A 72089-nucleotide genomic window follows, 5' to 3' on the forward strand; every position below is an offset into this window, starting at 1 on the left:
ACTGAATACGCACCTAGAAGTTTGGCCACTGGCTTCGTAGGGTGTGCACCACAGCCGATCCAGTACTTGATTCGGTCGAAGTTGAAGCTTATGAGTTTCTCATTGTAGATGTTCGTGAGGGGGTCGTAGGAACCCAGCTGTTCTATATATTTACTATCTCTTGCCCTTTTATTGTGAGCTGCCACAATGCGATAAAAGGGTCTGTTAGCTTGTTTGTGGCCAGCAAGAGCCAAGCGGATGACAACAAAACCTCCGTGGTACTTCTTAAGCAGGTGTGACGCTGCAGAGGAAAATGAGCACAGTAAGCATTGTCAAAGGAAAATAATTTTTTTCTTGTAAAAACATCACTGCATCAGTGAGAGATGAATGATCTACATTTTCCAATAAAGGCTGAACTGTCAGAGGCCTTAACCACCTTGTGCATGTCATTTCCTCAAAAGCGTAGTATATAAGATGAGATCTTGTGTATGCCACTGACTGCCGTCTTATTTAGCAAACCTATGTTTTCCATATCTCTGATTCCACTCTGCTTCAAGTTGCTTTCTTGAACAAGATGGAGGAAAGAGAAGTGAGTAGTTAAACATTCACTACTTGTTTTGTTTTGTTTTTTTATTTGAATTGTATGTATTAATCCTATGGTGCTTTATTATTGTGAAACACTTTGTGGCACCTGCTCAGTACAAAAAGCCCATTTATTACGTAGATCTTGCTAATTTCAGTGCAGTCTTAATCCAACCTTTATAATGTTCAGTTTTAAAGAGGTTCTGATTTAGTCTACCCTTATTAACACGAATGGGGTGAACATGTCTCTCAGTGTATAGCAACACAAATAAAACAAAAGCAAAGAGAGTATGTCTTCTAAAATCACCACAGAATTAAATCAACACCTCACCATGACAGGAGGCGAAGAGCTACAAAGGCTATTAAGGCAATTGTGCCAGATTTGAAATAATCCACTAAAAGTGCTTGTTTTTGCTGTTGACAGGTTCAGATTGCTGTGTCTGACAGCATTACAGAAAGGTTACAGAGATAGACCTGTAAGATCCTCTTTGTTTAACAAGAAACAGCTGTTGTGTCGCTTGATTCAAAGCCACCAGACTCCACTGACAAAAACAGCAATTTTACATGGGTCCTTTTAAGAATTTTGTATTATTATTATTGCAATTATGTTGTTGTATTATAAACTGTAAACGGTAAGACTAAACAAGGCATTTGTAGGTGTCACCTTATGGTTAGGCAATAAAATACTGATAACTCAAGTAGTGGAAAAATGGTAGTTAGAACCCTAAAGTCATATTAATAAGCTTTACATTACTTTACTGAACAGTATGTTTACAATATGTAATATTTAAGTGAGGAAGCTGTCCCTACTGCTTATGCTAAAAGTAATATGTCTGACTAAACGTGTTCTAGATGTTATTTTTACATGTGTTGTTATAACTCTGCTCATAAACATCAAAACCGTCAGGATGTGCCTGCTCACACTGTACATACTCACATAAATGAACCATGGTGTTAGCTGGATTTTCCTGCAACAGACATTTAAAAAAATCACCATTATACCACAGTGCATAGAAATAACTTTCTTAACAACACCAGTAGTGAATCTCATCCTGCTACACATTTACTATGTGTCCGACAACCTTTAAAAGTCATTCAATTAAAACAGTATAGCTATGGAGATGTTGCTAGCGGCTAACTTTAAAGGTAGCGTTGAAGAGCATCTCATGTTTAGAGACTACGCGGTTTGGAAATGAGCGAAATACCTCGGATGCGGATGTTGAACACAATCCTCCCAGGCGTCGCTGTCTTTCCTTCGCTGGACAGGCTGTAAAATTAACGTAAATTACTGTTAATGTGTGTTAATAAGTGTTCTCAACATCAGAAATAATGTGACATTCGTCAGCGCGCCGCCATGTTTGAACAGGAAGTTACGTACAGCCCTGGCGTCATTGCGTCACAGCGACGCTAGATGGCACTGTAGTATTGTTCTCCAATGCACCACAACACACTGAACCAATGTCAGCCCTGCACTGCTCAGTTAACCATCCTCTTTGAAGAATTCATGTCAGCCTAGAAAATGTCCCACAAATTAGAAAAATATTCCCTCAGACATGAAGATTGCATTCAAGTTTTTATAATGTTTCTTTGTTTGTTTTGTTTAATGTGTAGTTGTGGCAGAAGTACGCTTAAAGCAACTTTTACTTAAGAACTCTTAAGTAAAAGTAATAACATCACACTGTATGTTACTCTAATGATATATGTTACAACTAAAAGTTCTGCATTCACAAAGTAAAAGTACAGACGTAATATCATCAAAATGTGCTTTGCTTTGGGTGTCAAAGATAACATAGGTCTGCTGTTTACATATACAGCTGAGCCTTTCAAGTGTTATGGGGTAATAATATCTACTGTTGCTACTACATTATGTTATTGCATTGTGATCATTAATTCATTGGACTTCCAGCCTTTTGTATTGGAGCTAATTTAGAGTACTTTACATTCCTTTGAGTAGTTTAATTCATGTCATATTTCATAAACAAATCTTGTGTTTTTTGTATGTCAAATCTTAAGCTAGTGCTTAAAGCTGTTGGGTAAATGCAGTTGAGCAAAAAGTACAATATTTCTATAATATTCAGTATAACCCCCAAATGTAGTGGAATATATAGGTCCATTAAGTAGCATACAGTGGAAATGTTAAAGTAATGAACTGCAAAATCACTTAAGTAGGTTTTTTCAGTAAATGCACTTGAAATAAAAACTTGATGTGTTTTATTGGTGGTAAAACATGGATTTGAATTATTATATTATGTAGCAGCTACATTTATTTTACTACTGTTCTCATTGTAAGCCTCAGTGGTCAAATACATTAGCTATGAATGCAGCTGAAAGCCTTAAATTTATGACTATGTAAATGTTCTGAAATTTACCTAATGAATACACATGAATAATCCAGTTTCTAGTATTAGTAAAGGCAATTTAGCAGGTACAAAGATCACATCATGAGCATGACAAAAACGACAAACCAGCTGTTACATTTATAATTATGACTTTGTAAATATTGTAATCTGTCACTTGAAATTTTAGAGTCTCCGGTTACAATTGTGCTGTCTGTCACATAATCTCTCACATTCTCCTTTCTGTAATTTCTATTCTACATGTGTTGTGTGTCTTACATCAGCAACGCATTGAGTTTTAAATCAGTTTCCACCGCTGACCCCAGCAGAGATGAAACACTGATTTCCTGAGAGCGTTCACGAATTCAGGGGTCATTGCTTAGCCTGATGCTGTCCGAGTGCTCAGAGATTTCTGCCCACTGGGAGCCCGACCACCTCCCTACCCCCCCCGAGCCTTGGAACATGGTGATTTCACACTCCTGTTGTGTAAAGCTTGTTTTTCCGTGTGTGTATGTGTGTGTGACAAACACATGGTTTTCAGTGAGAAGAGGTCACTGAAGACACACAAAAGAGACAGGCCTTGTTTGTTATTCTGAAAATATCCGACTGTTCCTGCGTGACTCTTCATACATAAAGCCAGTAATGACTTTCAAATGATTGCAAAGAGATGAAAGAGACATTACCTAAAAAATATTTTTTTTGTACAATACGTAATCTATCACATTTATTTGATTTGCTTTCAGGAAAGGATATATTCATACTTGCCCCTTTACATATTACCTTTATAGTTGTGTCTAACTATCTTATGTAAATGATGAACTATTAATACATAAGTTGTGATGATACAAATTATTTGACCATTATTCAAGAAATTATGTTTTATATTACCAAAATAAGTAGCACTTAATGGCAAACTGCATTAAAAACAAATAAAACTGCCTTATTGTATCACATGTGTGTCAATGGATGCTAGTTTTAAAAAATTTTCACCATTTGGTCACTTTGGTTTGTCACAGAAATCACTTCAGCATCCAAAATAATATCATAACTCAAAACATTTTGCCTCTCAACAACCAGGACTGAAATTTCAAGAGGAAAGCATCATTATTGTGTTGACCATGTTTTTTCAGCAGAAAAATCTGAAAATGAATAGAGGCTTTACACAGTTAGGCAGCAAACAAAATGAATCTTACATGGTGAATCGGCAATGCGTGATTATCTGAACGGTGACATTGATTCTACTTGTGGCTCACTCTCTCGTGAGGACCCCATGCTCTTTGGGATACCAAGACGAGTTGTTCCTCTTCTAATCATCTGTGACAGTTCAGTTAGAGACGCTCAGATGACCAGATATTTTACTTGGAAAAAGCAGGAGGAGTCGGCCTTTAACGAAGACGGCTGCTCCAGACACTGTAGTAAAAGATGTGTGAATTTAATTTGATTATGTACACGATACTAATATCTTCTAAGCACTGAGCTCCATCTTACACTGTACACATACAAACACCTTTCATTACCACTGTAACCTGAATTAAAGCAACACGTAAGGTCATTTCAGGTTTATTATCATGTAGTTCCGAACCACTTTATGTATTTACTTTCATAGTTGATTAAATAGGGTAAGAATTTCACTGATGACTAATAAACATAATAGATATGTCCTCATTGACCAATTCAAGTTAGAGTAGATGAGCTTTGACGCAGATCTTTGGTTAGACTTGTGTGTCAACTATCAGTGGGTATAGACTTTTATATCCCTCATTAACACCAAATCCAAACCTGAGATGTGAAATTGAGGAGGACTTTTTGACATGTGCACTATCTGTGACACAGTGACAGAAGGATAGCAGGAATTAAAGGAATACTTTGACATTTTGGAAAGGATGTTTATTCACCTTTTGATGGAGAGTTAGACAAGATGGTTTGTATCACTCTCACATTCATCTATTAAATATAAAGCCACAGCAAGCAATTTAGCTTAGCACAAAGACTGGAGACAGGAGGACACAGCTAGCCTGGCTCAGTTGGAAGCTAACAGAGTCCACCTACCAGCACCTCTAAAGCTCACTAATGACAGTTATATCTTGTTTGTTTAATCCGCCCATAAACTGAGGTGTAAAACAACAATTCACGGGCGTTATGCACCGGACTATTTCTTGGCTGAGAGCAGTTACTTCCTGGAATCTCCACTGGTTGTCTGGCAGCTGCTCATATAAGCATGTTAATTAGTGAGCTTTAGAGATTTTGGTTGATTTTTTTTTACCGTTGCACTGAACCAGGCTAGCTGTTTCCTCGTTTCCAGTTTTTGTGACAAGCTAAGCTAACCGGCTGCTAGTTTTACCCACTCTTAAACAGACAAAGCGGAGAGGAGAGTGGTATCAGTCTTTTAACTCTATGCAACAAAGCAAACGAGCATATTTTCTAAAATGTAATGTAAAACTATTGTTCATATCTTTTATCTAAAAGATCTAAACTCAGTTTATTAAGAGATTTAACAAACATTAGTGCATATCTAATAGAATCTCAGAAAGCCAATAAAATGAAAATAGCTCCGTGTTGCCAGAAAGCATAAAGCAATCACATCGCAGTTGGACTCCCCACTTTGTGAAGCTGGATGATTTTTCAGAAAAAACAACTGTGTTGGCCATTAAAAAAGATCACATACACTTTATCTTTGTCTTTTAAAACTTTTCTTTGTAACGTCTCTCCTTGTGTATTGAACAAACTTTTTTTCTGTTTACGTGCATGTGGAAGTGGGGTGGTCAGTGTCTTAAATCGTTAATCTGTTTCTTGAAAACTATGAAATATTCAAAAGACGAAGAACCTCAGTGTTCACATTTTCCTGCCTGCTAAATTATTTTCAGGCATGTTTGGAGCTACTTAACGTGTATACATGGAAGATAAAAAAAACATCTTGGACAGGAATCCTGACACATAAATACTTTGTAGAAATCAATTTACACAGGCTGAGCATTGTTGACTAATTCACTTTCATGCCTTTGAAATGTGAAATGATGAAGTACTCCCTGAAAAACCCACATGAACGCAGGAGGGATCAAGCAAACACTAACATGTACGCTCCAAAATAGTGCAGGGAAATGTCCTGATCCCAACATGAACCAGATCACAGCAAGGGAGGCCATGAGAAACGTCTCTGACCTGCACAAGAAGTGGAAGACACAGCAGAAGTTATTTCCATTTCTTGTGGAACATTGAAATACCACATAGAAGACACCGGGGATCAAACCTTGGTGCTTGTGTTAACCACTGAATCACTTTGACACCCCACCCTCTTGAACGGCTTAAACCATTTTATGCTACTTACTTCTGACCACCAAATAATACATTTTCTAAGGTGAATTATCAGGAAACAGCTGGCCAAAGTGTTCATTTAGACAGAATGACAGCCAAAGATTTCTGACTGCCTTTTAACCCATAGATTATCTTTTCTGTTACCTTTACTAAAACCATCATATTGAGTTTAAGACGTTAGATTTCATTAACGTCCTGTAAAATCCATGTCTCTCCCAAGTATCAGTGTCAGATAATCCAGCAGGCTTTTGGTTGTACTTTACTTTAACCCCCCTTATTTATCATTTATACAGATTATAGTGCACAGTCTTTTCAAAAAGTTTATCTATTTTATATAGTATAACTGTGTAATATTGTATTGTTTTGATTGTATTGAAGATTTTGTTCACACTGAGATATAACTTATATATAACTATATAATACAATATTGTTTATGAATACAGAATAGGAATTTTGTTTTTCATAAGAAAATGTATTTTGTCAGAATATAGTAACTTATTGTGTATTTGAGTTCTTTTTTAATTTAAAGAAAGTGGGCATGTACAGTGGTGTGAAAAAGTATTTGCCCCCTTACAGGTTGCTTTTGATTTTTTGTCACACTTACATGTTTCAGATCATCAAACCAATTTTAATATCACACAAAGATAACCTGAGTAAACACAAAAAGCAGTTTTTAAATGATGATTTCATTTATTAAGGGAAAAAAGCTATCCAAACCAACCTGGCCCTATGTGAAAAAGTAATTGCCCCCTAAACCTAATAACTGGTTGTGTCACCCTTGGCGGCAACAACTGCAACCAAGCGTTTGCAATATCTGGCAATGAGTCTTTCACATCGCTGTGGGGGGATTTTGGCCCACTCTTCTTTGCAGAATTGTCTTAATTCAGCCACATTGGAGGGTTTTCGAGGATGAACGGCCTGTTTAAAGTCATGCCACAGCATCTCAATCGGATTTAAGTCCGGACTTTGACTAGGTCACTCCAAAACCTTCATTTTGTTTCACCTTGGAACTCTCCCATGGAGGCCATTTTTGCCTAGTGTCTTTCTTATTGTTGAATCATGAACACTGACCTTAACTGAGGCAAGTGAGGCCTGCAGTGCTTTAGATGTTGTTCGGGGTTCTTTTGTGACCTCCTGCATGAGACGTTGATGCACTCTTGGAGTAATTTTGGTAGGCCGGTAGTCCTGGGAAGGTTCACCACTGCTCCGTGTTTTCTCCGTTCGGGGATAATGGCTCTCACTGTTGTTCTCTGGAGTCCCAAAGCCTTAGAAATGGCTTTGTAACCCTTTCCAGACTGATAGATGTCAATAACTTTGTTTCTTGTCTGTTCTTGAATTGCTTTAGATCGGGGCATGATGTGTTGCATTTTGAGATCTTTCAGCCTACTTCATGTTGTCTATTTAAGTGATTTCTTGATTCTACAGCTCTGGCAGTAATCAGGCCTGGGTGTGGCAAGTGAAATTGAACTCAGCTTTCAAAAATGTGGTTAATCACAGTTAATTCATGATTTAACAAGGAGGGGGCAATTACTTTTTCACATAGGGCCAGGTTGGTTTGGATAGCTTTTTTCCCTTAATAAATGAAATCATCATTTAAAAACTGCTTTTTGTGTTTACTCAAGTCATCTATGTCTGATATTAAAATTGGTTTGATGATCTGAAACATGTAAGTGTGACAATAAAGCAAAAACAGAAGAAATCTGTAAGGGGGCAAATACTTTTTCACACCACTGTAAATTCCCATCAAAGAGGGCATTTCAAACTTTTTTTCAACCACATGCCAATTTTATGTTGTTGTTTTAAGTTTGTGTTTTTGAAATGAATGCCATATGCATAAGATTCTTCAGAATAATGGATCTTTTCAATCAGAGGCGCCGTGTGACTTCTACTCTGTGAGCTCTTTGTGATGCCCTCTGCTTTTTTAAGCATCTGTGTCCAGCTTGAGCAGAGATAGACGTTATGGTTGCACAGAGCACCTAATGGAAAGGCAGGATTTGGTCACAGATGGGGGGTCAAGTGATCTCCCTTCTCTGGAAGGATCTTTCAGATGGTTGTAGTGAGACTAATTGTGATAGCATGCAAAATGGAGGCATTACTTTTATCTTCATTTACAAAGAGACTTTTTCTTTTTCTGATGTTTTTTTTACTAGAATTTGTCTACTCTTGCAGCCTCTGATTAAAGCAGAAATGTTGTGTGTTCTTTGGAATTGAGAGGCATGTGGTTGCTTGTCTCAGTCAACAAAGTAGCGAATGTTGTGGGTGATACACAACCCATTTCATTAGATAAATGTGCTAAAAGTCCATATACTCTGATTTGAAATAACTAATAAGCCATGTTACTTTGAAAAGCTGTTGTTTGTCACTAATTATGCAGTAACTCTGGCCCCCCTATCAACTGTCAGCAACGAGCATGCACGCTGTTTTTCAGCTTGGACAATCATATGGTACAATGCTGTTTTCCATCATTTACATCTTGCATAAAACAACCTGGTTCACAGCTTTAACTGATATAAAGCTATTCTTCAAAAGCAGAAACCTTACAGGATGGTTGTAATCAACTAAAATGGGGCTGGAAACTACACTTTCTATTAGGTTTGGATGACTGTTTCATCCTCAGCAGCAGAAACAGGAGGCTGTGCAAAAACTAATTCTATTTGGCCCAATAAGAAGCAAATGTCTGTGGCCATGTTCGTACTTTCCTAAGGTAAAAATATGCTTGTTTGGAGGTGGCCAAAACAACTACCCTTTTAACAAGTTTCTAAAACATTGTTGGAGATGTTGAGCCATGCAGGATTAATAAGGATGGGAAACAACATTTTGATAAGGTAAGGGTTGAAAATAAAACACTGTGATCAACCAAAGACAAAAAGAGAGAAAAAGAGAGCTGGAGCACATGTAACTAATGTCACAGTGGTGAGTAGTTTAACTCCTCCAGTTTTTATGTACTTGTAGTACTAGACTTAAAATACTTAAACATTGTGAGAGTCCTACGTTTATCCAGGTAAATGATGCAAATAATACTTTATCAATACTTCGTCCACCACTGTCAAGTCCAGCAAGTACAAAAGTACTGCTTACATACCCAAAACTATCTGAATGGTCTTTTAATTCTATTTATTTCTTTTTACTTTCTCAATTTCTGTGTTCAGCACAGGATAGTGAAATTCACATTTAGCTACGCCTTCATCACACAGCACTCGTCATTTCCTTATATATATATATTTACAGTAACAGGATCTGGGGTAGAAAACTGTGAACATCTATTTAAGATTAATGTTAATCTAAAATAAATTAACAGTCAGTGAGGGCAGGCAGGGTAACTACAGCTAGTTAAAGGTAATAACTGGTCAACTTCAGTCCGCACATCGCTTTGTGATTCCTGCTATGAGAGGTCATGACCTGCGTCCTGTGCTGCCGCCCTCCCCAGACCTCTGCTGGCAGAGCTGAAACGGCAAAGCCACACTGGTAGGTTGTGTGAGAGGACAAGTGGATTTGGCATGCACATCAGAGCGTGATACCCAAGCATTTTGGTCCCATCACATGCCACACACACACACACTCACACAAGTACAACACACACACAGAGCATTCTTGGTCGTGTAAAATGGATTGTAACACTGGCCACTGTAATGAAATGATGCCAACAACCCACAGTATTCCTTTACAGCCAAACTCTCTAAAGGTTTCAGTGCACTCTTAGCGTCCAGTGTTGTTGCAGCTTAAAGAGGAGTTTTAACAACTGTGTTTTTTGATGTTGTAAATAATCTGTGCTTCTTGTTCTGACTGCAAACAGGGGAATGGTAAGACAGCCATACTTGATGTTCCTTATGTTAAATTTACTGGACAGAATACAAACAGGTTTATATCAACAAACATAAAAATAGATTTTAGCTTCATTTGACCAATCAAAAATGTTTCAATTAATAGAAAAAAAATCCTTCTGGTTATTTTTTTAGTGAAACCTTTGAAGAGATTTTAAGCAGAGTGACAAATATCATTGGGGACAAATTCTTCCAAAATACTCGTTCGCTGATTTAGTCATGTTCATGCATGCTTCAGGGAAATTTGTTCATCTGTGATCTTTCACGTTTAGGTGTTGGTGTAACCTGTTTATTGAGCAGCCAGTAGCAACACAGAGTTACTCCTCGTGTAACTGTAATGATGCCCCTCTCTTAGGAAACTGACACCAAACCAAAAGCTGTCTTATCTTAGGGACATCGTAGGCGGCCATGACAAGTTATACACCATTTAAAATGTTGCATTATCTCAATGCGTTTGTGCCGGTCTGGGGCGAATCATCAAAGACACGAGATCAGCGGTTGGCTATGACATGGTACCTTGTTTATGCACGACTCAGGGTAGCAGGCAACGTGTTAAACTCTCACGACCAACGGCATCCTTACATAAACAAATGTTAAACAAACTAGTGAAAGTGTGAATTCATGTGACAGGAAAACAGAGAGACGTGCTTTATTGGTTTTGTGTTGCATTAAACAGAAGAGGACAGGTGAGCTCTGCTGTGGGGTGATAAGAGCCTCGGGATACACAGACAACAGGTTTCTTAACGTATTGTGTAAGAAGGATAAAGGAGCTCTGTTGCACTTCCTCAGACACTGACGGGACAACAGTCATCACGGTCGCTTTGTCATGTGTCTTGTATTTTCTGTTTATTTGTTCTCTGTTGCTTCCTGGCTTCGAAGTGTGAGAACGCTCTCATTTGAGGACTTCAGATTGTCTGTCTTTGTGCAGTGCACCGACCACCATCGCCATTGTCTTCCACCTGTTCCTTAGTGATCAGACTACATTCGTCTTTCTTTCCTCCAGGAATGATCTATCTCCAGTGTCAGTATCACTGGCTTGTACTGCTTGTGCCAAGTGAAGGTGTTATTGAGGATACACGGAATTCACACTATAATGAGCAGTGACAGAATGTCACCCACTCTCCCGCAGATCAACCCCCAGCCTGCTGCTGCTGCCACCCGAGCACCCACCTGCACCCATCCAGCTGAGTCCGCCTGGTTGTGTGATGTCACTCGCACACTTCGCTTGTTTCCACAGAGTTGGCCTGTGGAGGGTGTTGCAACAAGGATGCAACATTGACATGTCATTTGTTCCAAGCTGGGCCCGATATAACTGAGGTGTCTTGTCATTTTTACAAGAGTTGTACCATCGTTGCCTTTTTCCTGGTCCAGTTTGCTTCCTCCCTCTGATACCTCTGATTTCCTTGGAATTCATGAGAGAGCTGCCCTCTCTAAGTGGCCTTTGGCCGCGTTTGATCACCGGTTGAGTTATAGATGTCTCCATGACTCATAACTCAGACACCAGACTCAGATGTCAACATAACATATGTTGTTTTCCTGCTCCCCTACCACACGTTGTGTGTGAGTGGAGTTTCGTGGGGATGTAGGAAGGAGTAAGATTGTTGTGGGACATCTTGTGCTCTAAAGCAGTGGATGAATGAAAATAAAATAATGTTGTGACTCAGGAGATGAGTTATGAGCAGCTCAACCAAAGAGTGAAGATTTTCTCTCCTCTGATTGGAGATTAGATTTTTGAGGTCTGAAGAGCTGAGGGTTTGCATCCTTAACAAAAAAACAGATTGTGTAACAAATCCCCCTCTTCTCTTCTCTCTTTATGGCATGAAGTGGGGTTCTTCTTTTAATTTGTTTTATTCTATCCAAAGTAGCTATCTTTACTTTGCTGACTTTATGTTACTATACCTCTGTGTTCCTTATATATATGTTCTGTACTGAGCCAGCCACAAGGTGGCTGAACAGTGGAAGTTCAAACAAGGTTCACACGTAGGTTAACTTGTTCCAAATGAGTGCGAGGAATGCCTGCGTCCTCGCTCTCCTCATTAACCAAACACCACCTTGTCAGACCCTACATGCCTGTTCGGAGCTCCTCCCTGTGCCACACATAATGAGATGAATATCTCAAATCAGCTTTCTCAAATTAAAGTTACAACAGAAAGTAAGCTTCTCACCAGTCTCCTCCTAAGAGCACATTTTATACGCTCTCTATCTATCGTGATAAAATAATTCCCATAAGGAAGTGATTACAGATTTGGATAATTCTGAGCAGATGTGAAAATGTCTCAACAAGTTAACAAGGCAGCGGTGGAAGTGCGGACCTTGTCACTGTCGAAGCAGCGTGCAGTTCCATCTGTCTTCAGAGCCTTGAGTCTGGCAGTGGAGGTAAACTATGAACGGATAGAGGATGATGATAAAACATGGCCAGTTGTTTACTATTTTGGGGGCTTTATGCACTCAGAGACTTCCTTCTTGAAACCCTTGGGTAGCAGTTTATCATGGTGACCACTGTTTTGTTGCACGCAGGCAGATTTTGCACGCAGTTCTTTCAAATTCAACACAGTTGATGCCAGCCATCATGGGAGAGAAATCAGCAGCTTGTGATTCGTGTATTGTGCACGAGTGCAGATGTAAGATTATTTTTCAAAAACATCTGCCATATTGTCAACAAAGAACAGAACTCGCCTTCAGCATTAACATGCCCACAAAATGGAAAAAAGCTTCCGATATATGGGGCTAGATGTATTAATTTATTTTATTTTAACAATTCAAGCCGGCAGGGCTCATGATGCTGCAGGACATTAAGAATTTGTCTGAGTGTTTACTGCGTTAGGGTTATTTTTCTAAACATCCTGTTTTTTAGACTCCTGTGTTTTATATATTTTACAAACACCTATGTCACATGTGTCTATCCTCTCCTCTTTAAACGGTGCTGAAATCAGATTTTTTTTTTTGTCTGGAGTTTATTTACAGTATGCAGACGGAGCAGTACGGAGGAGGATGAGCTCTGACAGACATCTTTCAGACAGAGAATTGGCCGTTTGTAACATCTGCTGTAGTGCAGTGATGAAAAAACATATAATCTGAAGATATTCTACACACCATTCACTGAAGACAAAAAGTGCTGTTTGGTTGCATTCAACACTCCACCCTCATTTACCAGAAGATAAAAGCAGTGTTAACATTTAAATACAGTTTAAAAAAAAATGTTTATATACACTTAATGCCTGTACTTCTCGCCTTTGTTCAGCTCAGACGAAGATAAGCCTAAATTGGCGATGCCTCTCATCAAAGGTGTTTTCTCTTTGTGCTGCTCAGTGTGAATAGCTGAACGTTGTGTATAGAGAAAATACATGTAGATAGGAGAGGGGGAGGAAAACGTTCACCTACAAGCAAAAAAGAAACTTTGGTAATTGCCATAACACAAATAATGAGAGGCTATGTAGGAAAGTGTTTGAAGAATGGTCCTGATCGAGATAAGATTGGAGACAGTATCGTGAGGGAGAGGAAGTGTTTTTCTGTCTGCTGCAGCTGAGAGGAAACTTAAGTGATAGAGTTACGTGTATGAGCCAGACGCTGAGCTGAACCCTGCAGAAACAAGCGGGCTAAATGGAGTTTAGGGTGTGACGAGGACGAGTGCGATTCAGATGCCACTTAACGCAGAAGCATAATGCAGTCATACATACATACATACAGATCACATGAAGCTGTCCTCTTCTAACATAATTCAACTGAACAAAAAGTGAAACAGCAGTCGCCCACTAGTGGACATGGTGCCACAACAGTATGAAAATACTGCAATCCATGAACATAAAGGGGTCAAATTCAGTTTGAATATTTAGACCAACCACAGGCCTTTAACATTGAAATCAACCGTTTTGCTAAGGGCTGATAAATGTAAACGTGGCTTATAGACCCCAAAACCGAAGGAAGCTGTAATAACCAGTTTTCTATTCGGTTCTAGATTCAATTCACTGAAAGCTGAAGATGCCATAAATTTAAGCAGGCATTATCATTTCATTATTTTAAATTCATCACTTGGCCTCTTTTAAAAGTCCTCGAACACGAACAAGAAAAACACACAACATGCAACATAGTGTGATCAAAAAACGAAATGAGCATCTGTTGACTGATCTCTGGTTCTGTCCAGCCTGTTTAACCTTCTGTTAGGATGACATGAATGGGACAGTAATATGTACAGTAGATCAGTATCCTTCAAATACCTAAAAAACAAACAAAAGCATCAGAACAGACATATTTCAGTCCTACAAGTGGAAAAAAAAAAACACCTGTGTCTTTATGTTTGCAAAAACATTACAAACATCACATTTAAATTCCTAATAGTGTAAATGATGCGCTGCAAACTCTCTTTAGTTTGGGTGTAATCATCAGTAGCTGCGTGGCAAATGAATGCCAGGCTAATAATGATTAGGATAACAGAGGCAAGACCTGGTGGTGGTGAACCAGTGATATTTGCAGGGAGACGAGATTATTAGCTTTATTTGCGTGTCTGTGTGATTTCAGAAACATACCTGTTGTAGCTTCAGAGAGAGAGAGAGGGAGAAACATAGAGGTGAAATATCTGCAAAAGAACATGAGAGAAATTTGCCATTGTTTGGATTTCACATGATTGATGCTTGACTTAATCCCGTGCTCTTTGCGCCTTCCCAGGAGGGTGAGGCGGTCTCTTTGTGCTTTTCTGTCCCATGTGAAGCAAACCAAAGCGGGAGAGTGAGGGTCATAGCTATTCGGCAGGATACCAGATCCTTCCCACCGGCACATCTGCATGTGAAATCGCCATTTCACCCCTCCACACTCCCTAATTGTTGCTAAAATTATTTGTGAAATTGCCTTCCACCAGGAGTGTTTTCCACGGCAATTGTCACACGATTTTATATGCACGGTGGGCCCACAGAGTTGACACATGCACCTCTTCTTTTCTGCCATATGTGCGCTTTTTATTCGAGTTTAATAGTAGCGCATTATTTTTTTTTAACAATTACCTTTAAGCAATTACTCTTGTGCGTACTGGGGGCGAGTCAACCTGTTGTCATCAATAGCGGGTCGATCCAAAGGTTGTAATTACCACAAAAGCTATAGGAGCGATTTAGATGTTCATGCTGCGCACATTTACTTAATTGAAAGGTTAACAAGCCAAAAGCATCTTACGGTCCAACCTTCGCTAAGCAGGGCTGCTTTAGCGCAACACTGGTCCATTCAGAAAGCACATCATCAGCTCCTGACTCAATTATTTTGGGCCGTGGTTTTCATTCACACGGAGCTCTGCGTGCGCACCGCTGCGTTTATGGGGGAATAAGTTTGGATACAGATGTTTATTTATATCTCTTGACATCTTGTCGGCAACTGACTGATTTTAGTCCATTTATTCAGCTGTATTTTCTGAATCTGATTTTTTTTTTTTTTTTTTTTTTACGAAATTGAATTCTTTATGTGGAGAAAATATGAGGAGCAAACTATTCGTAATAACCTGCAAACATGTTTTTAACGAATTTATTTCCGTTTAAATTTCTGGCTCCGCTATTGTTGCTATAGATGAGTTTAATGGGGTACACATGTTTTAAAATGTTGTGAGTTTTATCCTGAACAATCAAAGAAAGAAAGAAAGAAAAAGAAAGAGGAATAAATCATCATTAATATTCCGCAGGTCTGAACAGCTGAATGTCATGGAGTCAGACACGTTCAGAAAAGACAGGATTTAGAGTAACATTTAGATATAATAACATTTTGAACTGGTTTTAGGGTACGGAGCCTTATGAGGGAGGCAGCAGTGAATTAAAAAGTGGAATGTGTTGCTCTGATTGGTCGGCGGGCTTCTGGCTAAACCCACTCTCTTTCATCCATAAAAGAAAGGCCAGGGAGCCTATGGGAGCGCTCGGCTGTCTCCTCCTACGACATGCACCAAAGTTGGCCACTTAAACTACTTCCAACCAGCCAGCAGACATTATACTGAACCCAAACTACACCAAGGGAAAAGAATAACACTGCATTTTTTTCCAACTCAAACCCACAGCTTAAAGTGCAGCTGCTCTATTTTGCAGATTTTTATTTCATCTGTAGCTGCCGTTATTTCTTTTTTTTTGTTGTTGTTGTTATTTTGGCACGCGTTCATCGCCCCAGAGGAGAGCATCACTTTTATTTTTCCCCGGTGGAAGAAGGGCTCGTCCAGTTTCTCCGCCTGGGATTTGGATTTGACAGCAGGCTGAGCATCTTTCTGAGCATTTTGAAGACATCCCGGTTTTTTTTTTTAACTTGGACTTTGTGAGAGTAGCAGGCTCGGTTCCGTGTTGTTTGTGTGTCTGAGTAGCTCAATGATGGCTACTTTACCAGGAACAATGCCTCGGATGGTGCGCCCTGCGCCGGGCCAGAACTACCCAAGAACCGGCTTCCCCCTGGAAGGTAAGAGAAATGACAACATGTGATTGATGCTTGAACTTGTGTTGTGACTAAAGTCTTCCTCCGGATCGAGGTAGTCACACGGCACAGTTTGTTACCGGCGACATGCTGGGAAATAAAAGGGTGGGCAAACAAACCCGACCTCCAGTCAGAGATGATTAAAGTTAACAACCTGAATCAAAAGTGAATCACAGTTACAGAAGAGCGTCAGTTCGTGCTGTGAGAGTCAACCTAGAAAAAATACTTTATGAAAACATCACGTGTTTTAATTCAGCCTGATATTATGTTATTGTTTATGAATTTATGTCCATTGATCATTGATTTTAGTTGAAGTTTAGTCTGATCTAGTGATTCCTGCTTATCAAACAGAATCTACCTGAATTACTAAAATATTTCTATTTTTATCATTTTTATTTTCAAGTGTCTGCTTTTGATACTGTAACTTTCATATTACCTAGAGAGAACTGGTGTTATTAATAATACCAATAACATATAGTGTTATTAATAATAATAATAATAACACCAGGCCCAGAAAATAAGATGTATTTTAAATTAGTCTTCGTACTAAATTTGAGGCCAATCTGACAGTAATTTGATAACACTAAAGGTGTCAGAATAATCAGATGCTTTTTTTTTTTAGGTGCATTTTAAGCAACATTTCTTATTGGTCAAACTTCAATTGTCTCTCACACACAAAAAGCAATCTAATTGGTAATTTTTTTTCAAAAAGAAACTTCAATGCCCTCGCTCAAGTCGTCTGAACATATGGGCGGAAAAAGATCACTTTGTATTTGCATGCATTTATGGGAACAGTTTTCCCATTACACCCAGTTCGTGCTCAAGTGCTCTGGACTGAAATGTACAAAAACCACGTAGCTCGCAAGTTACTCGAGCTCCGGGATTTGCTCAAGTGTCCTGCTGCTGGAAATGGCAATAATACACACAGCAAAGAGATGACTCAAAGGATCACATCAATATTTGTACAGCATGACTAGGAATAATCAAGGTGGGAAGTGTCACCCTCTTTAGTGTCTCTTGAATGTGAAATTGGATCCTGAAGTGGCCTCGGATGCATCCTGTCAGCCAGACGGACGCTGGATGAATTTGGCACGACGCTCTCTTGAAAATGTCTAATATGATAATGGGCGTAAACTGCGTCCCATTAAAACTCAGAAACGTTAGCAAACACGCCATTATTTGACTATAACTCAGGCTGAATTAGCTTCATCTGCAGCCAACATTTTCAAAGCTTTGCAGAACTGCATGTGTTGTTGTTGTTATTGTTGTTGTTTTTGAGACTTTTATTGTTTATTGTGGCGCAGTGTCCACCCCTCTGGGCCAGGGTAGGGTGAACCAGCTTGGCGGTGTGTTCATCAACGGGAGGCCACTGCCAAATCACATCCGACACAAGATAGTGGAGATGGCCCACCACGGCATCCGACCCTGCGTAATCTCGCGACAACTGCGAGTTTCTCACGGTTGTGTCTCCAAGATCCTGTGCCGATACCAGGAGACCGGCTCGATCCGTCCTGGGGCCATAGGAGGCAGCAAGCCCAGGGTGAGTGGGATCCATGAGCGGCTCTGTGCGCCACTGCAGCGCGAGGACGGGCGTCACGAGGTGCATGACACCTGAGTGAGCTCGAAACTGAAGTTGTGTTATTACAGCAGAGCGCGACGATGAAGGCAAGACAAAATGTTAGACCTCCTCCTAGGATGTCTACAATAATGATGATAACAATAATAATAATAATAATAATTATAATGATAACAATAATAATAATGATAATAATGATGGTGATAACAATAATAATAATGATAATAATAAATGTGTCTCATCACTCCAGTGACTTTTAATGCCCCCCTGTTTTTAAAGTACAGCCCACCTGTAACATCAACATATTACAGCTCATAAAAAAAAATTCTTAACGAATATTTGAAAAAAATAACCAATATTTTACATAATCGATAAAAAAAACTGAAAACATTTATCTATAAAATGACACTGAAATTAGAAACACTGAGAATTACTGTAATATCATTATTATTTGTCTGTGAACTTAATGTTGAGTATGATGAATATTTGATACTAAAAAATGGGCATACTTTATGGCTTTTCCATGACAGTAATTTTTTCATTATATGATAAACTATTTGGGGACACGTCGTTTTTCACTGGTGTTAAATTTTAGTTTATAGAGCCGTTCACTGACATGTAATATTCCTATTAAAAATAACATTTTTTTAATTTTAAGTATGTGTTTCGTGCGTTTTATAGGATCCCTGTTTTTGTCCATCTCTTAAAAGTTCCTCTCAATTAAAATTGTTTCTTGTTTTCTTTCTTCCTTTTTGTTTTGTTTTGGTTTTTTTCCCCTGCCATTACACCATTTCAAACCTAAAGCAGGTGGCAACTCCTGACGTGGAGAAACGGATCGAGGAGTACAAGAGAGAAAACCCGGGTATGTTCAGCTGGGAGATCCGGGATAAGCTGCTGAAGGACGGGGTGTGCGACAGAAGCACAGTTCCTTCAGGTGAGGCTTCATCTGGTAAGCTGCACTCTTTTTTTTTTCTTATTTCGAGCGAACACTGCAGCATCACTTCTGAACCTCACTTTGAATCCAACATGTTTTAAGCCCGTCAGTTACTGATAATAAAATGTTTCAGTGTAGCAGGAAGCTCACCTACAGCTGTATGACCCAGGAAAAAAAATCCCTGTTGGGAAAATATTCCTTTGGTGCTCCATAGTTGTTTTTCTTTTTTATTATTGCTATGACAATGTATTTTTGCTCCTTTAATATAGACTTTTATTTTAAACATTTTCTCAAGGCAGCTTCCTCATGTAAAACTTTTCCTGTGCTATTTTTGTATGGTATCCTTCTAAAAAAAAATGTATGACAGGATTACTATGGTTCTTTTATGGGTTTTAGGGCTAATCACCCATTTACCTTTTTGTTGCCATTAGTGAGCTCCATCAGCCGCGTTTTGAGGGCCCGATTTGGCAAAAAAGATGACGAGGATGACTGTGATAAGAAGGATGAAGATGGAGAAAAGAAAACAAAGCATAGCATCGATGGCATCCTCGGTGATAAATGTAAGTTAACAGCAGAAAGTATATGGCCCTTTTGTACATATATGTCTGAAATATCAAATTATTATTATTATTATTATTATTATTATCATTATGTAGAGTAAATTGCAGCCTTGTCACCAGGAAGCAATTGTTTTAAATAGACTTCCTGCTTCACGTCCTCTTGGGAAAATGTCCCACGCCGGAGCTGCAGCTAAACGCAGAGAATTTATTCCTGCTTTTAACTCCGAGCCAGCAGTTGTTCATTCGCTCAATTATTTATGAGAGCCTTGGCAGAAGGTATTTAACTGCAGAAAATTAATTTGTGTAGCGAATTCCTCCTCATTCATTCACTCATCTAACGACCTCTAAACGACAGCTGACAGTTGACCCATTTCACAATCGATGTCAGTTCACTGACATTTCACCACTTGTCAGTTTAAGTGGAAATCAATGCTCATATTATTATTTGCTCTATTAGTAATGCTGCGAGGAGGGGAAAATAAAGCTTTGATGCAGGTATTCGCTGTCAGCGTTTGTCCAATTGACTTAAGATTTAATATCGCTATAATATTCCACGTGATAGATAACGCACAAGGAGACATTACAAGAACTAGACCTTAAATTATAAAAGGTGAGATTTTTTTTTTCTTATTTTCAATTTTTTAAAAGCTTATTTAATGAGAGTAGAGGTAGAGTTGTTTGGCATTTTAAAATACAACTTTCTGATTTTATTGTCATATTTATCATGTGCAAATCTTCACTGTTTTTCTTGCACAAGGAGTGAAAAATGCACACACACACACATGCATATATATGTGTATATATATATATATATAAAGGTTTGATGATCAAACATGAGTGAATGGAGTTTAGATAAGAGTTCACAAAAGCCTCCCCCTTTTTTTCCTTCAAAAAGACACTGCCAAAAAATGTTTTTAAACTTGAAGATGAACTTCACGAGCAAAACCTCCCCTCCATTGAGTCTTTTCTAAAGTGAAGAGTCCGAGGTACAAAAGCAAATCCTGGAAAGCAGGGCGGCGAAAAGGAGAGTATGGGCCCGTCCATTCTCATTCAAAAATCGGGGTAAAAGAGAGAGAAAACTTTGGACAAAGGGCAAGGAGAGACATAAAAGGAGATGAATTATTCAGTACGCCCCGCTGGTAGATAGTTTTGTAATTTTATATAATGGCCCGTTGGAGAAGAATCAGTTGATAGCGTGAAAACGGTCTCTTTTTTCTGTCACACCACGCATTAATGTTTTCAGAAAAATGTCACAATTTTGGTGCAAATATCTCCAGTGTCCATATAGATGGTCTGTCACCCCTGCTGGCTGTAAGTGACCAACGTTTTATGGAGCTTTTTGCGCACAACTCAGCCGCGTAAAACTGAGGCCATGTGGTGGTTTGACTTAAAGAGAAGCGTTAACGACATTATAACTGCATTATTATTGACTTTCCACTGTTGGTACAAAATATCCATATAATGTTCCTCCTCCTGGTTTTCTTTTTTTTTTTCTTAGCGCTGCTTGTGTTTTAAATTGGGACTCAATTACGTTGCTATAAAAAGAGACGCACCCTCTGCGTAATGCAGTTTAGACTGGCGGCATCCGGATGGCATCTAATAATGTTAATACTTATTAGAGTAAGCACTGAAAACGATGGTTGCTGAATAGGTGGCTGTGTTCGTGCCGGGTGTAATAGCTCGCAGGCATGGTAAGAAATGTATTTATCCCCAATCAGCCCCTCACTCTCCGAGTTTGAAGCACAGCCCTTATGTGGAGAGGGGTTTTAAAGCAGATTAAATAGAGCCTTTTATTTCTTTTCACTTTCATCTCAGAGCGGAGCTCACAGTGGCTCGCCCAGGGCACAAAATTCATGAGATTTTTTTTTTTTCGTTTACTTATCCAGATTTTAAGACTTTATTTATTTATCTATTTGTTTATTAGGCCTGCGTATTTGATTTTCTCAGAGGTTACATCACGGATTTATCCCAGCTCTAATCTAGCTTTATTAAACGTGTATTTAAACTGCTAACCACATTACAATATTGTACATTTTATTTTTTCATTATTTTTTTTCTTACATGGAGTTGTTTAGTGGGAGCTAAACCGACCAAAACTCAGTGTATGCGCCGGAAATAGCTGCAACCTTTTCACGCTGCTGTGTTGGTGGGTTTTTTTTTATCCTGTTGATTGTTAAAAGTCTGTCGCGGTCTTGGTCCACCCTCCGTCCCATCAGAAAGGCGCACTTCAGCGGTCATGTACGGCCGTTCAACTCTGCGCCAAAGTGTAATAACGCGCAAGAAATAGGGGGGAAAAGGTTTCACTGCATCTGTGCAAACTTGTGCATTCTTTTGTTTTGCACCACACCGCTCAGAGAGAGCGAGTCAGCTGTCCGGCGTCCATCTGCCACACTCAAGCATCCAACCTGACCGTCAGATGAGGTGGAGACAGGCGATGGACACTTCAGCAAATCGTAGGATTACCTGAGGTCCACAAACTAATTAAACAGATGCCAGGTGGGATTATGTCCGCGCATCATGGGAGGGAAAGTGACAGAGCAGCAGAGAGGTGTGAGGAAGTCAGACAAACCAAAGATCCAGGTTAGGCATGGCTGCTGTTGTATTCATGTGATGCAGTGAATACGAGGACCTGCACTTTGTTCTAAACATATTTGGAGAAAATAATAGTCTCTGGCTTTCCCTTTTTCCATTTCTGTCTCAGTGTGTGCTGTAGGTTACCATGTAAAGGTGCGCAAATTCACGTCAAACGTCGACCAATCGGGCAAAAAATGTGTTTCTTTTTTTTCTTCAGGTTTATCCTCCTCTCAGGTAGAGCTGCGTTCTCCTGCAGAAACAAAGAAACGCAAAATGAATAATTTCGTCTCTTATTAACGATAAACTCGGCCTGTAGTGAAGAAAAGTGTGAAAAGCTGCACCCTCCATGCTCTCACGCCAGAAACACACACACACACACACACACACACACACAGGCATTTTCGTGCATGCACAGCCAGTCTCTAAGTGTATGGTAATATAATGTAGCTATATTTCGGGTCTAAAGCCGTGCTGAATGAGAAGGACAGGGGAATGAAGCGAGAGACCACTTCAAACAAATCCATCTGGAACAGTGTGTGAGAGAGATTCAGTGAAAGTATGGGGAAGTTATTTAGCTATTAATAACGTTTTTTCCTCAGGCATTGAGAGTGACTCCATCTGCACTTTCTCGCAGCTATTTGGCTGGGTGGAAATTGAGGGAGACCCAAATGTTGGGCAGAGATAACATACCCATCATAGCCCAGACCCTGCGCTGTGCTTCACTGCATTAAACTCGGATTAACCTCCCCTGTCCCCGCAGCCACTCAAGCCACATTTCACTGGAATTTACATCGGTAGGCCTACATTTCTTATATAGAGGGCAGGAGCTGAAAGACACACATCACCGTTAATAATAATAATAATAATAATAATAAAAATAAAATATAAACTATTATTATAAGGATGTTTGCATTTGCAGTAAATTAATAAAATTAGTAAAGGTTGCAAAATATAGGGCCCACTGAACTGAACAGAGAAACATTTAAATGCTCAGATTTTTCACTAAAAGTGTACTAAATAGATTTTTGTTCCAATTAAAAAGCAATGGCTTTTGCTAACAACCCAAATATGTAGCCTGTATATTCCTTTTTAATTTATTTTTTTCCTAACACACTCTATGCACAGGAACAGTTTCACCTTAAAGGACTACTTTCCACGTTAAAACCAGATATTTACAAAGCCAGGTGAGTTTTACACTATTCTCGGTTTACTACTTGGCACAGGTGATGTTGTAATAAACAGTACAAAGGTGACATGTCTCCATGACCTGTGTGTACCATTTAAACCTTTAATAGCTGCTCAGCAACACTAAAAATAATAATAATAGTAAGTAGTTAGCACATCAGCTAGCTTAAACTGCTGTTAGCTTGGTTGCTATGTAATGCGTAACTGCAGAAATTAGCAGCTAGTGCTAATTTTAGCTTCCGAAATGGGCTAAAATTTTATTTTTCGTTGACATTTTGTGATATTTATTGTTTAGCTTTTTTTTAAAAAAAATTCTAATTGGTTGTATAATTTGTTGTTAATGACATATCGCGGTATTTTATGGCGCAGAGCTGCTACCAGTGTAACAAATTAGCCTATTGGTTCCAGCAAGGTAACCCGAGCAAACCGTGCAACATAATAACATGAAACCCACTGCTTATGAGTAATGAGTAATGCATCAATTTTAAGGAGTGCAGTTTAAGCTTGTAGGCCTACCATACTGGAGAGACATTTCAGTGTCAGGAGCTTTAAGTGTCGGCAGCATTAGGCTAAATAAGAAAAAAAATGGAGTAGGCTTAAATTCACTCTGTGCTGGCATTTGACTTTGATCACATCAGAAATATTCATGGAAGCACAAACACAGGCTCTGCCACCATTATCCAGGCTGACAGTGATACCTCTCAGGGCTGTCTATTAATTAAAGTGGCGCTTACCATGTGGGACGACTCCCTATCTGGGCACAAAAATGGTTTTTCCATCTCTTGTGGGGCTCTTGAAAAGGGGCAATCTTTCCTCTCCAGCTTCTTGTGGGAAATTTAAAAGTGTACAGAGGAAGACATGGGGATTTCTAGCTCATTTATAAAGACGAGTTTATAATCCTTTCCTGCTTAATAACTTAAAAGGATTCAATTTCTCCCCTCATTTATGGGGTTATGATCACACATTGTTAAGCGCAGATAGTAGCATTTCAAGGTTAACATTTCCTGCTCGAAAATATCAGAATATAAGCTGTAAGCCCATAGGTGCCCTTTGTTTAGCCTGCAATTTCCCCCACAAATGCTGATAGGCCCATTTTAGATGTTGTTACCATTAATGTGATAACAACGTCGAAGCCGAGGAAGACCAAGTCGATAAGATGCCTCTATGGCACCGAGCATTTTGAAATGATATGATATTTAATTATAGCATATAATTTCACCATCGAGAATTAAATTCAGTAGGCTTACGCAGACTCTGAGGATTGAATGTCTGGTTGGGGGTCTCAAACCATACGAGACAAATTAAAGAGGAAGCGTTGCCCTCCAGGTATCCTGTCACAACAGTAGGGTGCTTCAGCGCGTCTCTCATTTCTGTCTGTGTTTTATTCCGCCAATTTTCACTATGGGGCTCCTGCGCTGCGCCTGCAGGGCTGCAGTCCAAAATAAATAGAAAATCTGAATTTTTCATCTTTTTTTTTTTTCTTTGCTTAAGTTTGACTCCCTCCTCCTCCTCCTCCTCCCCCCTCTCTCTCTCTCTTTCTCTCTCACACACTAAAACACACAACACATCAGGCTGCTGATGTGCATCACACATTCATGTCAACAGGTGGGGGTGTTAGTGACAAAACTTTTAGGCAGCTGAATTATGTGTAAATTCATTTTCGTTTCTGTTTTTACAGCTGCTTCATTTTGTGCTGACCGCCTTGCTCTTGGTGCAATTCATCTCTAAACAATGTTGTTATTAAATAGCTAATCTAGTTTGAAATTGTCAGCTTATTCTGATCTCATGATGTTTCTAGAGGTAAATTAATTTCGTGGTATATAAGGTAATTTGTTGAAATAGGTTTAATATTTAGGCAAGCATTTTTTGTTAATATTCTGGGAAATGCTGCCTCTATGTAATACCCTATTATTTTTATTTTATTTATTTCCCTGTTAGTTTTGTCAAATGTCATCAGTAACGCCAACGTCAGCATCAGATATTGATGCAGACCACCCAGTCTATTATAAGTAAATATTTTGTCAATCAGGACTATCTTATTTATTTTGTGCTATTATTATTATTATTATTATTATTATTATTATTATTATTATTATTATTATTATTATTATTATTATTATTATTATTATTATTGTGTTGGCGGATTACAGACATCACCTCAGACATTTACATTTCCACTTTAGGCGTTTAATGTATTCCCCAAATTGCCACCGCTTTGTTAGCCATGATGTTTAATTGGCTGGAAGAAGATGAATGAGGCTGACAGGAATCAGCTGTCCAGAGATTCCCCTGTGAGTCTGACTCGGAAATCATAACCTGACCAGCTTTTCCTCCTCTGAAACCAGCTCGTTGAACTTGTCACATCTAATTAGGGTGTTAAAACGCACCGAGTGCATCGGTGGGAAACAGTAGGTGGTTGGTCCGGGGCAGCCAATAAGGCCTTTTTGGGTCAGATGGTGGAGGGGGAGGGATGCGCAGCGTGCTTGGATGGTGAAGTTGTTGAATTGGACCGCTGCGGGCTTTTATTTTCTAAGCAGGCGTTTTTTTACGCTATTACTTCAATTATGGCCATCCAGCGGGCTAAACAGGCCGGCCTGCATGGACTGTATAGCCTTGTTTTAATTAGGTATGAAATTAATTAGAGCAGACATCTATTAAAGACGTTTAAGTTTGGCTAATTTTTTTTTTCCACAGAGTTTAAAGGTATAACAGTGGATTAATGGCTTACAGCCAAAATTACATTTTATTGCATCCCGTCATTTCCGTGCTGCCTGTCTAACAGGTGTCAGGCATTTATGGACACAGAATGGAGAACTAATATCTTCATATTAATTTGCTATGAAATTCAAACATTTAAATACAAAGATGTTTATGTACAATTTCTGCAAAATATGAATCTATTAATGATATATTAGTCTATTAATAATTAATGAATAATTTGCTGTAATATATATAAACAACTTTTTAACCTGCTGCTTAGCATAGCTTTTAACTTATGTGCAAACGTGAAAATACAATCGTTTTCGATTCCCATTTTAAGAGGCCGCATTCTCTTTTTATTGAATACTTTTTTTTTCTTGTATTGGTACAAAAAAGCCCTGTGATGTCTGACAGCCTACTCTCACCATTGTTAGATGAACAGCCACTAGAAAAGGACGAGAGAAAGAAGAGGGAGGAGAAAAGGCCCTTCTGTTATTTTCTGTCTTGAGACTTGCTGCTTAGGCTATTCAGGCAAGTTGATGAACTCCTCCAAAAAGTTTATTAAGGGGCTGAAAACAATAAGAACTAAAGCCTTTGGGTGCCTGGGCAGACAGTTTATAAACTAGCTGCTATTGTGCCTCAAAGGCAGATGCATGAATACTTTTGAATAGGGGCCTTCAAACTGACACGATCAGGCTGGACAGCAGCAGTTTTAAAGGGAGAGAGGGTGCTTCTGCTGCAGCTCAGATCTCTGCCTTTTTTGCATTAATGTACATCTGCAAAGGAAGGGGGAGGAGGAGGAGGAGCTGGGCACTGTCTGTCATGGCCACGCTGGTTTTCCCTGGGGCTTTGCACTGTGTGTGTGCTTAAAAAAAAAAAAAAAGGGTAAAAGAAGATATATATGTTTGGTTAAATGAACACTTTCTTAGACGTTCCTCTAAAGAAATTAGAATTAGACCGTTTGTTATATGTACAGAGGTTGTTTTATTGCCGTCATATTTAGTGAAACTCAAACCCAGAGAGTCTGTCCTGTGAATCACCAAAAAAACAGATAGTTTAATGACTTGCATCCTATTTTTCTCCTCCTACTAATGCTATATTTTGGGTGTGGAAATTGCACAAGCTGCTATGTAGAAACCAAGAGCAGAGAGTGCAACTGGTCTTTCCTGTCCATGCTGAATTTCTAACAGAACGCTTTCAAATATTCCTGAACATTTATGCAGCCAAAATGAGACAGAAAGTGAGGCAGAAAACTGTTGTGTGCTTTGCTGACGTGGATTCACTGTTGATATATATATATTTTTTTGAATGGGGCACACTGGTTACGCGCACTCAAGAAGATACATTATTCCCCTCCTTTTCAGTAAACAATAGACTGTCACTCTTTATCCCTCTTCCCTCCTCTGTCCCTCCCTCTCCAGCTTTCTCTTTTAGTCCTCTCAGTCTCTGGCTCTGTGCCTCACAACATCAGAGGGAGTCCAGTGATTTGTGACCCCAGCAACCCACACTTAATCTCGCTAAAGAGGGGGAGCATCCAGTTTGCAGCTTGGCGGGCCCCAAATAGGCCAAGCCTGCTCTGGCAGGTGTCAACATTAGCAAACAATTGGTCCCCAGTCCCATGCCCCGTACCCCAGTGCGACACTGAACCTAAACTATTTGAGGCGCGCTGAAAGGAGCCACATAATAGGGAATGTGGAGGGGGAGGAGAGGAGGGGGAGGACAAGGGAGAGATTACACTTTGAGACAGCTATTAGCAGGGATGAGGCTTTTCTAAACAAACAAACAAAAAAAAAAAAGACGACGATCAATACTGTGTTAGTTTACCAAGTGGAGTCATCATTGTGGCTTTGCAGTATTTATTTTCTGCTCCATTGTTTTTCTCGACTTCTCAAACGTCTGTGGGCCGTATTGGCAATCCAATTTAGTTTGGAGGGGGGTCCCTGGGAGGCCTATTTCTTCTCCCGGGTAGTTGTGTGTTTGTTGTGGGTTTTGCTTGCGGTGGGCAGTTCATTCATAGATTTGGTGTTGTAATGAATCCTGATTGGTGAGTATTACCTTCTATAGTGGACAATGACTGGGCTGTCCGGAGGGAAAACAACACTCAGGGTTGACAGAGCTCTGCTAACCTCCGTTGGGATTGCAGCCCCTCTACTTCATTAGACAGGAGTGTCTTAGCAAAGAGAGCAGAGGAAATGGGAAGAGAATGAGTTGACATGTGGACTGTTGCTGCTCTGAGTTGATATGTGTCCTGACAAGAGGGCCGGCGCTTCTTAAAGGCCATTTATTTATCTCTCACTACTGATTCCTAGCCATGCCACGAGGAGAGACAAGTGTTCTCAGCGGGGGGAGATTAGTTTCAAAGGTTTTAATGGAAAAACCTATAGTTGTGGGACAGAAATCTCAGGAGGAAAGATGCCAGGAGGACATCTCAAAGCTAATTGCTTTGAGATGTCCTCCTGGCATCTTTCCTCCTCCAGGAAAAAAAACAACCAGTTCAATTCAGGTAATATCAGCTAAAACAAACCTCCTGGTGCAGTTGTCCTGCACACATCATTAGAGAAGCTGAAATCAGTTTGCTGCAATAAAACAAGTATAATTAACTGACCTGATGGCCTCTACAGACAATGTTGCCTGCTGTCAGGAAGCACCAATAACAATGTCAACGAGCAATAAAATGACTCATTTATGGCATTAAGAACATCGCACAACGTGGAGAGCAACCCCCAAAACATTAGACTGTATATTTCTCCTAAAGACTGTAGGTAAAATCTGATGTTCACTCATGTTTGTTTTTGTCTAGGTGAACTGCCAAAGGGGACAGACGGTTTACAGAGTAATTTCAGCTTTAAGCAGTATCTAATTAACCATGTAATTCCATAAATCATAGTCATTTTGCTTAATAAGTTATCTACCAAACAACATAAATGTTGTTGCCGGCTGGCAGATAATGTCAAATAATGACAAAGGCCTGTTAATTTGTGAAAGGTCCACCAGTAATTCCTCAGTATATTTTCATAAGCCGTATCAGTCGGGAGACAAGTATAGCGTGCAGTTGTCTCTTTGATTTCAGAACAAATATCCCAAACGAGAAATCAGTGCGATCTTGTATTTGTGGCTCAATTAAAGTAAATACAGATTTCCTTTTAAATTTGATAGTATGTTTTCTGAAACCCATGAAAGTGTGAATTTATTAACTGCTTTTGTGGGTATTCCACAAATATCCTACAATGTATTTTACAAATTTGTCTACCGTCAAATATTATTTATGATGATTGATAATCATTGCATCTATAAAAATGGTCGAAGTCCTGAAGTCTGTCGTAATGATCTGATTTGGCTAAACGTTTTCTTTTTATAGCATTTACATTTTATGTTGAGGAATACAGAATAAACCATATGGTCCAATTGAACTTTCCTGTCTGTCTGAGGTAATCTCAGATGGACAGATTAACAATAACCCCTCTGGCAGAAATAGACCTTTGTCTTGGTGATTAAACCATTGTTATTCCGCTAAACAGTAACGCTGAAGGACCACAAAAATGAATATACAGTACATCAGGACATTATTATGTCCATGTTAAATTGCGCAGTGGATGAGCAGGTCAGAGCCACATAATTTATTGAAAGAAATGTAGTTTCCTCCAATTCGCCTTGCCACCTAAGGTTGTCAAACTCTGACAGCTGGCACAGATCGGGACAGTGTGTTGCATTATGACCGTCCACTGGTTACCATGGAGCTGCATTAGAAAAGACAAAAAGCATTTCTGGTTAATTTTATTACAATACAGGAATAGCCCACATAATGTGCAACAGTAATTACGTTTAGCACAGTGCGCCCATGCTCTCCCTCAGTGATGAATGAGAAACATTGACCATGGTCTGCTAGTTTAAAAATCGCCATTAGCCTATGCTACTTAGGGCCAGAACATTTCACATTTTATGCTCTTGATCTGCTTCACCACTGAAATATTCATTTGTTTTAATTGTGCGTGTTTTTTTTTCCATATCCACAAAGACAATAAACATGTTCCCTAAGTGTTGCAAATCAGAAATGTGTTTTTTCCCACCAAGTAAAAATGTGTAAGCGGTTGTCCAAACAGTGGGGTGGAGCTCCTGTCCTTGCCGACAAAATAACAACTTCAAATGTTGTCCCCTATTTTCAACTAATGGGCTTATTTCTGCATCGTCAGTCATTCTCTCCTTGGGGAATATGTAGTCTCTGTATAAAAAGCTTTGCTACTGTGCCACATTACAACCCCTCAATACGGAGGGATCTCAGAAATTAATGCCAAGCACTGTAATGCTTCACTGTGCCCAGAATAAAAGCTCTTTACAGGAAATATTCATTAAATTGTTGAATACAAAGGAACTTTTCAGAAACAGTTTGTTTATTTGCCATCCACTGAATGCCAGTGCACCTCAATATCGCGCAGTATAACAGTATTTTTGAAAAATACGTTTAATGATTTCACGTCGTATGTAAAGATTATGGAGCCATTTTTCAGACACCAATGCTGAGTTTCCATTAAAGTTTCTGTAATTCTTCACAACTCTTCTTTCCTTCCTAGTGTCCTCTATATCACACAAACTTTTCCACAATATTTGCTGCCCAGTCTTGTCCAGAAAATTAGGAAACTTCCCTTGGGCACATAAAAATGTCCGCTGTGCATTCCTATACTGTGCCCAGTAATCTCTCTTTGGCTTTGTTGAGAGAATGATTTGTTCCTCCAGGAGACCTCGGCTCATAGCCCTGAGACGTTACTGTTTGATTTCCTGCGTAGGTTTTTAGAGCTTTTTGCTGGGGGACCGAGGCTCTGGCTCCAGTGCCATTTGGCAGAGACCCCCATGGGCTCCTTTTTACTTTCTTGTGCTCTCTGTTAATTTCATTACTTTCGCTGTGACCTCAATTAGCAAAGACTTGAGCTCAGGCGGTGACATTCTGCTCGACAGAGGAGCAAACCTGGTGCAAAGCTCAAGCCTGGTGGGGAGGAGAGAGGTGGCAACAGTCTTCCTAACAAGGTTCACATTTTGCACCCTCTGAAGTCTTTATGGGTCCATGTGGCTCTGTTAGATCCTTTCTAATGTGGCTTTCTTCTAAAAACCTGCCACAGTAGGAAATGATATGATAATTTAGCAAGTACACTCATGTATGGTCACAGGATTTTTCACTGTGGGAATGATGACAGCTAACATATTTGCAATGTTAGAAGTGCATATTCTCTAATATACGTCTACATTACAAGTCTTTCAAACAAAAATTTACAGATTAACAATAAAAACTCCAGTCAGGAGAACGATAGTATTTGCCTCAAGGAGAAACAAAGTATGTTTTACAGTTAAAAACAATCATATTGTCGCTAATATTCTAGTTTTAGTCAGTAGTGTACTAAAGAAAAAGAATCCCACCCTTCAAGCCCTTCACGCTTTCACACTCAGGCAGCACAGAGGCATGGGGAGTCAATATGTCAGCGTTTATGGATGCCCTGCGGAGCTGCACAGGGCTGTCAGGCCCCTATTCATGCTCTAATGGCCCCCCGAGGAGCTCGTCTCTCCGGGCTGAAAAGGCCGGGAGGCCCAGTGGACGCCCTGTTGTTGAAGGTGAGCGTGCGCTCTCATGGACGCGCCGCGCCTTCATCCATATGACAAGAGCCATAAAAGAGCATCGCTCTCGCTGCTTCTCCCTCTCTGTCTCCTCTGCTTTCTCTTGCGTCCCCCTCCTCCCTCCTCTCTCCCACTTTCTCCCCACCTCAAACAGAGAAAAGGGGGCTAATTGTTTGTTGTGAGAGCCAAAGATTATAGAGCCTCCCATCTTTCTTCCTTCCTTGCCTTTTTCTCCTCTCTTTCAAGCCCCCTACTCCTTTTCTAAAGAATGTGATTCTGTCCGAGAGACAAGGGAAGAAAAGTATTGGAATTTTCTTGAGGAATGTTGATGTAAAAGAGGCTAAAACTCTGACAGCGGCAGTGAGAGGTTCAGCGGTTGGTAGTAAAGGCAGGATGGCTTTCTCTATTTTCCTCAGGTAGTTGTTTAGTTTTTAACTGTTACAAAGAAAGAAGAGAACATGTGTAATTGATGCGCAAGTTGTCTGCACAGCTCTTGTTCACTTCTACTATCTTTTTCCACTATCTTAGCCCTTAAAATAGATTTTGGAACAAGTGCTCCTGGCCACCAGCCACCTGCTATAAACTGGTAATTGACATGATAGGCATGAGACAAAGCTGAATCCAATGACATCTGTCCATAAAGGTGAGCTGAGAATGATTTTATTTTAGATAGACGGTGGAGTTTTAATATCTTTATGTATAGTTACACATCTCATCCAGATTCAATTTCAGCTAAATGTCAAATTACGACCCAGAGAAGGTCACTGACAAGCAGAAGAAATTGATGATGCATTTTGGCATGTTACCAAACTAAGCAAACAGTTAACTAGATATTGCCACATAAGCAGTCTTTTTACAAATTGTTTGGTATGTTGCTCTGAATATTTTAATCTAATATATATATATATGAATAAATGCCAACCTTGCTGAGGCTATGCTCACTTTTGAAATTTTGTTTTTGTTTGTCACTTGCAGGGAGATAACTACAGGAAAAGATTATTCATAGAGAATTTGTCTGTAAACCATCCTGGTTATCGCTGTCGTCTATCTTGTATTCACATAAGGTTCCTATCTCAGATACATCCTTCGGTAAATGCCTTGAATCACATGCCTCCTTTAACTTGGCAACCCCTTTGGGATGAACAGGCAAGTGCATTAAACAGAGACGCCGCGCCATTCTCAGAGAAATGCAAATTGGGAAGTTGTTAGTTATTTGATGTTGCTGCACGATCCCCCCCGCCCCCGAAACATCCCTCCACTCCAGTGTTGGTGGTTGAATCGCATGCAGTCCTGGGGACAGGCAGGGCTGTTTATATGCAGGCCTGGAGCCGCAAAGACAGCACAGAGACAGATGCATGTCAGAGATAGCAGATCCCATCTCAGGCAGATGCCTCTTATCACAGGCCTGTTTGCATAATTAGGCCTTTTGATATTCACCCCCTCTGACTGACAAAAAGTATAATTGCAGTATCAACTACGACAAAAGGTAGGCACAAAATAAACAAGTCAACATAAATAGGGAGAAAAGATGCGGTGTTATTTTTGTCCTGTGGGAAAAAAAGAGGGAGGAAAAAACACCATTTTAAACTAAATCTGCTGTCAGTCACAGTCAACTGGTGTGACTCGGTGCTCAGAGGCTGGTCCTGTGAATGCCTGCAAAACACAGAGCGTGAGGCCTGATTGTAATTATGCTGGAACTAATATGCTTTTCAAAATGAGCCATTATGAGCTAATGCTGCACTGCCAAAGCCCTGTCTGTTTTTGTCCCTCTGTCTTGGATAGTTTGCAAAGGTATGGCTGATATTGAGGCCATGGGTTATGATATCAGAGACAGTCTGACTAGGATGAGCACTACTTAACTTCAGGCTAAAATTGCTCACAGGTGAGTTAGAGATGAGGGAATAAAACACCTGACACCTGTTTTTATTTAATGATTTTTAACAGAGAAAACTTTGATTTCTGATTATTATTACAGATTTAGTCATTTCTTTTTTCATTTAATCATTTACATTTGCAAAAAATAAGCCAGGGTTGCTGTTGCGTCTAATTTGTGTTATTTTGTTTTCATGGAGGATTTTGGTGTTTTGGTGTACAGGCATTTATCCATGTTTTTTTAGTTTTAGAGTTTAGAGTCGGTTTAGACATTTTCAGAATAATGCTAAATCAGCTTTTTAACTTTTCTTGGTGTAATTCATGAAAGGATGCGCTCTTAAAAATGGATAGAGGTTTTTTGCTAATACTGTTGATTGTAATGCTTCATGATGAACACGTACTCAACAACATAGTTACTGGTTCACCTCAAAGAATCAGATGCACATACTTAGCCAACATTTTTCAACAACCTGGTAAACATGAAGTTTATTAGTCTTAATTGCCATATTGAGCGGACAGCTGTCTGTTTAATCAGCATTACCTCAGCGTCTCGGGGGTAAAGGTGGAGGACTGGAGTCTGAAGGGTTGGAGGGTGAAGAAGGGCTGGAGGAGTAGGTGGGGATGGGGTCGATATGAGGAGGGGAGGGGTTTTGAGGAAATGGTGATGATGAGGATCCCATCTGCCTGTAGTCTAAGAGGTCTGTCTGCAGGGTCAGCAGAGGAGCATCAGGGGAGAGAGCAGGCTTTAAACCTCATAGTGACCTCAAAACTATTAACTAGCTGCACAAGTCCTTCAGGTCTGGTCAGAATTAAGGCATCATTAAAGTGAAGTCACATGAGGGTGCAATAATTTGGTGGTTCTCCACATCATCATGGATTATTTCTAATATGGAATAAACCACATTAAATAAAACAGTGTTAACCAATTGTTAACTGATGCAAATATGTTGTGTTCACCCCCTGTGCAACCATAGTTTGTTTGTTTCTGCGAGCAGAGTTGTCGAGCACAAACTGGTTTGGGGCACAACTCATATCTTTGTTGGCTGACTAACTGAAAACCAAACAAATATGAACACCTCGTGTTATCTAAAATCCGTCGCTTGATGTAAATAAGCTCATGTAGGTTTATATTGTCAGTGTACAGTCTTTTTCACCCTCAACTCTGAAGTCATACGACCGTCTTGAGTTGTCCAATGACGTTAACGCTTGCAAGTCAAAGCTTTTTTCTCTACAATCTTTCCTGTATGACGTGACGTGAATTTAGGTCAACATAGCTTTTACTCAAGCCATGCCCAGTGTTATTTTTAATCTTAATCAAGCACTTACCTAGACAAAGCAATGTGTAAACCTGATTAATTCCTATTTATAATGGGCTGAATTTTAAATCAATATCAGGGAAAAGCCTCAGAGGGCCCCTGGAGGAGAGTACACGTTGGTAATCATGCCCACTGGATGGCACATAATTAGATTCTAATTGGACGATAAGTAATGAAACAAGGCATGAGTGGTTTATCAATATCCCATGGACCTGTGAATGGAATTAGCGCAGACGTATTATACAAAGGTCTAATCAGAATGTACTTTTTTGTGCCGAGTGGACCATTAAGAAATTGACCTTGACAGCCTGCAGGGACTTATTATGTCTCTGATTGTTAACACTGGCACATGTGAGGGGAGAGAGAAATGAGAGAATGAATGAATGAATGAATGAATGAAGAAAATGGCATTTAGATCTCAAAGTGACTTTGGTCCAGAAAAATGGTTGTTCTCTGTCTTTATACCTGCTTGTGTGCACTGACATGTATTCAGATCATGTTTCTAAGTCATCTGAAGACTATTGTAACACTTCTGTATGTTAACCAGAAATCAGTTTCACATTGGCATCAACATAGACAGCAGCCATGTGTTTTAATATATTTTCTGTCTTCTATTCACCAAATGTAGTCAGCATATAGATGAGTTTTATGTCCAACCCCAATCCCAGTTGGCCCCATGCAGCGTGTGCCATTTTCCATTTTGCCTCGCTCATTTCAGGCAGGGCTGTTGACCTTGTGCCTCTAGTTCATGTACAAGAGCAGATGTGTTGGCTCTGTAGGGCTTAATGGAGAGGAGCAGTACAAGCCATTGTCTGTTGAGCTTTATCAGTCATTAGCCTGATAGCATGTTAAATGTGACACAGATTGCCACAGTGGTTTACTTGCAAAATAAAGTCTGTGAAAGCGCCTCAAACAAAGGGGAGGAAAAGAAAATAATTTGAGGAGGAGGAGAAGACTTTAGTGTCTTTCTCAGAGCCCCTTGAGTATGTGTCTACTCTGGCCCCCACGTCTCCCTGTAGGACACAGAGGTGACTTTGGAAAGTGATCTGCAGACTGCCGGGCTGGTCTCAAGTGTCGTCATGGCAAGTTACTGGGCAAATGGATATACGCATCCTCATGAAAACCAACAAAGGGATATGTGGTGTATGTACATATTCAACTTTGTATGTTCAAGGGTGTTCTGCAGCGGAGTGAGTCTGTGCTTCAAGAATCAATCTTTATTAAAAAGGATAAGACTGAAGAATTGATTTAATGAATGCGGCCTCATGTCCTGCGGCCACATGTAATCCGCAGAGAATCATTGAGCATGAGCTCAGGGGGACAAAAAAATGTTCGTAGAAGACTCATAGAGTGGCCTGTAATGATAGTCTCCATATAATCCCATAATTCCTTGTTTAATTAAACTCTGGAGCTGGCCTTGAGACTCCGCCAGCTCTGTTGCTCTTTTGTTCTCACAGTTGTTATTTGGAGGCTAGGTTTGAGTGTTCTTTTGTCCACTTATGTTGAAAGATTTGACTGGAGTGAGCTATAAACAGAGATCGGAGCTGTAAAACAATGAATTAGACGGTAGGTACTCACTAAGGCGAGACATTCAGGTGAGCATTATAGTTTTCATTTGAGCTGAATAGCAAAGGGCCTCTGTCAGAGGCAGAAATCTCTTCATACACCCTCTTCCTCAATATCTCCCTTTATTTTCTCTCTCCCACACTTTCTGGACTGAGCATGATGCAATCCAACTAGGCCTGGAGCAACACTGGCACATCACGCCGTCTTGTCAATGTCTCAATGAGGAAATTATGAAAATATGAATTTTATGACATGAAATGAAAAGGGCCATGTAGTTTGAATAGACATGCAGAGGAGGTGAAAATGATGCAATTTTCTAAATTCAGTTATAATGGTAATGTGCAATGGTAATGCGTATTTGCTGTCAAAAATTTCCCTGTCGGCCCGGATTGTACAGCTTTGTGCTGTATCTATATTCCTCGAGCAAAAATTCAGCTTAGTTGAATGCCTAAAAAGTAATGTAAAATATGTTCTAATTCATTTAATGACAGCAGATGGAAACACATGGGACTGAATGGTTTTGGTGTGATATTGTGTTCTATTTTATACACTTTGGCTGTGCTGTGTATGAGCAGTGTGCCCAGGGCCAATGAGAGAGAAAAGCAGGGTGAGGAGCAGCAAGGTGGCCTGTGCAGATTAACCCCTCTACCCACTGACACCCCCGCTCCCCCTCAGCCCTCTGCCTTCACAGCCTCTGGGGCCCCTCACAGAGGCAGGATTGTGTATCAGGGCCTCCTCTATATTAAATAAATATCCACAGATTAAGATAATATTCTCCCAGTTGTATATTGAGAGAGGAGAGGCCGGCATTTGATTCCTCTGTGTTGCCAGTCCCGCTCCCTTGAGCAGCAAAAGAGGCACCAAAATGCAGATAATGCTGTTAGAGTAACTTCTTGATCAGTTTCAGCTCGAATTTGATGCTATTTTCTACAAATACCCCTCAGTTAATTCACACAACAGACTCCTTAACTTGTTTTCGTTCCGTGATCACACAGATGGCCCTCTGTCTTTTCTTTTCACCCCAGGTAACCGCACGGATGAAGGCTCAGATGTGGATTCGGAGCCTGACTTGCCCCTGAAGAGGAAGCAGAGACGCAGTCGCACCACCTTCACCGCTGAGCAGCTGGAGGAGCTAGAGAAGGCTTTTGAAAGGACACATTACCCAGACATCTACACCAGAGAGGAGCTGGCTCAGAGGACAAAACTCACAGAAGCGAGAGTACAGGTTAGACAAACCACTGACAGCAGCAGTGAGACCAAGCATGGTGCTGCAGTCTCCCTGTTGGTTCACCCAAATTATTAATATATATACATACATGTACCTAGCAGAAAGTTTAACACCCATCCTTGAGGTTTCTGCATCCATCCAAATACCTAAAGGAAGAATATGCATTTAAACAATTTGACAGCAACTTTTCTTTCCACAAACAATGTGTCCGCCACTCTATTAAACCAAGAGAACACATTGTCAATCTTTTTATAGGGACCATTTCTTTGGTAGAAACTTCCCCAGTGAAAGCTGCTCTCAACCCATCATGTTTGTTAATCACCCAAACAACAAAGACATTGTTTTTGGAAAGACAGATTGCTAATGAAAGCCTCAATAAACAGAAACTGTCTGCATGGCTGGAGATAAGAGGGGAAGTATGTATTTTCAGGTGAACCAGCGCTTTAAACATGTAATTGGACTGCTAACTGTAAAAACTCCACTTGTCAACATCCATATGTTGTAGTGGCTGAGTATCATTGAGAGAAAAAGGCTCACACTATGGTTTATGTTGTGGAGACCCAACAGGGATGTGTGCTGCCTAGGCAGCAAATACCATAATTCCTCTAAACACTTGGTAAAAAGCATCACGCTTGACTGAACTCCTCCTCAAAGGTGCTCCCTCTAAAAACATAATATATGCCCCTTCTTTTACCCATGGCAATTATTTATACATCTGTCGAGAGGAACCCGCCCTTTTTACCGTGTTGTGCTGTGTGTGTAAGGCAGTCTGCTGCTAACTATTAGCCTTCATGTTCATGATGTTTGACAGAGACTCTCCTCATCTTCACACCTCAGACCCAGGAACCCGTCTGACAGCCTGTGTGCCCTGTGGTTGTATGTAGGACTGAAGGAAGATATGTACAGTAGAGTTATAGCAGCAGCTGTTCTTCCAAAGACGAAGAGAGGGAGAAAAAAAGAGGAGAGGACAGAAAGGGAATGCATTCCTGATGGATTTTTCATTTCGGCCTTTGGCCAGGATCTCATCCCATCACTTTCAAGCTCGCCGCTGCTTGTAAAACTCTCCACATATCACACAAGGTTCCTCATCCTCTCCAGGGACCCTATGCCCCGACAACAACATTAATCAATCAGCCTCTAGTAAAAAAAAAAGAAAAAAGAAAGGTCTGGGGCACCCCTCTCCTCTTACCACAGTCGTTGACACTCCCTCTGAAGCCCCCAAACTCCTCACCGCATGCTAACTGTTCATCACACTACAAACATGCAGTTGGGGTAACTAATTCCACACATGTCTTTGTCCATCTTGAAACCTCCCAACATGCATGTCCTATATGTCTGAGTGTTTAATGCCTCACTCAAGGGAGGAGAAATTTATCTCACGGCTGTTATAAGGAAATATATTAGGATTTATTTTGGTGCATAAAACGTAAATGAGTACAAGAGGTGGAAGAACAGAAAGCATTTATAATATCTATTGAAAGTTAACTCTAACGCATTCTAATAATAAATATCTAGAAAGTAAATCCAATTTTACATTTTGTAGATGCGTTCCAAGAATCCTAACATGGTTTAATATGGCCACATAATTGTACAAATCACTTTTTTTTTTTACGGAAATGTACAAAAGCACTATGTGCAAGTTAAAGTCATCATGTAGGACAGTAACGCATCAGGCTTGAGAACAAAATCCATGCTTATATTAACACCTGTGTATTTATGGAGCCTGACAAAAATATTTAAACATGAAAGTGAGAGAAGAGAGAAAACGGAGTGACTGCTGTGTCTTTGCTGTTAGGTAATAGACTTAAATGATGTCATGTGAAAACCTGAGGAATTTGAGTCATTGCTATAATTTGTTAATTCTGTTTTCCTCATAATCTAATTCTTAAAGGCTTTGAAAGTCTCAAAAGGTCAACTCAAACTTAATTTTCTGAGAAGGTTACAAATAATGGGCTTCTAGTAGCCAAAATAAATAATGTCTAAAGTTGCATGAAGTTTGCTGAGCGTGTATAGTGATAGATTTGAGGAATCGTTGTTTTTCAAGTTCTTAAACTCATTCTAAATGACTACTGGAAATACCACAAAAAAATCAACAACAATTAACCCTTTTTAATGAAGAATGAAATAATAAATACAAGCTAAATCTCCAAGAGTCCTGTTTAAATGTGAATTTGAGGATGTGTACATGTGGGTGTTGTTTGAATCACAGCGTTCTGAAAATGTCCAGCAGCTGGGCTCCTCTTGTAGGTGCCCAAAAGGCCCATCACAGGGCAGGAGAGAGGAGACCCTTTGGCCTGAGAGCAAAGCTTCTCCAGCACAGCTGCAATGACGCATCTTCCAGATGTCGTTCACAGACAAACTGATGTTTGGTGCTGAGAAGTAAGGCAGGGGGTGTCGGTGCTCCTACAGACTCGTATTTTAACTTGAATTTGTGTCCGCAGTCATGGTTCACTGTTATCCGTTGTCCATTAAACATGGTGATAATGTGGAGAGCAGTTTTTTTAGGCTGGATGCAGAGGTAAGCCGTACTCGTGAGGCGCAAAACACGCCTGCACCGGCACTCAACCGCTGCAGCCCGAAGCCGTGTTGTAAATTAAAGTGCTGGATTCTTGTGGAAGTGTTTGGCTTAGCACTGACTCACAACCTAAACTCATAAACAGAGCTAACTCCCTTGTGTCTGCCCTCGTCTGCCATTTTAAGACCCTTTCACCATCCATCTTTATCAGCCCCACTGCCCCTTTCAGCGGAGCTACCAGCGCTCCCTCACCACTGCGAGCCCTGCAATGGTTTTATCACCCCAACTGACAAATTGTGGGATATGATCCGTATCTCTCAGCAATTAGTTCCAGGCTGTCTCAGTGGGAGGGGATACTGCCAAGTCTACCTTCAGTGTATGCACTGCTGATGCAGTGTGCACTGCCACTTTCCATCTGATAGCCCCTCAGTTTTAACAGGAATGGGCAGCAAAGCCATTCCATGAGCTATTAGAGAAGAGAGCATCATTTGTGTCCGTTCCCTCTTAAGGGATGGATCAGGTGGGGGTAGCACTGAGGGAGGGGGTATGTGCAATGGGCTGCAGGCCGCTGTAAATCAGCACACACAGATGAAGCAAATTACATTCTCCTCTATTTAGGCTGAAGTTTTTAAGAGAGTGACTCCTGAGTCTCGGCTGAGGCTCATCATCTCAGCATGCCGCCTCAAGCTCACTTTACCAAATCTGTCACATAGATCCTCTTTCATTACCAATAAACATTCTGCATGTAGCTATTATACTTAGTGGAATCTAATAAGGTATAAGCATTGGTTTTTACGAAGCGTGCAAATCAATTTGGTAAAAAGTTTCTCTCTTTGTCTGTGGCTTGTGCTGGCCTGTTGGTGCATGGCATGAACAAAGGCAAAAGTCCTGTATCTAGGCCTTGTGTGACAGACTAGTACAGACAAATTCACACTCATGCTGATGCATTTGAACAAGTGTTCAATATAGCTGGAGAAAACATAATCCAATAGGGAGGCATCAAGAGGTAATACACAGTTTCCTGATTGTTATAATATCAGTTGAGTACTAGCGGCAAGAGAGAAAATCACAATAGAGCTGAGTGGTGACAACCAAACCCAACAGGCAGCTGTATTCCCGCCAGTATGGGTTTATGTTTCATAAAGGAATAAATAGGATTTGTGTAGATTGTAGGGGAGAAATTGTTGCAATGCATCAGTGTGAATGTTCTAACAGTTTCTTATTATTAGAATTTAAATGACTTTGGTACAGTGCTTCTGTACTCCTGATACTTATCAAGCTAATCCCACTCTCCTCTCAAATTCACACTCCTAGCAACTTTAATTAGCATAGTGCCAGTCTGGAAGGCAAGCAGGGAGGGAATCAGAGAGAGAGAGCGAGGGGAAAGAAGAGGGGAAGGAGAGAGGAGGAGGAGGTGTGAGGGAGGGGGGCATTGCGTGGTATGAGACAGAAGAGGATTTGTATGTTGAGGCTGGTTGCATCACCCCTCTGTGTTTTTGTGGATATGAAGTCAGCAGCACATTTTGTTTTGTCATTATCTCGGCTCTTGGTATTCATCTACCGAATGTTGCAAATTGGCTCCTGAAAGGCGTCACATATTCAGTGCTTGTCTTTGACAAAATAATTCATGGAGGATTGTTTGAACGGGGAATTCTGAAATATGAGTGATCCTATTTAAGAGAGGAAGAAAGAGAGGTTTTTACTGCAGTGCAGTGTCACACGTTTACGATGTGTGGAGTGTGTATTATCACTAAGCATCACTAAGGATAAGAAAATGCAAAATGCCACTTGATCGCTGGGAATCGATTCTGTTGGCTTAGAGTGAATAGAGGATTAAAGGCAATGGAGCGATGCAAACCACCAAACTTGAACTGGGGAGTAAAACTGTGAATGTTATGGCTTTCTGTTAGAATTGTTATGGAGGTTTGAGGTTCGCACATAGACCCCCTTCTAGTTGTGCTCTTCAACAACCTTCACCCTTCTCGGACGATGTCTTCCTCCTTTGTTTCACAAGCAGGGCTAAGCTTGCCTTCTATAAGATGGGCTACTGCTCTTCCATCCTCCCTGCCTCCCAAAACTTTCTCCATAACCATTCAGAGATGCAGCGCAGACGTGTCCAGGTGCAGTGGATCCAGAGAAACCCTTTAGTCCGTGAAAATGAAACAGAAGTGAGCCACATGAATTCTGCGGCACACTTGTAGGTAGATAGGGGAGACATGGAGGAGCGCTGCAGCTCTCTGTACTGCAGAGAATTAAAACGGATTGGGGAGAGCAGAGGAGAATCTGTGGTCCAAGGTGACTTTGTGATCAGGTTCCAGAGCGCAGCCTCAAATCCTCAGCTTCAGGCTGTGTGTCAGTCTGTGTACACGGAGTGTGTGTACGTGTAAGAGTGTGCTCATATTGTATGCATGTGTTTGATAGCGTATGGGCACTTGTGTGCATGTGCATCACCACTTGTGTACATGTTTATCCCAGTCTGTGCTGAGAGCCTGACGATTGTTGGAGAAGGTCTCTCAGTCGGTGCTCCTCTCTTGTCCTATATGTTTAAGTGGACACACTGTACCTGGCTTTGTGCACACTAACCCAATAGAGCTGCAGCCTGTTTGGTAGTTTAGCTAATAGTAGGATATTAACATTGAAGCAAGCGTGTTCAAAGCCTGAGAATACTGCAAATTCCAATAAATCATGAAGATACCCTTCAGTGACTTTCCTCTATGAGTTTTTCTGGCAGCTGAAGGGATCTTGATCAGACAACCCTGTCCCATAGAAATGTTTTTATACTACGCATTTGCTACAGCAAATACATTTTGAAAGAAACATTATGTGAGCTGTATTAGATTTTTCATCAACATAATAAGGCTATGCTGTTCATGAACATATCTGCCCAAGACCCATTGTTGATACTGATGTATCAGCCAGATATTTATTGACAGCTTATTTAATTTGTCCTCCCTACAATATCTTCTTGTAGCAACAAAAGCATGATTTTTTAAGGTTATATGTAGCCACTCACAGCACTTGATCTTGGTTTAAAATTGAAAAAAATGTACAGTGTCTTCTCACACGAATAAAGTGTTAATTCACATTCAACCAAAACACAGAACAGTTTTGTGGTATAGAAATGTAATTTCCATGAGAAAAGGTTGGATTTCTGGACTGGATTGGATTGGATTTTTATGATTACTACCTGAAAGAATTACATAATGACAATGAGTGACACATTCCTGTATAATGACAGGTCTCACAAACCATTTTCAGTTCCATGAAGGTTTAAACAAAGAATACGCTTTGTATTGATGATGAATTTCAATAGCGAACTTGCGAAAGGCAAGGATTTATAAATGTACACCTAATGTACGGTGGTAAGAACCATGGGATCATATTTGTTAGAGAAGTTATTTTTGCAAAGGACATGCCTAACTCTGTGTTGGAGCAGCTGAAAATTAATGTACATGTGCACAGGAAACATTAGTAAAGTTAAGAGTGGGAGATTGCGGGAACACTGAAAACTGAAAATGCAGCACAGATAAAAGGTTAATAGTAAAAGCAAAGAGCGGACTTCAGTGTTTAAGACTTTTGTGTCTGCCATGATGGAACACCTCCTTCCTAAGCTTGGATGACAACGGGGGAAGGAAGTTAAAGTGAACATAAAAGAGGGGTGGGGTGAGTGGATGAGGTCGGAGGTGAAGTGGCACTGCGGGGTGGGGTGATGGGGAGTGTGTGGAAGAAAGGGGTGTGCCCCCCGTGCCCCCTCCCCAGGGCCAGGCAGCTGTTTGTCTGGCCCAGTAGGAGCTTAGTTCAGACCTTGGACCACGCTCCACTACATCCCAATAGCAGAAATTTCACTGGAGCCACACACCACATTTGTTTTGAAATAGCTGATTGAAGGACTCAAACGGGGTCTTTAGAAGCGATCAGGCTTGAGATAAAGATTTCCTGTTGGTTTTCCAATTGCATAATTGAGGTTTGCCCGACACAGTCGTCGCCTGTTGCATCCCATTTTCTTTCTAGTGCGCGCTCAACACTAAACCAAGCTATAGGCAAAAAAACATCACTTGGTCTTTACAGAGGCAGTGACTGTGTGGGAAAAGAAGCACATTCAAATTAAGATCTCTGTTGAGCTGAGATCCCTTGTAGGCCTATACGAGTTTATATGTATGTTTGTGTGTACAAAAAGAGGCAGCCCCCAAAAAGCAGTGAGTATGTCGCTGTGTAAGTCCCCTTGAAAGTGTCCCTCTTTAAGACCTGTTTAAAAGGGACGCCCCCTCTTTGTGTCCACTGTTCTCTGTGGCGTATGGAGGGGCTTTTGTCCCCCTCTTTCATGTGCTCTCACAATAGCCGGGGCCGTTTGAAACACAACAGTAGATGAACTGCGCTGACAGTGTATTAAACTCTGATGAATTGCCTGTGCGAGGCATAGATCAATGTCCTTCAACCCTTAGCACACAGTGAAGCCCGGGCCTTGTCTTGGTTAAATGGAACAGGTTGCTGGCTCCTTTCAAAAGAGTCTGATTATATTCATGTTTTGTTGAAGCAGAAGCCTTTTTAAAATGTGTAAATCTTTGCAGTTCTAAAGAGTCCTATTTTTTTTCCCCTTTCAATCAGGGAATTTGGTGCTGCTCATTTTGTGAGCATTTTGCCATTTGCAGCCTTAGAACTCTGTCTGAACTCAAAAGTTAAACCTCTTTCTTTCTCTTCAAACTGACTTTTAAAGCTTTAAAAACAACCACGTTAAAACAGCAAGGTAGTAGTATACCAGCTAATGTACCTCTGTGTCTCCAGAAAAGTGATGGCCTCTCTCAAAGCACCTAATAGCTTCATAAACACACATGAGGTGTGTGATGTGGAGGCCAGTGGCCTACGTCTGACCTTTAAATGACTTCTTTCCTCTGAAGGGGGCTTAGGGCAGCCTGTTTACACAGATCACAGCTTCAGCCCCTTAAGAACAACAGGGATGGACCACTGGGCCGCTTTGGCAGCTCCCACAGGGACTGCAGACCCTCAACTACCACCAGCATCACCACTCACACTAACTGGCAGATTAATCACAGGTGGCAGGAGCCTGCAGTCTCTACTGAGAGTCCATTGCGGTTAAATGCTCACAGTTCAAGGATAAATGGAGTTGAAGTGGACAAAAAACAAAACAAAACCAACTTGTAGCCTGCAGGAGCTCAGGACTCAAAGCTGAAAATGAGTAAAAAACAAAGAATTTGTGCTGATTTGAGTCGGTGTTCCCCTTTTCAGGTGTGGTTCAGCAACAGGCGAGCTCGGTGGCGTAAACAGGCCGGGGCCAATCAGCTAGCGGCCTTCAACCACCTGCTTCCTGGAGGATTCCCACCTACAGGGATGCCGACTTTACCCACATACCAGCTACCAGATTCCAGCTACCCCAGCACCACACTATCGCAGGGTAAGGCCAACCCCTCGGCGTGCAGCCTCACAACATATTTCCGTCTGAAACATACAGTATGTTCTGTACACTGAGTTTAATCTAATTTTGGTAAAAATCACATTAGCCATCCATATTTAATGTTCAATGTTTAATAACATTATAAATTATATATGAACCATGTGCAGCATATAAGAACCATGCAGCAAGTAGTTATGTTTACAATAACATCTTTGTCACAGTGGATAAGAAACAAGCCTTCAATTATTTCCTAACTGTAACAAGTAGAGGTCACTGCTGTCAATGATGGTCTGAACGTTTGACTGTGAAGGACACTTTAGCTGTTGTTCAGTGTCTGGACCGTCTGTGTTGTTTGAAAATGTTTATGCACTGTGGTCCTGGGTTGTTTGAATTTCTGGAGCCTTGTAAGCCAGTGCAGCCTGGACATAGTAATACGTACGGCGCAATAATAAAAAGTTAATTCATCCTGTCCTTCCCAACACTTTTAATGTATAAAGACATTTTATGTTAGTAAATTGTAAGAAGGTAATTTAATTGTGAGCTTGTGAGGTTAAATTTTGTTTGTGTTGTTCTTGGTGACAGAGGGCAGCACATTGCACAGACCCCAGCCCCTGCCTCCATCGTCCATGCACCAGGGGGGTCTGAGTGCTGACAGCAGCTCTGCTTATGGTCTCTCATCCAATCGCCACAGCTTCTCCAGCTACTCTGATACTTTCATGAGCCCTTCAGCATCCAGCAACCACATGAATCCTGTCGGCAACGGGCTCTCCCCACAGGTCAGTCTGACAAGTTTTACCTCAATATACCTGCAAGCATATGTAACATTCCCTCGTATAGGTAGTGTTCACATTCTTCAGTCTACCACCTCCCCTCCTCCTCTCGCTGCTCAGAATATGTAATTGTATTTGACTGAAATTAAAATTCAGAAACAGCATGTTCAGCAAAATAACTGCCAGTGTGGGCTTTTATGTTCGCCTTCCAAAGCCCTGGATTTATTTTAGCTACTCTAAATTGCTACATTTGTAAAACAATTGGATTAGCATCAACAAATTAAAATTCATCTTGATAGTACCGCAAGTGCTCAAGCTGCTCCAAACAGCGGTTTCGACTTTCCTGGGACATCTAAATCCTGCGCAGCGCAGTGAGAACACATGCAGATGAAATAATTAGCTAAAGCTTATAAATGTAGACCCATAATCTTCTTCACGTAATTGTCTGCAGCTGGAAGACTCCAGTGCTATGTGTGATTCTTCTCATCTCTTTACTGCATGATTTCCATGCAGCTCTGTACAGAGTGACAGAGGCAATGTGCTCTCTACATGTGAGGTATTCTAGTAGTTTTATCCTGCTGGTCACTCCGCATGCTCTCGTGCCCTTCTGTCACGATAAAGAAGAACATTTCCCAGGCTGCTTAGGTTTCTTGGTGGAAACCCTTAAGTATCCTCTCTACCCGTTCTCCTACCCGCCATCTTAATGTGTGATACAGTGTGTGCCGGTTTGTTTACTTCCTCCTCTGAAAAAGCGCTGGATTTCACATGTTAACCTCTTTGGACACCTCCATTAATGAGCGTTTCAATGCAGCTCTATGGTAAGGGTTGAGCTTTAAGTCGCACAGAATGAAAAATGATTGTATTGATGCAAATCGTGTGTACGGAGTGAATTATACACAATTACCCATCAATACTGGCCAGTCTTGCCCACCCTCACCAACAAGATGTGGTTAACAGGCAGAAAATAAGATTGAAATGGTGTGTAAAGAGTTGAAAATGAATTTCAATGCTGCATTTGTCCACAATTACCCCGTCGTTCACACGTGTTTTATTGGGAGTTTTTTTTTTTTCTTCAAATATTTCTCAAAGCAGATTGGAAACATTCTTGGTATTACCCTCTTTCTTCAGAGAAGAAAGAATTAAGGATTTTGTGACAAAAAAGAGATTTTCTCTCCTGCTGGAGCGACGGAGGATAACATGGAGGCTCACAGCGTGTTTGATTGTTAATCGTGGCACAGGGGCTTTAACTGCTAATGCTCTCACTGCAAACCTGCAGAAAAACACCAGGAACATGGAGTCGCTTTTTTTTTTTTTTCATTAATGGCTCTCTCTAATACTGGCATGGGGTACACTGTCGCTTTCTCTCCCTCTCTTCACAGGCATTCAAGAATGTGTTGGGATATTAAACATTTCCTGTCATAGTGAGGATTAGGACAGGAGCCTTTGGGCAACTGTACAGCATGGATTTTCACTATTCAATTACTCTATCAAGTGGGTTTGATTAAAGTGTTTTTAAAAACCCACCTGAAACACATTTTATTTGTTTTTTTCCATTCACTTATTTATTTACAACTGCAATTGTGGGTTTCATGTCATGTTTTAATTTTTTTAGAGGGGCATATGCATGTGGTGTGGATGTTTTGATGTGTCACACCATGTTTGCACTGCACAGAATTGAAATGTATTGAATGCATGCAGAATGCTGTGTGGCATTCCTATCAGTTTCTCAGCATGGAGATGAATGTTCCCACTGACAGCAGAATCAGAGTTCACTCTGTGGTGCAGCGTCCTGCTGGGCTGGGCTGGGCTGGGCAGCCCCCTCTCTCCCTCTGTACAAACATGCAGCCATTCACTCACAACACAGAAAACTCACAAAAACTCACACAATAAACACCAAGTTTACCTTGTACGAGTCAGACCTTGTTCTGTCTTTGCATTTAAACAAATTTTCAATCGAGGGGCAAATCAGTTTCAGCTTTGGAAAATTATCAACAAACAGTCGTCACTTCACAGTTTATTTTTCGCGATTTACGGCATGTTTTTACTGTTTTTCCTTCCCTGTAATGGAAAAAAAGACAACACAAAGAGACTCTATCGAGATGGAAATGAGAATTCGATATTGTAAGTTACAGACAGCATCTGTTTGCAGCAGATATGCTTGTGCATTGGTATGTGCAAGCTATTTCTTCAAGTGTCTGGCATTGATGGCCTAGCTGTTGCTGTAAAGATTGACAAAAATTCTCTGATTCCCAGTAAATGGGCTGCGGTGGCGAGGTGCCAAGTCTGTAATGGAATCCTGCAGCGTTCAGCAGTCCCGACAGGAGCTCGCGTCCATCCCAATCCCATAACCTATCCCGACAGCACACATTTTCCCATTACAGGCGGTGGAAAACCCATCCACACTCAAACTGGTTGCTGTCATTGTGGGATACACAACGTGTTTGGCTGGTTGAGGGAGGCAGTATATTAGGGGTGGCGAGAGTGAAGCTGTGCATGGCTGGGCAAAAGGTATGAAACCAGAAGTGTGTTTTGTTGTTGGTCTTGTTTCATTTAGCGGCACAGCAGGTGTTGGAAAGAAGGAAAAGCAAGGGCATGGAGGTCAGGCATTCCAGTATTTTTTCAGCCATCTCTACCTGAGGATTTGAGCTTATGTCTGCTTTTTAACTGCGGCCTTTTTCATTTTTGATATTTCAGCTGAAACAGGCCATTGTCTCAAACTTGTATACGGCCAACATAATGCGTCAAATTTGAATTCTGCATACTCTTACTAGAAAATAAATAAGCAAAATTTGCAGCTTTCCTTTGACTGAAGTGGTGCTGCTTTTACAGTTGTCTCTCAAGAATAATGTATATTTTCAACAAAACATGGTAATAGGAAACTCTAAAGAGCCTTTTAGATACTTTTCAAATGATTCTTTGAAGCGCTGTTCATGGACATTGCATTTGTGGGGAGACATTTGGGCTGAATTCCTCATTATTGCATGACAGGGACACCTGCTGGGAGAGAAAAGAAAACAACTGCTCTGACTGGAGAGCTGAAGCCATGCAAGAGGAGCTCAGTGGCAGAGCTTGGGTTTCACTTCTCAGAGAAATGTCTAGAAATACCGTCATCAGGGAATACAAAGAAGCAGGGCATTTTCCTTGCAGAGTTTAAGTGGGAAATGCACTGTTGAATGGTCTGCCGTGATGCTGTATGGTGTTCACTGGTTATTCAGCATGACAGGGAGATGTGACAGGGCGAGTGAACTCTATAGATATGGTGGACAGAGATTTTATTGCTGTTTTGATGAAGGAAGTTCACAAAGTTTTGTAGGGAACTTTTTTTCTGTTTTGCAGTTTTATGAAAGTGTTGTGTGTTTTGGAATGACAAGGATGTGTGTGTGTGTGTGTGTGTGTGCCCGCGTGTATGTGTGTATCTGAGGAGGGCCTTTGGGCTGTGTGAGTGGGCCGGGCCTCCACACACACACACACACAGACAACACACACACACGTACACGGGATCAGAGGCAGAGCGGCTCTCACCCCTGCCTCCCTTTGATCTGTGTCCCCAGGCCTGCCTGCCCGCGCGGCGCTGCACCGTACCACGCACGCTGACACCATGCTCACCAGCGACTCCCCACAACTGTCTGAGAGAGATAAGCCAGGGGAGACTCCAAACTGTGCTGCTGCTCTTCCATTAGCTAGCGCAGACGCTTCTTTTAAAAACGGGATGAATTATTTTTAAGAAGCAAGCTCTGCCGTTGCCAAAAAAAAAAAAAATGGAGAGGGGAAAATGTACGGAACAATCTGAAGCTCTGGCTTCATTCCGCCTCCCTCCCTGACTTCTAACAAGACATTCTGCACCTGAATACCAATGAGAGGGGGAGATTCATGTAGTCCCCCACATTATTAAAACTTGGGCATTAAGCCTCTCACCGGGCACTGTGTCAGCTGGCAGGCTCCACTGACAACAAATCAAAGGGGATGAGCACATAGCCTGCATTCATAGCTCAGCCACTCGCAGAGCAAGAGGGGGAATACATACTGGTTAATTAGAACTCCCATTAAAACAAATACTGTTTCAATTTGGCAAGTATAAAAAAAGATGTAAGAGGCTTTCAGAAAAAAGAGACCTGCTGTTGGCAGCTGCCAAGAAAATCCAGGGACTGTAAATCATATCCACTGGCAATACTGTTTCTGCACAGATTATTAGTGTTTGCTGTTGTTTTGCAACACTTTTGAACTCTGAGGAAAGATTCTGTGTCTGTGACACCAGAAATGTACTGCTGCACACATCGCGGTCGTCGTCATGCTCCGCTGGAGCTATCTTGGAGATATCTTTGTTTGTTTCTGCAGCTTGCAGACGTGTATCTGCATGGACTGTGTCTTAGGACAGTAGCCTCTGACATAACTAATAGTACTGTTTCTCGGTCTAAACTCGAAGCTTTATGACACTTGACAGAACTAAAGAGTGGCACTCGTGCAGCACGAGTGATGCTTATGGTCACAGATGTGGCTTTACATGTGGACCTCATAGCTGAGACAGTGCTGCAGCGCGCTAGCCATCTGTGTACCTGAGCCATTTGTTGCTCACTCCATCTTTTAGGTCTCCTGAGCACCCCGAGTGAAGCCATTTTCTTTTTCATGCCAAAATATTTTTGGTCTGAGCTTTATGTATTCATAATCTATTTTTCACCTACCAACCTTCCTTCCCTCCATTTGGCTTTTTGTCATCCCATGATGCCTTGCCAATAGTGCTTTGCTCTCTCTCTCCCTCTCTCTCCCCACCTTCCTCTCTTGCTCCAACTCTCTCCCCTGGAGAGGCAGCTCTTCTCCCTACGCCCAGATGAAAGGCTATGGCGGACAATAAAAATGCTATTTAAATGCAAGGGTGTTTGTGTGCGGGTGAGAGATATTTCCTGCTGAAAGTGAGCTGCTGCATCCTGATAAATAGTAAATATAAGGGAATGTGATTTACATTTATCTTGCAGAGGCAGCCAATATGAATTTCAGTAAATCCTAGAAGATGGGGATTTAAGGAGGAAAATGACTGAGACTGATTCACATGCTGTGTCCCACGCAGTTGAAATGCCTATAAGGTGGAGAGTGGTACTGCCTTTATTAAAGTATAGGCACAGACATCGATCCTATCTAAAATACCTATTACACACACACATACACTGTGTCACATGCTCATCTACGGAGATTTCCATCCTCATACACACATATTTGAAGGTGACTTGCATTGAAATAAATAATAATAATAATAATAACAGTAATGATAATAATGCACTAGCAGGCCACTGGGCAGGTGAAGTGTTTGTGGGACATACGCTGGGTGACTCTTTGGGTTCAGGGGTCAGGGTGCAGGGGGTTATGGGACGGCCGGGGGAAGAAGGAGAGCTGGCTGCGTGAACCTGTCCTACTAGCCGGAGGTCTCAGGATGTTGTCTGGCTGCATGTGGTTCCTTTTAGTTCCAGATGCCACTCTGACAGGTGCATAGCTGTGATTAATACTCTCTCTGACTCTTTCTCTCACCCATGTTTTCTCATTCCGTCCTTCCCCTTGTCTCTTTCTGCATGTCCCCCTTTGGTTTCTCGGTCCCTGCTTCACTGTGGACTCGTGCTCGTGACCCGCTGGCAAAGTTGATCTAACACTCACAGTTTTCTTAGCATTTGTGGGGAAAAAAAGGCTAGAAATATGAGTATCTATTGCCAGCAGGCTTCATTGCACGTGCCTCTTTATCTGTCCTCCTTTCTTCCTCCTGACAATAAGATGAGAATATGGGAGGTGGTTGGGTCCTCAGCTGGTTGTCTCATGCAGCAGCTCTCTCCTCTCAGTCTCCAGCTGAGAGCTATTTCACTATTTATTTACATGTAATTATGGCTATGAGGTGCAGATATTAACACTGTCAAGAACAATTTGACCTGACATTTTTCACTAGACCTGGCCCCTGCTGTTTTTAGCAAACAACCCCCACCCTTCCCTCCCCTCCTCCTACCTCGTCTTCTTCCTCCCCCTTTTTTTTCTCCTTCACTCCCTCGATCCGCCTCGCTTTCCTTCTGGAGCTGCTCCCTCACACACACACAGACACACAGGCCCTGCCTCGCTGAAACCACTCTCCTGGAATCAGAAAATCTGCCGTTTAATTTAGAAGAGGCGTTGGTGCAAGGTGCGGAGAGTTGAAGTCTGTGTGTGTGTCTGCGTGTGTCTTTGTGTGCATGTCTGTGTGCGCGCTTTGAAGGGGCCTCTCTTGTTCCCAGTGGCTGAATCCATCCCATAGTTACTCAAGCATATCACTAGCAGAGAATAGAGGATTGCTCCCCACACGTTCTCCAATTGCAGTCCAATAGACGGCATATTAACCTCTGGTTAGTGCGGGGCCAAGTTTATAGCTTATACTGTGGGACGTTTAGGAGGGAGGGAGACCTTCCTCTTGCTTCAGCAGCTGTGCTTTCTTGAACACTAAGGCTAGCATGAGCTAAAGTGGGCTGGAGAGGATTAGCTTAATGAAAATTTGCAAAGCTAGGGAGAAGAGCTATAAAATAAATAGGAATTCTGTTCCGTTTCCACTTGTTTTGTATGCATGAACAGCTTCACGGAGCGCAGGGAGAAGAGACACAGGCGCAGGATGGCTAACATGTTGTGAGGAGTGACAGCTTGTTCCAGTGCCCACTAATCGTCCTCATCTGTGCCTGACTTGTCAATGCCCAGATTCTGTCAGTGCCAATCAGCCAATTAATTGAACACAATTAGCATCCCCCCCTACCCCCCATATGCACCACATTCTTCAAAGGACTATTTCTCTCCCTCCAGCACCAACCCCCCGCCCTTCTTCCCATTCTACCTCTCATTCTGCTTCTGTCTCTTCATCCTATGATGCTGGTGGACGACACTTTTCAGTTTTTATTAATGTGTCGCGGCCAATTAACGCAGTGGCATGCAGGCCAGAGCCCGTCATCTGCTGCCTGCCACCATCCCGGCTGTCTGCTGCGGCCCCACGCCACCCCTCGCGCCACCTCCACCGTGACCAAAACGCTTTAATTCAATTTATGCAATCACTGTTATTTTTAAATAGTCATTTTGTCTGCTCAGATGAGGGGCCTTACTGCCCGCTGGGCCGACCCTCTCATGTGAGAGATGGGGGAAGGGTGGAACATTGTGGGAGCAGGAGTCGGCTGACTTGGGGAGGGGAGGGGGGGTCCCCCTGATATTTTCATTTGTTATTTACTTCCTTAATGTTGGTTTTGTTTCAAAATGATTATTTGTAGCAATAAAAATTAAGGTTTAATTTAGTAAAGTTATCAAAGACATTTCTAGATTTATTTCTACACATACAGTGTATATATGTAAATATTGTCTTTAATATTTTGACTGTTCTCAAAGTCAGACACTTTCCAGACACTGGATCTGTGTGACTCCTGGGTCACAGAATTAAACACTATTCTTTCCCTGTAATCACACCCTCAGGACTGGCCTTCAAATATTGATCTGTAATTCAGTGTCATCACTGTGGATCTTTAATCATCCACTGCTAAGGCGAGTATCAGCCAGGCAGATCTGCTAAGGTGCAAGATGCTATTCTGCACCACTCAGATAACTTGCAGACATTTGGAGTGCTCATTTTTCCCAGTCTGCCCCGGTGACCTCTGCCTAACTTAAAGGTACATCTTGGGGGCATTTTGATTTGGGCAGAACAGGGAGCTATCGGTGACAGAGGAACTAATCCAGTCTTGCGCAGATTAAGAGTATTTGTGGAGTGGGGTGTGTTGGCGCTGGTGCCGGGAATGGAACAGAAGGGGCTCCTATCAGCTCTCCAGGCAGGCTAGCCCTCAGGCCAGCGCAGTCCTACAGGAGTCTTTGTACTTCCCAAAGCCTCCACTTTCCACTCACTCTATATCACTTTCTCTTCTCTCTTCTGCCCCCCCCCTTACCATCTTTCTATAGGCTATCATATGTTCACTGCTCCATTTCCTGTCTTTGCAGTTGTGGATGTGTGTTGTTTTAGTCCAACACAGGAGTTCATATGGCCACTTATTATCTTCAACAGTCACAATATCATGTTTCAGGGCCACAGATTTGAGGCAAATTAATCCACATAGCTAAGTGTAACAATACATAAGTGCACGAGATATTATAACTAAAAAGTGCAAAAACACCAACACATTTTGATAAAAAAATTGTGGTATTGTAACACATTTGCACTACATTTGCTTGCTGACTTTTCCCCTTCTTTTTGTCTTTATTTTTTATTGTTACACTCAGTGTAACAGTGTTTCTCTCAGCTCTGCTTCTGTCTCATTGTTTTATGCTGGAAAGAAATCCAACAAAGAACATCTCGTCAAACATTCACACAGACAAAAAAAAATGTAATTTGACTGTTGAAGAAATTAGGGAGGTATGAAAGGGCCTCTTTTTGTGTCTCAAGTGTGCTATTTATTTATCTGAAAGGATGCACATTGTATCAATTTACACTTCCCCATTCACTTCGCCACAGGCTGGAGAGCTCAGAAGTTGAGAGAATTAATTACTTTTTTATTATTATTTATAAAGTAATCTATCTGTAGAGGGAGCGGAAAAAGGAGAAGGAGAGGGTGAGGGGAGGGGGTGAGAGAGGCAGGGAACGCCCTGGAGCATTGTCCTTTAAACTAGGTCCTGGCTCACATTATCTCCCAAACCAGCACTCACACAACGTCAAACAACAAACGAACTCTGGGCTGCTGAGGACGCTGTATGCAAGGAAAGAGAGGGAGGTGGGGGGAGAGGAGAGGAGGGGAGGGGGGGGGGGGGGGGGGTGGAGAGGCAGGGAGGAAGTCTTCTCTGCAAGAGTGTAAAGAGTATGTTAGGAAAAATAATGTGGCTGTTAAGATTTTTTTACACTAATTCAAACTCCACAAGTCTTGTTTAATGCACCTGCGTGTATACTGGGAAGTGTCATTTAAAACTTGAGTAACATCCTGCTGCACCAGACCCCCTTCAGTGAAACTCCATCAAATATTGCATTGATAATAAGCCTGTCAATCCAAAACCACATTCCATTAATGTCCATCAAGCTGTGTGCTTTCTATATACATATATATAGAAATCTTAAAAAAGCTTTTTATTCCTACCTGAGAGCAAATCTTCTGGCTAGGACTTTGAGGAGAATAGCACTGCCAGCAGGAACACTATACTTTGTGCCAGATTTTAATATCTATATAGTTTTGTTTTACATAGCATGTGGTAACAGAAATATGTGAAGGTATCCAGCTGCAAACGGTTTTTACGAGCTTTTGTGACTAAGTATCATTTAACGCCTGAATGTGAAGCGGGAGAACTTTATGGGGACATCAAAGTGGCAAAGCCAAGCAATTAAAGCTGACCTATGGATAACATAAAATACTGTAGATGTGGGTGGAAGAGGACATCTATGCTGAGAGGCTGGAGTGACTCTAACTCTGTATCTAAAAGACACATTGACCTCTATCTATACCATCAAAACAGAAGAACCAGCGAAACGGCATTTTACAGTAGTGTGAACAAAAAACTGATACACAGCTAATGAAAACCTGACTTCTCCAGGAGAGCTTACCTTCTCCCCTCTCGCAAAACCCAAACCATTTCGACAGAGTCCTCTTTCTTGGGAAGGACAACTGAAGGATAGCGACATCCTCACAGATGACAACATTTGTTAGGCTCTGAAGTGGCCGACCCGTCCTGATACATTAAAATAGCAAAACTGCTCCAATGTCGATGATAAGAAGTCTTTTTCTTCTGAAGAACTTTTATGAGCATGAATAATATTAGGGCCAATTGTTGGCTATTCTATTTAATAAAGAAGCGATGTAATCACGCTTCAATTAACCAATGACTAAAATGGACTCATGGCCTGCAGCTGTCTCTCTCAGGACACTTAACAAGCTCTCCCCCTTCACTTTTCCGCCACCACAAACCATCAGGACGTATACTCCTCTCATCCTCCTCAGAGTGTGCAGCTCGGCTCCATATGGGAGGGAGCATCACATGTGTCCAGCATGAAGAGGGGTCATGAATCTCCCTCTTATGGATACATGTCACATGCTTTGTCCACAGATGTGGAGGGGACGGGGTGGGGGTTTCCATACTGATAGAATTAACATGTGGGAATGACTAACCGGTCTTTATGTCTCTGATGTGCTTCGAGTGCTTTATATTTCCTGGGAGGCTTTTTCTAAAGATATGATTAATTTACAGAATATGGTTAATTTTCCCTCTGTGGGATATTCCTGGCTCAGTGCATCATTTTTTAACTGTTTGGCTTGCCCCTGCATTGCTTCTATGTTTGCAGCGTGTGTGTGTGTGTGTCTGTGTGTGCACGCATGTGTCCATTCATGTGTGCAAGCATGCAAACATATGTCTGCATGTGTATCACCCCTGTGTAACCACCTCCATGATGGGCTAATTGGTTTAGCAGCCAAGGGGCCAAAGGCCAGTGCAGCATAGCAAAACTCAACATGAACCTGATGTTGGAGGGAAGACTTCCCTGCTACAGGAGGGAAGCATGTGTGGGACAATTCCCTTTTTACCACCCCCTCCCACACGCACACACACACACTCCACTTTCCTTTTTCACTTAAAGAAACTCGCAGCATAAGAAAACAAAATTCTTCACAGTGTTCTGGGCCTCTGTGCTTCAGACTGGACTAGCACTAGAGGTAATCTCTTCCATTTTAACATTTTTTGAGACCTTCTTCTGACGAATGTCACATGCTATTACATTAATCTAGAATATTGAATTGGAAGCTTTTATGCACTATGAATAATATACACACTGTGATATTCAGGCGAGCCTCAACCTGCAGTATCAGCGGGCCCCTCAGTAAGGTTTGTGGAGCCTACTTTGTGTGGGGATCTGAGGGGATCATTTACCAGTTCCAACTCCATTACTATTCATGAGATGGGTAGGCTAGGGGCGAGGGATTAGGGACTCCCTTGGTGCTTGTTGTGCTGTAGGCTCGGGCTCAGGCCTCAGGCTCCGGGACAGGGGCTGTCTGGCACGGATGGTGGGTCTATTATCACCCTGGGACCCCTCTGTCCCACAGCAGAACACTTACTGGCAGCGCCAGCTAATGGAAACAGACTCTCTTGTTCCCTTTCTCTTTTTTTTAACCTCATCACCCTCCTTGCATCCTTCCCCCTGCTCTCAAAAAAAAAAAAAAAAAGATGGGGAAGTTTTTCCCTTTCCCTATTTCAAAGTTGAAATGGTGTATTTCTATTGGCATCTTTACCGTGAAGTGCTGGGATGGCTCTATATTTGCAGGAAAAAAAGTACTTTCCCTCAACTCTGTCAATGCTTTGATCCTTAATTTTCCAAATTTCTAACATCCTCCGTTCCCCCTTTCCCCCCCAGGTGATGAGTATCCTGAGCAACCCCAGTGCCGTACCCTCCCAGCCCCAGCACGACTTTTCCATTTCCCCCCTGCACAGCAGCCTGGAGAGCTCCAACCCCATCTCAGCCAGCTGCAGCCAGCGCTCTGACACCATCAAGAGTGTGGACAGCCTGGCCTCCTCCCAGTCATACTGCCCCCCCACTTACAGCGCCACCAGCTACAGCGTGGACCCCGTCACCGCAGGCTACCAATACAGCCAGTACGGCCAGAGTGAGTAAAGTCTGCATTAACGTTTACACATTGTATATTTGTGCTTATCTTGAATTGTTGCATAAATGTGACTTTGTTCTTTTATCCACACAAGAGCAGGTCATTCTTTTATATCCTCCTCTTAAGTTGACTAGATTTTAAAAAAAAAGCCTGTGAAGTGATGCCCAACTCCCAGGCAAGAGAGCCTCCTGACCTTTGCACTCTGGCTGGTGCAGGCAGACACGTGCTCTTGATAAAGACCCCCCCTCCCTCCCTCCCTCCCCTCACACCACCACCAAAACCGCCACCATCCTCCTAGAGAGCTGCCTTAGTCACACCCCACTCCACTTGGATGGGAAAGAGGAGAGGGCCACTTCAAAGAACGGCACACCCTCAGGGGCCACAGTGTCCTCTTGCCCACCTCACTCTCTCTCCCTCTTTCTCTCTTCTCCATCACACACACACATACACACACCCTCAGGGCAGGAAAGAGTTTGCTTTATTAGATTAGCATAATTGACTGATGCTGTCACAGCCATTCATAAGAGCTAAAATGAAGCACACTTCCCCGACAAGCTAGCCACCGCCAGCTAGCCAACATTTGTTTGTATTTATATGCAGCTTCTAGTAGTGATCTGCTGCTTCTCTTTTCTTTTTTTATAATGTGTTTGTGTTGTGGTGCGTGGATGCACGTGAGCGCGTGTCAATCTGTCACGTTTTGTGTGTGCGTACCAGTGTTTTGTCAGCAGCAAGAAACTGATGGCAGTGCGGATGTGAGCTGATGTGAGGTTAATTAAGATGGTGATTGAGCACAGTAGATGGGTAATGAATGGAGGAGAGAGGAGAGAGCTGCTGTCTGAGGATGAAAATGATCGGCCATGTGGAGTGTGGAGGGCATGAAATCAGAGATGCCAAGTGTAATGAAGACTGGCACATAGAACACACACGGGGACTCGTCTGAGTGACAGCATGGAGACTTTACCAGGATGCACATGCTCCGTGCCAGCAGTGTGCCAACCTCAGACAAGGGACAGGGGAGGGGTTTTTATCTTTCACTCTCTCTCTGTGAATTGTTTTTCATTTGACTCACTCCCTTCTGCCACAACTTATTTCAGACTTAATCAGAGGAATGAAATGAGAGTGAATAGGACATATGTCTCAGGAATCTACCACCTGTCTAACGTGTGGTTTTTCCCTTTTTTTTGTAGCTGCTGTAGACTACCTGGCTAAGAACGTGAGCTTGTCCACCCAGAGGAGGATGAAACTTGGAGACCACTCAGCCGTGCTCGGACTGCTGCAGGTGGAGACGGGACAGGCCTACTAAAGCCCTCGGGACAAAGCCTGCACCACTCTCCTCCGCCCTCTGCCACCCTCCTCCATGCTCCATCCAAGTCTGGACTCCAACTCCAGCTCGCCTCTCTGCTGCTCGCTCTGCAGCCCGGCCATGACATCAGCGCACAGACACGCAGCCTCGCTGTGTACCAGAAAAAGTGACGCTTGCGGGTGTGACAAGGCACTTTGGGGAATGGAACTAAACTTTTCACGCCATTGTCAACCACCAGGCGGCTCTGCGCCCTCTCTTCTCACTATTTGGGTGTCTCTGCCTGCTCCTTGTACTCCTATCCCAGCCCCAAACCCTGTTTTGTTTTGCTCAAAAGGCCAGACAGGACCCCAGAACACCCGAGGATGGTTGGCCGCCTTGGCCCGGGTTCCTCTTTGTCATGGCTACAGTCCAGCACACATTTAGAGCCATCAACAACATGTACTTTGACCTTGCTGTTTATAGTAGTTAACAAAGCCAATATCATTTGAATGACTCTTATTCTTGTTCCTTTTTGATATTGTTAAGATTATTGTTGCTGTTATATGATTATGGTTAATGTGATTTATGTTGTTCTTTGATTCCATTCGTATCTCTTTTCTCCGTTAGATGTTGGTGTGTAAAACACAGTGTGGGTGACTGAGACGATTTGGGAGCGAGTGTCTGTTGCGTGTGCATGTTTTGCGTGTCGGCACAGTCACACGAGAGAGGATGATTGTTTTCCAAGCTGCTGTTCCTCTGCCTGTTCCCCGAGCTCTAATGTTTGTGAGCGATTTGACCTTCCCACTTTCATATTCATCTTGACATTCCTAAAGAACTTGGCCACTCTGTGGGAAGTCTGGCTGGATGGATTCTGCAGGGAATTAAAGCAGCGTTTTGGCGGCCAATAGCTTTCCCCTTCTAACCTCCATCCCATCCTTAGCCGCGGTCCATGGGGAGGGGGGCATTGTTTGCAAAAACAGGATTGGGGAAATTAATGTATTTTGTTTAGAAATATGGACCTTGCCAAGGAGGGCTAACTCAATTCCCCCTTCTACTCCTCCCAAATCCCATCTGCCAGGGAACCCTGTGTGACTTTAACAGTGTAAAGCAGATTAAATCACACAAAAATAATGTCAAAGCTAATTCACAGTGACCCTTCCCATTACCAGTCAGTATTTCTGTTTTTATAGATTAATTAGCACATTTTGTAAATGCACCTTCAGTTGGTTTCCACTCTCGGACTAAATAAGCATTCCTCGATACATTCCACAGGCTCCATCTACGAATAAACTACGAGCATTCCTACGCTTTCTGTTATGAGATTAAGAAGTGCACAAGCTGTGCCATTCACATGCACTCTGGAAAATCATATAATCCAGTCAGTTGTGAAAGGGCACAGGTAACACCACTGATTGGCCCCCCTCTCTGGTTTGGACCGGAGCCCCCTCTAATCCTCCGCTTTGACGTACTCACTGAAATGTACAAAAAGAAGAAAAAAATTAAAGAATAGTGGATATGAGACGTTTGTGTAGAACTCATAGTTGACTTTTGACATGATCCAGGACCAGCTGTTCCCTTGAGATGTGTGTGATTTCTTTTTCATTGGCATCAGTGTCATGATGATGATGATGGACACAAATTTGTTCACTTTATCTCGAAACAGGATTTGGTCCTCAGTCGCCTTTAAAAACTGAAAACTGTACAGTAGCTGGAGCAGATTGTGTATTGCTTGTTTATAAAGAGTATGTTTTATACTAAAACAAAACTATGTTGAGTGGTAGGTAAGTGAGGGATCTGTGGAAGTAAATGTTTGACTTGAGTTTCCTTAACTGGCTTGTTTTTTGTTGGTTTTTATTTTAATTGTATTTAATTGGTTTACTTGTTTTTGACCAAAAGTTTTGATTCTGTTTAAAGCCCAGGTAAGAATTAATTTGTATAAATTAGTAAAATATAAAGTCCATTAAAAATGTTCCAATTAAATTTGTATAAAAGAGGATCAAGCTGAGCTCAAAGGAAAATGGAAGCTTGGTGACACAGACAGACTCCCTGGACCACAGGACCGCTGTATATTTGACAGGTGGCTGGATGAGACACACGGCAGAGCGTTTCGAGGGTGTTTTTGACCACCTGATCTCACAGTTAGCGGCGACCAGACTTGACTGAACCGTGGACCTAACACACCTGAACCCCGAGACTTCGGTGTGGGAGTCCACCAACGGTTCAGTGCCGATGATGATGATGATGATGATGATGATGATGAAGCTGGTGAAGACGGCCGGCCTCTCTGCTCTGGGAATCGAGTCACGTTTGATTTGTGGACCAATAAGACTTCAGGAGAAAAAGTCAAAGCAACGCTGACTCCGCACTGAATCGCGGCAGTTCCTACTGCTCCACTTAGACACCTCACTCATGTGTATATTTTAAAAAGGAAGAATTTTAGAATCGTCTTTAGTGTATCAAACCCATTTCTAACACTTGCGTCAATAAACATTTGGATATTTAAAGCATACAACTCCTTATCCCCCGTCCCGTCTGTTTGAACCTTAACCTGTTTAGTTGCTTTCTGACATCTGTGCTTTGCTTTACTCCTTCTTCTGTTCCGCATGTGTGTATATTATCATGGTATAATTTATTCTGCTGTATGAAGTATTAGAGTAGTGGGAAACTTGTACTGGTATTTACTACCTTCAGCCTGTTGGTGTGTTTACTGTAACACTGGCGTAACTGTTATCAATTAAAGATCCAAAACTGATTATGTCATTTGCCTCTTTTTTCTTGTGTGCATGTCTTTTATTATAGATATTTAAATTTGATTCCAGTTAGCTTCACCTTGTATACAGTATGTGTGTGTGAAGTGGTGTGATTTGTCAATTAAATCTATTACAGAAAATTAATCGCTAACAATTTTTAAAATCGATTTGTTCAGAAGTCATTCTTTTAACGAAATTCTCTGGTTTCAGCTTCTGAAATGTGAGAATTTGCTGCTTTTCACTGTTGTATGTCATTGTGAACTGAATATTTTGAGGTTTGGACAAAAAATGTGAAGGCATCACCTTGGAAATTGTGATGGATGTTTTTTTTTTAGAATTTATTCATATTTATATTCATATATTGTATATTCATATTAGTATTTTTGACATTTATTACAGTAACAATATAATGATTAGCTGTAATTTAAAAAAAAAAAGAGCCAGCAGCTTAATTGACATGTCATGAAAGTAGTTGTTCATGTGTGAACATGTGCTCATGCTGTATATATGCATACATAAGTATATGCTCATTACATGCACGCGTGTGTCCTCTGTGTGTGTTCAAGTACATTAGTGGAGTCAGTCACTGCTCCATTGCTGGTGATTAGGGAGTGATGAGAGCTCAGACGTCTCAGACTCAGATCATGTCTGGTCGTAGCTGTAGGAAGTCATTCATTCTGCCCACTGACCAGCAGCTCTCTCCTCTCCCGCCGCTGGCCGGGGAATGTTGTCTACAAATCTCTGTGGTATGGTGTGAATGTGGGGGAACTAACCGGTGTGGTATGGAAGCATCCACTGTGCTTTATATTACACGTCAGAACAGTTGAGCCCATTCAGTTTTTACCGTCAGCACTATTGGAGGTATGTCAAACACGCTTTTGGTATGTTCATTCAGTCTTGACTGATTTTAAACACATCTTAAACAAGCTGGATGCGTCTGTAGTCACTGCAGCTATAAAATGCCTATATATAATCTTGAGTAAATTAGTAAAGACAACAAATCATGCCAAGGTGCGCTGTGGGAGATGTATTTACATTTTATATACCAGAAAATAATAACCAATACTTTTACTGTTTATTTGCAATTAAATTAAACTAATTAAAGGCATCACTAATCACAAGTATTAACATCACTGACATCAAATTGTATTAGGAGATAAATTTGATGCTAACTAAAGTAAGTACTCATCTGAATAAACTTCTATTTAGGCTGTTATCGTGAGGTAGCTGTCATTCGTATTTCATAGTTTGTTAAATATTTGAGAGATTTGAACAGTTCAGCGAGTATGAGTAGACGCAGAATATTTAGTATTCCCTTTAGGTTTACAGATTCAAATCAACTACTCACTGCGGTGTTATCGCCACAATATATCACCGAGGCTCGGTTAAACTTGATGCAAATGGAAATTCTCGTCATCGTCTAATTACAAAACACACATTAAAAAAATATATATTCTTCAGCTCTGGGGGAGCAAGTTTATAAGGCAGAAATATGGTCAATTATGAAATCGATTCCAAAGCAAATTTTCTGTGTGAGTTCACTCTGAGGAGACTGAAGGACTTTCTCAGTATTTAATAAGCATTGTTTGGTGGCTCTTTGCCTGCCGTGTGTCATCCCTCATATATTCCTCTAAAAGTTTGTGTTCTGGTTGTCCAGATTAGACCTTGGCATGTGCTATGGTTGTCCCCTTTGCTCCAGCTTGTCTCCTGAGGTGCCGGCCCAGGAGTTTTGTCTCCCTCCGGTCTGCTGTCACTCAGACTGGACGAGGTGGCAGCTCAGGCAGTGGTGTGTGGGAGAGCTTTGTGACACTTCCCTCATCTCCTCCTTTGATCCCCTAATTGATTGACTACAGGAGCAGAGGATAAACAGAGCCCACAAGAGCCGATTCCACTCGCCTCTCTGGAGTGGTTTAGATAAAGTGCAGAGGCCCGAGCTCTCCGTTCCTCCTCTCCACTCTCTATATGGACATATGGCCATTGAAGGTGGCTCTGTGCCACGGTAGCTTAGCCGTGGGCTGTGTCCTCAGGCCCGGGGCTTGCGTACTGCCCCTGTGCATAAATGGCTGGCAGTAATGGGTTTGTTTAGATCACAGGGATGGAAATGAAACTCCTGAGCCTCGCTGTAGAGACCAGGAGGCCCTATCGCTCAGGAGGCAGCGATAGAGAAGTCACAGCCTCAGCCTGGTCATACTGACTTTCAGATTGAGCCGTGGAATAGAGGCTCTGATTCAGATCTAATTTAGGACCAGGCTCCTGAACCTGCCCATGCTGTGATAAATAACCTGCTGCTGAAGAGTCATGAAAGCCATGAAGAAGAAGGTAGAACACAAACGACCAGCGAGGGCCTTCAGCGAGGGGAAAACAGACCAAAAATGTCTCCACTTTAAAGAAAATATGTGTTTGAAGACATGACTTTAGAATGATTTATACAAGATATGATAATTATATTCTAATTTTACAAATCTGTCTCCAGAAAGAGAGTTCAGAGCCGTGTGCAGGTATGCTAAGAAATGATTAAGAGATGCTCTGGGGGTCTTGGTTTTATTCTTTGAGATTATGTGTCACGGGGAGTAAAAAGCTCCCAGCTGTCGCCATGAAAGCACTTACAGTATAATAATCCTCCAAATCCTGTAATTATGCCAGCATACGCCGTGTACCTGAGCCTCAGCTTTGTGCTCGTCACCTCAAGGATCCCACTGACACAGACACAGACGCACAGCTTGGTGTGCATATATCTCCTACCCAACTATGTGTTTTGCATAGGGAGAAAATCTTATTTTCAGAACATTTTAGGTATTTTGAATTTCATGGTTACCCTTCTTAGGCATTATTGATAGACAATCTGTCATGTATAAGTAAAACTCAAATGGGGTATTGTCATAGCTTAAAGTCATTTGATTTATGAGAAACTGTGTCCCAGTTCTAAAATATATTACCTATATTACATTTCACCACTTTACATTTAGTTTATGAGACAAACTTGACTAATATGTTCAATATTGTGTGTGCGCACACACATGCACAAGTACACACACGCATGCACACCAATGCACACCTCCCTTAAAGCAGTTTTTAAAAAACGGAAGGAGAAAGAAAAAAGTCCAAGTAAAGTTGTAAATCTAAGAAATCGGAGCAAGATAAAAATCACTGTGAAGCCAAGCTTGATTTACATTTAAAATCTGAGCTGTGCTCTCAAACTAATTAATATTAATAACAAAAATGGAAATGAGTGCAGTGGCGGCCCTTAGTGAAGAACAAGCTGGGTGCATTCAGTCAGGAGATTCATATATAAGCCCTTTCTCAGGAGAGGTGGGCTCTAAACAGGCGTGACGGCAGGGCATAGACCGCCATACACAGTGACAATTTTTCTAGATAATAGCCTATCACGCAGGATACAATTTAAATTAAAAAATGCAATTTTCACCTTGAAATGAACAAATGATTACAGTTTCTATACAAATTAAGGCATCCAGGCTGTGCCTCAGTACTGTGCCAAGGCCATGAAACCTGACATAATTACCATGAAATACATTTTCAAATATTTGTATTTTGTCCATCGCTTTAAAACATGCCACTCTGCCTTCTGTGGGTTTGTGATCTCACCTTCTGGGGGAAATACATAAAAAAGAGAGAAAATCATCAGAGATGAAAAGCTCTTCAACAGGAGAGATAAAAATGTGGAAAAAAACAACCTCCCATACACACAGTAAATCAGCGCAGCTCAGCACAGCGGCCCCCGGAGCTATCTCTAAAAGCCAAATTACTGCTCCTTATCTAAGGAATCATATCTACTAGTTATCTGCTCCTGAGATAGGCTCCTCTCTCTCTTGTGCCTGTGCTCATCGCTAGAAATGCTATTTATTTGTGATTACAGACACCCTTTGAATAAAAGATGTTTGTGTTTGAGATCCAAAGTTTCGGCAGATTCTGAACTCTTCAGATTCTTCAGAGAGGAGAGTATTGAAGGCAGAACACCTTATTTGGGCAGGGTTGCTAGGGGTGGTCTGCTGCAGAGAGAGGGATGAAAGTGTAGCCGATGGGAAATATGAGACAAGACCTCAAACTTCTCTGACGCTTCATATCACATATGCTTTCGGAGGGGATTCATACTGAGATGAGGTGTCGAATTGACTTTAAATGCAGAACCTTATGTTTGAAACACATGGAGACAGGAAGTTCTGGCATGTATTTTGTAGAAAGCTGCCAAAAGCTGCAAAGTTTGGAGTTTTTGGAGTTTCTCCACTCAGAGATATTAGTGTCCTTAACTGTGAGGGAGTAAAACGTAATGTTTCTAGCAAATCAATGTGGATGTAACAGAAGTACAAACCGAATATAAATGAGTAATGTTTTAAGATGAAAACAGCAAATGCTGAGCGAAACCTTGAAAAAATTGGACGCACCTTTTTCATAATAATATTCAAATTTCTAAACTAATTGTTAGTCAGTGATTATTTTGCAGGAGTATAAAGAAGTTCACTTCCTCACAAAAATGCTAATCTTAATGTCATCTGCTCTCATATTTATTCTTAAAATCTTGACCTCCTTTCAAAGGATTCTTCCAAAGTTGAAGCAAACCAGAATAAATCGCTAGAGTCAAAAAATGACTCTTGATCCCAAAACATGAAATTATTTCTCACCTCACTAGCAGAATCCTAAACTCATCCTGAGCAAAGTAACTTTTTAAGACTCAGTCCTACAACGGCTGATGACTTGTTAAGATGATTCTTTTTTTAAGCGCCTCCTTTCTCCTTCCATTTCTGACCTTCCCTCTCTTTCCCTCCATCTGTTGAAGTCCCTCAGCCAGAGAGGCGCACATCAGATTTCAATAGTTGACCTCTTAATGCTGAGGTCAGTGCTGCACCGGCAGCGATTTCACACTCAAGATGAAAGGGAAATGAACACTGAGGATGCTGGGGGTGACATGGGGCCCTGACCACGCCAGCCATTGCCACTCTAACCGCTTCACTGCACCAGGCTGGGATCTGAGAGGAGCCATGGAGGAGGTGCTAAGATTGAGGTTTGCCACCTGTATAACGATGGTAAAAGTCACTGACCTAAGGCAGACATGTACTGATTGGTTTTCAGTGATGTCAAGACTCTGATAAGCCTACTTGTGCTGTTGATTTCTGATGCAGCACAGGAAAAAGAGAAGCTAGCAGAGGCAGACACGTGTCCAGCAGCTCGGCCGGTCTGGAGAGCTGAGCTCCCATGTGGCTGAAACTCCACCGAGGCTCTCAGTGTCTCTACAGAACACTGACACATTCTCCTTTTCCACCAGCGAGCCTGAGCCATCTGAAAAGTGTCCTGATGCTTAGTGTCAGACTCCCGGCCTGCCTGCCCAGTTACAAGTGCTCGTTACTGGTGCATTTCTCTGAGGCCATTATTGAATGAACACTGAGACAAGGCTAGCAGTGAATGGACAGTTTGGTTACACCGCCGTGAGGCTTGAGCTCCTCAGAGTAATGTACCGCTTAAGTACCTGTCAGCTTTATAAAGGAGGGAGTAGACTGTGTAAATGTGTGTGTAAATAGAGTGTCAGATCAGGACCCCAGGGAGCGGAGGTGGGGAGTGCGTGTGTGTGTGTGTGTGTGTGTGTGTGTATGCTCTTTTGTTCACTGATGCATATGTGAGTGCATGTGTGTGTTAGTGTGTGTGCATGCGAGTGTCACAATAATGATCATTTAACCCTCCTCAGCATTCCCCAGAGCTCCACGTTGCCCCCTCGACTTCATGGTGCTCCAGGCTCTCCCTCTCTCCTTCTCTCTCTCTCTCTCCCTCCCTCTCTCTTACCCTCTCCACCTCACCCCACCCCCTCTGCCTCCTCTGTCTGCTCCTCACGGCTGGGCACAGTTGGGGAGCAGCTCCTTATTCATTCATGAGAGAAGCACCGGATAAATAAAAAGGTTCATTACTGTGCTAAAGTGTTACTAATGACATGTACCTGCCACTGAGCACCTCCGAAAATCTAATGTGACACACTAGAATGGAAAATCTATTCTGCCGCACCAAGGCCTCCAATGGTGCTAGCACATACTCTATGGAAATTTCTCTCCGCTTGCCCTCCAATTGTGTCTCTCTAAAACCAATATTTACAATCCCATAGCCATTATGTCCTACTACGCCCTCTGCGCCTGCTGTTGCGACCTCCGTATTAGCTGAAAATTGGACTTTGCAAACTTAGCAGGGGAGAAGAGACTCTTCTCATAGATGAGAGGGGGCAGCACCAGGGGACTCAGCATGGGGCTCGCGGTGCCTCTCAACTCCCTGCAGCCCCAACCCTAAACTGACAACACCCACCAAATGCCAAACATAAAAATACAGAAAAACTCACTGTGCCGCATTCCATCATTCAGTCTCTAAAGTCACACAAAGTGTGTAATGATCAAATGCTAATAAAAGATTAACTGACTCTTAAAAATACACCATATGCCGCGATTTTAATCATGACAAAAATCTACTTTGTGTTGTTTCACCTGAGAGCTCTTTTACTGCCAGAATGTCACTTGATCACGTGCAGCCACTGGCTTGTAGGTTATGCAAATGAGCACTTAAGCAGTAAGAATGCTTTTGCAATTGTCTGATTAATTTTGCCAAATGCAGCCTCCAAGTTTCCTTGATGGGAGAGAGGCTGGATGAAAAAGCTTCTCTAGCACCCACAGTAACAGTGTTTAATGTCTTTAATCAAACGCTACTGCCATGTCCACAATTTCTCTGAAGTCCCTGAATGTTTCACGAAGATGTTACCATAAAACCTTCACCCCTTTAAATCAGATGCATCTGCTGGCTGGTTCTCAATAAGTGTAAAACATAGTGGTTGTTCTATTATTCTGTCAGAATTGTATTTTGAATTAAAATTTTAATTAAAATTAAAAATGTGAAATTTTGTGTTATACTTAAAGTCTAATACGTTATTAAATCTACATAGTGGTGCTGCAAGTTAATCCTACCCATGCAATGTTATTTTATATAAATTTACTAAAAATCTATCCAATATTGATTATAAGAGTTCAGCATCAATTTAACAATAAAGACTGTCAAATTTAAGGTTTAAGGTTTATATGATATTAATATGATATACTGTATGGATATATATGTACAATAAGTACAAGTGTGATATATGGTCATACAGATTTAATGCCAGTTTCTAATACAATACAAATGAGCTACAAAATGTGCATGACAGATGTAAAATGTACCCATGTACAATAGAGTAAAATTAAAAACAAACCATGAGATAAAGTACTTAGTGAGTAAAAAGTCACACAGTGAGCAGAGATGGAAAGAGCACTAGAATAATGTGCTCAAGTACAAGTACTGTTACTTTGAAGAAATGTTACTCAAATGAAAGCAAGAGTACGTGTTTAAAAATGTACTTAGACTAGATAAGTAAAGAGTAAGTTAGTTGAATTATACTCTGAGTAAACGCTACTGTGTTACATTTTGAGTTGTGTAATAAAGCGATATATGATGCCATTGTTTAATCAAACACATTTAGACTACAAAGTAAATTGCATTAAACATCAACATCCACTCCTGTGGAAAAGCGTGAGCTCTGATGTCAAAATCACCAATAAAGTCCATTTCTTTAGACGCACTTTGCAGCCTGTGCATACAGATGATCATCAGTTATAAATATATATAAATATATGAATGGCCTCACTGTGAGTTACAGGGAAATGGGACAAACTCAGACAATTGAGCAGAATTCACCAACAAAACATAGAAAGTCATAGAAAGATAACAAGCATTGTCAAGCTAGAGAAACGAACTGACTGACAGTTTAAGAGCAGACAACAAACACAGGCTCGTTAGAGCAGACAGAGCTGCAGGGTCTTTACTCACCGGGCACAGCCTCCACGTTGCTAGGTAACGCAGTATCTGTTGATGTCCCTCAGTCAATCGGCGAATGAGCTGTTTTACTCACCTGTGCGAAAAGCATGCTGGGACTCCTGTGCACCGCGATGATGATGATACCTTCAGCAGAGAGACGCTCTGTAATCACAACGTGGCATAAACTCAGAAACGGTACAAACTCGTCACACAGCTCAGCAAAGGTAACTTGAAGTTCCTCAGAAAATGCAGAAATCACCTGGAAGATCCACCTGAGCATTTTTAGGGGTTAGCCTGTTAGCCAGACCCAGCATGCACCTGCTGGTGACGCAACATCTTGGGTGTGTTTGATTTTTTTGTTACTTAGCGTGCTAGCTGGGTGGTGCATTAAATCAGTGATTAATTAAGGTAGATGTGATCCTTTAACTATGCCGAGGCACTGTAATATTAGTCATAACCCATAATGACTTTATCCTTATTTCTATTACACTATTGCGCATTGTGTTACTGTTCATACACCGCTAGCCTCATTGTCCCCCGGCACGCGACCGTGAGCGTTCGCTGAGGTCATGTGACGCTGGTGTCGCTACTGATAGTAGCGCCCTACTTCCTGTTATGGCTAAGTATCAATACTCCTGGCCAGTATTAGACAGCTGATGTTACTTTTATTATAGCCTGACACATGATAGCAAACTTTACAATGTGGTGATGTGAACACAGCGTTAGCTATAGTCCATTGATGTATATTAGTGTAGCGTTATCGATCTATAAGCTAATGCTGATCACTCACCCAGACACCTGTCCAGTTCTCCTCTGGTTTTCTTCTCTGACCGTCACTCCTTCCAACCCTCGTATGTTCCTGATGTCTTGAACACCCAATAGGCTCATAATTATACGGCTGCAGCCCGTCATAGTTGTATGCATAAATATTTACAACCTCCTCAGTATCAAGATTAGCTTCCGATCCATTCATTTCTATTCTGTAAATTTACCGCGCTCCCTCATGGTACGTCATTTCCGGTTTGGCTTTTACAGATGCGGAAGTAAAATTCTCTCTCAAAACGACTGCAGAAGTTACTGCAGGGAATGTATGAGTATATTTTTTATGGAAATGAGCCTCCAGCCTGCAAGTTGCTCTTTAACTTCATGCAACTTTACGCTTCGAAAACCATAAAAGTGGTGTTTTTGGAAGATTATCTTGCTGTACTAAATGGGTAAGTATCATAATCTTTTCTTTGCCACAGAGCTTATTTTCTGCAAAAATCCAAAACCCATTGGAGATACTCCACTGGCAATGTGTCGAGGGAACCAGGCCGACGTCAACTTCCGAGTTGATCTCCAAGGAAACTGATAAAGAGGGAGGAGTCATGACATCATCATACCAACATTTTAAGGTGCACCAGTTCTATTGAAGTCTATGGGAAATGCATGTAGTAACACACTAAAACCAAACATATCTCAGTGGTATGACCTTTTGATGAAGAAATACCGGGACTAAATAAAAGAACACACTTCAGAGAATAGAACACTGACTAATTTTTCCAAGTGTGCACATTTTCTTACCTGATGATGGTTTTCACTTGCGGCACCAATGTACATTCAAGTGCTCCTTCCATTGTTCCAAGGAAACCACCAGCAGATAAATTTGTCATTTGGAAAAATGAGTCAGTGTTCTTTTCTCTGAAGCTGGTCAAGGTATTTCTTCACCAAAGATATATTGGGTTTTAGTGTGTAACTATATGCATCTCCTGTAGAGATCAATAGAATTGGTACCAAAGTCTGGCAACAAGCAGAGTGTTAAAACATTGGTATGAGCATCATCATCATGACTATTCGTCCTTTTGTAGTTTCCTTGGTGGGCCTTTAACACCCTATTCTGCTCCCTTTCTCTCTCCCCATGGGTGTGTCATGTTGCTAACTGACTCCATGCTAGCTAACGTTAGCTTCTGTCTATTGCAGTGTACATGGAGATGCAATGGGACAACAAAATGTGATGTTCATTATCAATATGGTACAAAAGCCCTAAACAACATAGCCACATCAACGAGTACTTCAACAACACTTTAACGGCCACTCAGCATCAATGTAGATGGTAGCTTGGTTGCTCCTAGTTTGAACACAACATTAAGTCCCATTTTCAATCAATCAAACAATCTTACTACAATATGCAGAAGAAAAAATAATGAATAATCAAATACAGAATCGATGACTCCATCTCAGACACAATATGTCCTGAGATCATTGTTTTTACAGCCGTTACTAGCAGTGGGACCCCTTCATTGTCAAAATGAGAGACCTTATCCACCTCATTTCGGAGAGCGGAACCAATCATAATTATAGCCTATTATTTATTATTCTGTCATAAATGCC

General features: G+C 41.4%; 2 protein-coding genes across 4 annotated transcripts in view; one reads left to right on the forward strand and one right to left on the reverse strand.

The window, feature by feature from the left end:
- Positions 1–1912, reverse strand: part of mrps16 (mitochondrial ribosomal protein S16) — a 2790-nt gene extending 878 nt beyond the window's left edge. The window contains exons 1-3 of the mRNA XM_070846959.1: positions 1767–1912; positions 1499–1529; positions 14–280 (exon numbers count right to left, since the gene is read on the reverse strand). Of these exons, the coding sequence (XP_070703060.1) occupies positions 14–280; positions 1499–1511 (280 nt within the window). The 5' untranslated portion in view covers positions 1512–1529; positions 1767–1912. The remainder of the gene's footprint in view (positions 1–13; positions 281–1498; positions 1530–1766) is intronic.
- Positions 1913–16350: 14438 nt separating this feature from the next.
- pax7a (paired box 7a) lies at positions 16351–59160 on the forward strand. Of its 3 annotated transcripts, none has more exons than XM_070837960.1 (9): positions 16351–16438; positions 17758–17993; positions 18834–18978; positions 19395–19523; positions 37363–37562; positions 45325–45490; positions 46073–46266; positions 57608–57857; positions 59045–59160. In XM_070837960.1, exons 1-9 carry the CDS (start codon positions 16351–16353, stop codon positions 59158–59160), a joined length of 1524 nt encoding a protein of 507 aa, XP_070694061.1. The 3 variants fall into 3 exon arrangements, with proteins under 3 accessions (XP_070694061.1, XP_070694069.1, XP_070694077.1); XM_070837968.1 differs by having other exon boundaries at positions 16354–16438; positions 45325–45495; positions 46075–46266; XM_070837976.1 differs by having other exon boundaries at positions 16354–16438; positions 18837–18963.
- The last annotated feature ends 12929 nt before the right edge of the window (positions 59161–72089 follow it).

Source organism: Pempheris klunzingeri, chromosome 2, assembly GCF_042242105.1.
Source record: "Pempheris klunzingeri isolate RE-2024b chromosome 2, fPemKlu1.hap1, whole genome shotgun sequence".
Classification (NCBI taxonomy): Eukaryota; Metazoa; Chordata; class Actinopteri; order Acropomatiformes; family Pempheridae; genus Pempheris; species Pempheris klunzingeri.

What these genes read in the sequence shown, in the direction of transcription:
- pax7a (XM_070837960.1), top strand. Translation starts at nt 16,351, where the DNA reads ATGATGGCTACTTTACCAGGAACAATGCCTCGGATGGTGCGCCCTGCG. An exon ending in TTCAGGTGAGGCTTCATCTG is followed by an intron (nt 18,979 to 19,394) that starts GTAAGCTGCACT and finishes TGTTGCCATTAG; the next exon opens with TGAGCTCCATCAGCCGCGTT. An exon ending in ATACAGCCAGTACGGCCAGA is followed by an intron (nt 57,858 to 59,044) that starts GTGAGTAAAGTC and finishes TTTTTTTTGTAG; the next exon opens with CTGCTGTAGACTACCTGGCT.